Source organism: Gossypium hirsutum, chromosome A01 (assembly GCF_007990345.1).
Source record: "Gossypium hirsutum isolate 1008001.06 chromosome A01, Gossypium_hirsutum_v2.1, whole genome shotgun sequence".
Classification (NCBI taxonomy): Eukaryota; Viridiplantae; Streptophyta; class Magnoliopsida; order Malvales; family Malvaceae; genus Gossypium; species Gossypium hirsutum.
In genome coordinates, this window is record NC_053424.1 from 18,042,657 (window position 1) to 18,114,745 (window position 72,089).

At 34.1% G+C, this 72,089-nt stretch overlaps 1 protein-coding gene across 1 annotated transcript; it reads right to left on the bottom strand.

Annotated features, from left to right (window-relative positions):
* Positions 1–14,011: 14,011 nt before the first annotated feature.
* On the bottom strand, positions 14,012–40,459 carry LOC107917888 (succinate-semialdehyde dehydrogenase, mitochondrial). Its single transcript, XM_016847274.2, has 20 exons — positions 40,171–40,459; positions 39,977–40,078; positions 39,798–39,897; positions 39,466–39,514; positions 38,947–39,034; positions 38,744–38,854; positions 37,577–37,639; positions 37,381–37,491; positions 36,430–36,495; positions 36,254–36,331; positions 36,082–36,159; positions 35,157–35,223; positions 34,595–34,680; positions 34,252–34,284; positions 34,092–34,124; positions 27,919–28,019; positions 14,901–14,986; positions 14,559–14,665; positions 14,399–14,476; positions 14,012–14,273 (listed from the first exon to the last, which is right to left on the bottom strand). The coding sequence occupies exons 1-20, from the start codon at positions 40,252–40,254 to the stop codon at positions 14,235–14,237; spliced, it is 1,560 nt and encodes a 519-aa protein (XP_016702763.1). The 5' UTR covers positions 40,255–40,459; the 3' UTR covers positions 14,012–14,234.
* Positions 40,460–72,089: the final 31,630 nt, after the last annotated feature.

A 72,089-nucleotide genomic window follows, 5' to 3' on the forward strand; every position in this document is an offset into this window, starting at 1 on the left:
TCGGGGTCGCTGTTGCATCTTTTTCGAACTAGGTGTGTAACCAAAACACAGAAAAAAGAGATTCGACAAAGTCAAAACACCCCACTGTCGACGCCACATAGTGGTGTGATCGACAAAGGCCAACCCGTGCACAAGACACGATCATGTGAGGGCCAGAGTATGGCTGTGTGGGCTACACGAGCTAAACCAAACTAGGCATGTAGGCCACACGAGCGTGTGGACCCATATGGGTAGTCCACACGGGTATATGGGTTTTTGGGCCAAGCCGTGTGACACACATAGACAAGACCAACCTGGCCGTGTGGGCTACATGTGCGTGTGGGCCCACACGGGCATGTGGGCCCATTATACTAAAATCTTCCGTATGGTCGCACAAGTCATCCTAATCGACTGTGGCCTACCGTAGGGTTAGTAAATGCTATCTAACCCTAAAACCAAGTGATCTATAAGACTGAAATATGGTTATGAGCATGCTTATGTTTGTTTATTTGTTGTCTGTTTATAAAAGCATGTTAAACATGATTTTTCTGTTAATTTTGTATGTATGTTCTGTTACTGTTATAGGGGTGGGATGATATTTTCTAGAGGAAGTGTTCTGAAACGCAATTTACTCCTATTATCTGGTAGCATGGTTGCATTATATCTATTGTGTGCCGCATCAGTACAACATGGTGTGTAGGGTTGGGTGGGTGTTTTAAACCCCACGGGGATGACTGGAGATGATGTGTAGAGGATGGGGGTAGTATTCTGATTCTGATTTATGTATTTGTATCTGTAATGGGCTCAGACCTGAGTCTATATCTGAGTGATTTTGATTTTTTTATTGTGTGCATGCTTAATCCTGTGGGGTTACACACTGAGTTTACGAAAACTCACTATTTTCTATTTATTCTATACAAGTAGCCCACAGAATTAGGCAGATTATGCAGCGGGGGACTCAACGGTGACCACCTTTTCATAAAACTGTTTAAGTTTTCAATTTATGATTTTGTTTTATAGTTTGGGTTAATGTTTGTAATTTCTGGGACACTCTCTGGACTTTTTGATTTTTAACTATAGTTTTGGTTTGTTTGTTATCTGCATGCTTTGACGAAATATTTTTATTAGTTAACAATTTCAAAAACAATATGAGTTTTAGAATTAAATGGTTTTTCATAAGCTTCCGCTGTAAAACACATTTTTAAGGCAGATTAACTAAGTAAATAATGATTTGTCGATGGTTCTAAGCAAATATGAAACTGATAACTAAGAGGCTTATTCGTGATGGCTACGTTTTCAAAACCTATTCCTTGTAACGTCTAGGCCGAGTTTGGGGTGTTACATCATCTTTGGGTCTCGTGTTCGAATCCTTAAGAGTGTTTTAGAGGAATTAATTTTAATCTAGTGTATGTGCTTTAGTGGTAGATGTTCAACTTACTCTTGGTCCGATGTTCGAGTCCTATTACAAGTGGAGAGAAAATTCTATTTTTTTATTTAATGTAATATGTTATATTTTTATTTATTATTTTTTAAAAAAAATTAGTTTCCTTTGTTGTTTCAAAGTTTATACATATTTGAGAAAATAATATATTTTCCACACAAACCCTAATTTGAAATTTTGAGTTATAATTGGCAATTTGAAATTTTGAGTTATAATTGGCAAAATTGAAGGGAAGAATGCCAATTTGATTTATTCTTAACTGTTTTTAAACGCTTATTAAATGTTTTTTCAAAAGGCAACTACATTACATTTAACTCACTAAAATTACGAAGCATAATGGTTTAGCAAAGAATTTTCCATTTTTATAACAAAGTTTTATTTCAGCCACTTTGGGTGGCTAATGTAACCTCCAGGATTTGGTCTAAACTTCTAGATCGGGTTTTGGGCTATTACAGTAACGATGTTTTGGATCTTGTGTCGTTGCCTGAAGGCATAAAAACCATTTGATGTAAATGGGTCTTCAAAATAAAAAGAGACTTAATGGGAAACATAGAAAGATATAAAACTGGATTCATTGCGAAAGGATTCACTTAACTAGAAGAGATCGATTATACTGAGACTTTTAGTCCTGTATCTAAGAAAGATTCCTTGCGCGTTGTGTTAGCATTATTAGCTCATTTTGACCTTGAGTTGCAACAAATGGATGTGAAAATTGTCTTTCTCAATGGTCACCTAGAGAAAGAGGTATACATGAAACAACCTGAAGGGCTCTCTTCTACTGATGGTGAAAATTGGGTATGCAAGCTAAGGAAGTCCATATATGGATTGAAACAAGCCTCCCGATAGTGGTATTTAAAGTTCCATGAAGTTATCTTTTCATTTGGTTTTTTAAGAATATTATGGATCAATCCATATACCAGAAGGTCAGTGAGAGTAAAATTTGTTTCCTTATTCTATATGTAGATGACATTTTACTTGCAACAAATGACAGGGTATGCTGCATGAGATGAAACAATTTCTTTCTAAACTCTATCTCAAGAAACCTATATCAAGAAAGTTTTAGAAATATTTCGAATAAAAAATTGTTCACTGAGTGTTGCTCCTATTGTGAAGGGTGATAAGCTCAATTTGAACCAATTCCCGACGAACAAGTTTGAGAGGAGCAAATGAAAAACGTTCTATATGCTTCTGTTGTTGGAAGTCTGGTGTATGTTCTACTCTGTACAAGACCTAACATTGCATTTGCAGTTCATTTTTTAGGAAGATATAAGAGTAATCTAGATATTGACCACTATAAAGATATAAAGAAATTTTTGAGATATCTTAAAAGGACAAAGGGCTACATGCTTACATACAAACGATCAAACAATTTTGAGGTGATTGGCTACTCACTTTGCCAGCTTTGTTGATTCACGTAAATCAACAGCAGGTTACATTTTTATGTTTATCGCGGAGCTATATCTTGGAGGAGTGTCAAGATGACCTTAACTGCTACTTCCACTATGAAGGCTAAGTCCATTTCATGTTTTGAGGCTACCTCACATAGTGTATGATTAAAGAGTTTCATTTCTAGGCTTAAACTTGTAGATCAATTTCTAGGCCGTTGATGATATATTTTGACAATTCAGCTACTATATTTATGGCTAATAACAACAAAAGTGGAAGTCAAAGTAAACATATCGACATTAAGTATCTATCCATAAGAGAATGTGTTAAAAAAGAAAGAAAGTGGTCATTAAACACATTAACACTGAGCAGATATTAGCTGATCCTTTGACTAAAGGCATGCCACCACACAAATTAAAGGATCATCTTGTCACTATAGGGCTTGTTCCCACCTCGTAAATTTTCGTTGTAAGAACGATTATAAAGAAACTCTATTAATGTAACACCCTCTACCCGTATTCTGAGCCTAGAATAGGGTACGAGGCATTACCGAACTTAATATGATCAAAAAAATCAGCCATAATTTTTTTTTTAAATCAAAAACTTTCATACATATGTTTAACGTCCTTTATATGGGCCTACGGGGCCCAAAACATACATTCAGGGTCGTTCAGGACCAAACCGTAAACATATGAAACTTTTGCAACACTTAGAAAATTTTCACACTTTGGAGAGTCACACGCTCGTGCTTTCAACCCGTGTAACTCTCTGTTTATAACTTCATCACCCTTGTCAGTCGTACACTTCATATAAATAACAAGAAACGTGTATGGGCTTAATTCTAATTAAATTTCTCATATATATACACAATTTCAAGTTATGTAATCATACAACATATATCAGCCATATCTCTGTAATCTAAATATATTTTCATAACAACTTATCTTGATTTCATACTATTTCATATTTAAACTTAAATAACCAAAGTATTTGAAATATCATCTTTATGCAAATAGTACACATGAGGTATATAATTCTATAATTATGAATAAACACATTTATCAAACATTTTCCATATTCATATATCAATGTCTCATGTCTCCATATATCAATAACCGTCATTTTCATGAATTTCGAGTTCAATTTCATAATTATTTGTCTCGTGTTCAATTTATTCCATATCGAAATTTTATACATTAAAACATTTGAATTATCAATACATGTGGACAGTACATTCAAGATGAACAATCATATAATCACAAATGAATTCATTTATCAACCAAGTTCTATACTCGTATCTTATCAACTCGTACTTCCTTGTATCATATAATTCCATGTAACACTTACCAAACTTTGTCAAATTAGTGAACGTCTTACGGTATTGAGTACTTCGTTTTCTCAATGCCATAGTTCAACTATGGTCTTACACATCTTCACATAATGATGCCATAGCCCAACTATGGTCTTACACATATTCATATATCGATGCCATAGCCCAGCTATGGTCTTACACAAATCACATATCTCACTGATGCCATATCCCAGATATGGTCTTATACAGTAGCATATATCACACCGATGCCATATCCCAGATATGGTCTTATACGGAAATCACTTGTCACTTGTCACTTGTAGCCGAAGCTACCACTATTCACTGATCAGGTAGTCGGAGCTACCATTTTTCACTGATCAGGTAGCCGGAGCTACCACTTTTCATTGATCAGGTAGCTGAAGCTACCACTTTTCACTTGTCATTTGTCATTGATCAGATAAGTGTAGCCGAAGCTATCACTTATCACTTTCACTTTTCCTTGATCAGATAAGTGTAGCCGAAGCTATTACTTATCACTTTCATTTATCCTTGATCAGATAAGTGTAGCCAAAGCTATCACTTATCACTTGTTGCCATGGTCCAACCATGGTCTTTTCCTTCAATTCATCTTGTCACTGAACTGAAATGCTCAATTTGATCATTTATTCAATTTTCATGCTTTTAAATTATTCACGATTTTATCATCAATACATATGAAATAACACATCATGAAATTCATAAAATTAACAAATAATCACTAAAATTTAGCCATATAAACTCACAAGTTCAATTTTTGTATTATAACGATAATCATAATTTCATAATAAATATTCCAAATAAAACATTATATCATTTCTAATCCAACACTTATCGATTATAATCGGGCATGTGATCAATTTATACACGAGTCATTCATATATTTTTGTCTATTTTCCTCCTCCTCTCCATCCACATCCTTAGTATAAACAACACACTTGTAGGTAATATTATCCATAATTTTCATTATCTACTTATGTGAATATTCAAGCTGTCCATTTGTGTCATAGTAAAAAAATTATTTTTATCTTGAGATACAAAACTCAAAATTAAGATCCATAAATTTTTCCAGAAACTAGACTCATATGTCTTCTTACCATAAAATTTTCATAATTTTTGGTTGGGCCAATTAATACAGTTTATTCATTGAAGTCTCCCCTGCTCTGCTGTCTGACAGTTCTGACCCTTTTTCACTGAAAATTAATTATCTTCTCGTACAAGATTCGAATGATGTCCTCGTTTGTTTATCTTGAAAATAGAATCATTCAGGATTCTAAACATATAAATTTAAGCCTCTAATTATTTTTATCCAATTTTTTGATGATTTTTCAAATTCAGAACAGGGGAACCCGAAATCATTCTGACCTTGTCTCACAAAAGTTATTGTATCTCATGATTTACAATTCTATTGCTTAAATAATTTCTTTTATAAGAAGCTAGACTCAATAAGCTTTAATTTCATATTTTATTCATCCTCTAATTCAATTTCTACAATTTTTGGTGATTTTTCAAAGTTAAACTACTGCTGCTGCCCAAAACAGTTGTAGTGCAAAATGTTGATTTCCATTTTACCCCAAATTTCACAATTCATACAATTCAGTCCTTGCTCAATTAACCCCTCAATTAAGATAACTTTATCAATTAATACTTTTTCTAGACATTATAAGTAATTTCATAACTATTGAAATTCAGAATTTCCACATAAAACTCTAACTTCAAACTCTTTTACAATTAGGTCTCAAACATTCACTTTCTATTCAATTCTTTCAATAAAATCAGAATATAAACAATTTAAAGCTCTAATTCCATGCCAAATCATCATATACTCCAGAACTCATCCATAAAAACTTCAAAAATTAGACATGGAATCAAAAACTAATGAAATAGTAAGTTGGACCCAATTGTAAAAGTCCAAAAACATAAAAATTTCAAGGAGAAAGCAAGAATTAAACTTACATGAAGCTAGAGTATGAAAACCAACTTGAACCCTCCTCCATTGCTGTTTTTCAGCTGATAAATATGAAGAGAAATGAAGAGAACTCTAGATATTCCAATTTAGTCCCATTTTTATTTAGCCAATTTTGGCAATTTTCCAATTTTGCCCTTATTTCACCCATTTCCTGATTTTTCTCAGCTATTGCCGCCCAAAATTTCTCCTTTGGGCTTATTTACACTTTAGGTCCTTCCTCATTTGACAATTGAGCTATTTAATCCTTTTAGCAACTTTTACACCATTTTCAATTTAGTCCTTTTTATTTAATTAACCACCCAAACGTCAAAATTTTCTGACTAAATTTTATTACTACCTCACCAACACTCCATAAATATTTATAAAAATATTTTTGGCTCGATTTATGAAGTCGAGGTCTCGATACCTCATTCTCGACCCAATTTACCTAATTAATTCTTTTAAATCACCAAATTCACTAATTCAAAAATGCTTTTATATTCACATTTGACTCATAGGTATTAATTTATTAAATTTTCAACTCACCCGTCAGATTTAGTGATCTCAAATCTCTATTCCCGGTACCACTAAAAATTAGGCTGTTACAATTAATTTTGATGTTTTTCATATTTTTGTGCGCACATTAATTTGATTATTTCGAGAAATATCACTAAAGTTTGGACCTAGAATAAACATTGGATTTATTCGTTAAGAAATTTGGACTAAAGTTTTGAGACATGATATATTATTATATATGGAAGATACTACTCAAATTCTAAAAGAAAATATCGGCATGATTCGTGCATTATGTTTCGACTTTAAGTATTCATGGGCAATACGAACCAATTGGGATAATGTTGGAACTTTTTTTTGTTCATGGGAATGACCCTATGTTTTGCAGCCCACTTTTGTTGCCCACTACTTTCACACCTTTGTTTGTGTGATAGTGGGACATGTAGTTGATGTTTTTTTATCGAGGACTACCACTATAAATACCAACTAAGCTTAAGTTCATGAAGCACTGAAAATTCAAAACAAAATCCATCTAGTGAGTTTTTCGAGTGCTTAGAAGACTTTGGCGGTTTTCAGTTTTTTGTACGACTATATTTGACAACCTCATCAATTGTTTGACGTACCCGACTGTGGTGTCACAACATTTGAATTTTGGCATTTGGTTTAGGCAATGGCTAGAGGTATTTATGTTCAATCCTTTTCGCCACACTATATTGTAAATCGTTATTTTGCTTACATATAATTTGTTGATGGTAATTATGATTGCATAAATGAAGTTTTTAGAATTAGTATTTATAATTAATTGAAATTTTAAAAGAATATATTTAAAATAAAGCCTTAATAAATCAATCAAAATATTTTTTTTCATAAATTTAAAATTATAAATGAAAATAAAGAATGTGTATAAAAATATATTATCCTAAAATATTATCTTAATAAATTTTAAAATTAATTATTAACTTAAATTAATTACAATATAAATTTAATCAAAATGGATGAATTTGGACAATATATAGTAATTAGATGAAAGTATAATTACTAAGGTATTAATTACATCTTGTAATTATAAAGAATTTTAATTCCCTAAACATGTTTGGTTAATAAAGGGTCGTTTCATTATAATTTCCTAAGTCATATTTAGTAATATAAATTGTAAGACTTATTATATAGATTGACCCCTAAACTTGACAACTTTTCTTAAATTGGCTCCTAGACTTTTTTTTTTTGGATCACATTGGTCCTTAAGGTAGGCATGCATTACACAATTTGGTCCCTATGGTTAACAACATTAGTTTTTGAACATTTAGATGATGGCCAAATTAGGATGTGACGTGTGGACAAACAAAGAAACATGTGCCTTCCTCTTTAATAATTCTAAAAAGTATAAAAAAAAGTAATAAATAAATAAATAAGTATAAATTTTAAAAAGTAATTAAATATTTTTAGAAAAATAAAAGAAATATATATTATAAAAATAAAAAAATTTAATATTATTATGAATATCTTATTAAGTAGATGTCCATCATAATCAAGATAAAGTTTTAATGTACTTTAAATTCTAATAATTATTAGAATTAGATATCTACTTCTTTTATACTTCTTATGCCTATAAATAGAGACTATGATGAACCATTGTAAGCACTCCTTTTGATCAATAAAGTACATTCTCTATTGCTTTCATTTTTTTTTGTTCTTTATTCTTTCCATCTCTATTTATTTTATAACATGATATTAGTACGATATTGCTTAAAGTGATAGTTCCTTTTATCGATGATCAAATTTATCCTTCATGATTTCCAATATCTTTGAGGGCAAGATGCAAAGTTTTTACAGGAAGTTTATTTTATTTAATGTTTCATATCTGATTATTATTTTTCATTCTTCTTTCATTATACTTTATCATTATTTTGATTAATTCATTTTACTTTTTGTTTTTAAGGATGGTGAAAGATTTGATATTGTTATCTATATGAAATCGGGAAATAAGATCCACTCTCAAAGTTTACTTTTTGATATTTGCTTGGAGATGATCCATTTCTCTTCATTACAAAGCATGTTTATAATCACTACTTCTCATCCATGGTAATGTAAGTCACTAATCAACTTCTTTTGAAATTTGATTTGATTTCTATTAAAAAATTTAATTTATATAATTCACTGTCCATATCTATATGAATTTATAAAATCCTTCATGCACTTAGTTATTGGGATTTTTATGTAGGGATAAATAATTTTTTTTAATTTTTAATAGAATTGATTGCTTTAATTTTTATTTTGATTAAGATATATGATTATTGTGGAATGTGAGTAAAAATACTTACTTGTCATGAACTTTGGGATATTCACCCTGACTATGATAATTTCATATCATTGTAAAATTTGAGATGAAATTATGTCATAAGAGGTGGAGGTTAGAAAATATTTATGTTTAAACTTTTATAGCTGTAAAGTTATTTTAATTTGACATTATAATATTTTGTATTTTGTTGTGGTATGATATATAAAATATATACTATCTAACCAAAATGATTTATTAGTGACAAGAATTTATTATTTGTTATGTTTAATATATATTTTATTTATACCTATTCGTTTTATTTTTATATGAATAAATAAAATTTTATTTAAAATAAATTAAGCATTCATTAAAGTTCTACAATAAAATGATTATGTTCTCCTGAAGAGCTAACATTGCATCAAATTGTAAAAAGTTCTTTAAGAGCTTATATTTTAGCTCCTTATGATGCAAAATTTTGTAAAATGTTATATTATTTTTCAAATCAAGAAGATATATGTTGAATAAAATCTTCATGTGTTTTACATTAAAATCATATCTATAAGTAACATGAGATACTCATGTATTTGTATTATATATATTCCCTAAAAGAATTCATTACACTATATGATTGAAATATCTAATTTGCTCCTACAGTAGCAGTATTGTGAAAATGACTTTAACAATATTTTTGAACGATCTCATACATTTTAGTGGCTAAACAAAATAATAAGTTACTAATGAAAAACTATGGAATTATTCCTACTAGTTTTGCTTCATTCCCTAAAGTGAATGTAGTAGTACATAACAATTATGAAAAATGAAAATATAGAGATCATGATTGTTATTGTAATTGAGGATGTGATTGGATCATGACAACATGAATAGATAGATTTTGATTTGAAATCCACGCATGTTTTACGATGGTGATTATGAAATAAAAAATCAATGGAGGCGTTTAGAAGTCTATCCTACTAGATTTATTGCATTCCGTGAAGTGAATGCAGACATAAAGAAAATAAAAGATATAATCATGACCACTAAAAGTGGGAACATAGTAATAAATAAGAGAACAATGAGAGTTCTCAAGATAACTCTTCAAAGGGTGAAAATAACTTATGTAATCAATGCAACATGAAATATTATTGGCCACATATGTGGCATATGCCTAAATATTTTGTTTCTATTAATATTCTTTGAGGAATGATATGAGAATTTAGTAATAAATTCTATCATTATAAATAGAAAGTATTTATCTTATTTGGTACCGAAACAAACAAATATTATTCTAATATTTGATAGTACAAAATTAGTCGAAAGCTCTAGAAGAGCTAATATATTAATATCTTGTGATGGTTAATCCTTTAGTTTTAAAAGATATTTATAATGGATCTTATATTGAGATTCTGGATGAGGAAAATATTATATTTCATATGAATCACTATTGCTATAAATATCTATTTTGAAAGGATGAAAAAGAGAGGATTGAGTTATTAATTTATATTTATTTTATAATCTTTGTGATTCTTTTGTCATCATCTCCATTAAGGGGTTGGAAGCAAAATATTTTACCGTAAAAGATCTATTTATGAGTAATAAAATATGATAATTCTATTTAAAGCTCATTCTGGTTGGATGCACATGAAGTTGCAATTTTTTTAAAAAAAATTTGAAGATTTTGGCATATTCCCTGAAGCGAATATTGCATATAATTGTTTGAAAATTATATTTACTTTGTTGACCTAGTGACATTGTAATATTCACATTGATTTAGACATTTCCAGTAGTAAATTTCACAATAGCACTTATAAGTGGATACAAAGTAAAAAGGAATGATAGTAAAATTGTTAATTTGCTACAATTTAGTACAATTGAAACACATATTAAAGTAAACCAAAAGTTTACTGATACAAATGCATTTACTACTTGGCGTGACCAGTTAGACCATCCTGGATCATATATAATGCGAAAATTAATTAAGAATTCATATGGAAAATTATTAAAGAACCAGAAGATTTTTTAATTTAAAAGAATTCTCATATATTACTTGTTGTCAATGAAAATTGATTATTAGAAACTCACTAGCTAAAGTTGAGATTTAATGTCTTACATTTCTGAAACAAACATGGGTTCATTCATCCACCATGTGGATGGTTTTGATATTATATGATTTTGGTATATGTATCTACAAAATAATCATATATGTGTTATTAATTTGCAACCCGTCATTTGCAAGATTGCTTGTTTAAATAATTAATTTCATATCATGCAATTACGACAATTCATCTTACTAATACTGATGAGTTTATATCTCAATCTTTTATTGATTGAGTTTGAAAAACTTTCGCAAAAGTTTGCGCATAATGGTTTAGAGAAATTATTGATTGAACACATTTGATTAATGTCTAAACCATTACTTATGAGAACTAAACTTCCTATTTCAACATACGATTATGTTGATTTAAGTGCTGTACGCATCAAGCCAATAAGTTATAAATACTCCCCATTACAATTGGTTTTTGACCAAGAGCTAAATATTTCTCATCTTTGAATTTTTGTATGTGCGTATATGTTCCAATTACTCCACCACAACGCACAAAGATGGGTGAATCCTCAAAAAAAGTTGGGAGTATATATTAATTACAAGTTTCTTTATATTATTAGATGTTTTGAATGTATTTGAGATTCAATTATGATATGATTTGTGATTACAATTTTAATTTGATAGTTTTCCCATCATTAAGAGGAGAGATATAATAACATGTAATAAGTTAGGGGGGGAGTAATTTGAACTAGAAGTTCAATAAGGATAACTCATTACAAGTTAATTATTAGATGTATTTACAAACTTAATGAAAATAACCAAGTGTTATATATCATATAATATTTTAATTTGAATTAAAGTCCCAGTAGGACAACCAGTTAGAATAAATAATAGATTGATCAGTTCCAAAGATGAAAATTATTCTAGATGGTCATATAGTAGAGGCGGGTGCTCCACAAGAGACCCAAGACATAACTAATAAGTAAAACTTCAAAAGAGATTTAGGTACCCAAAACTGAATTTTAAAATAATGAAAATAAGAGATCTCGATAAGTTATGTCAATTCAAGGAAATGTGGAACTGAATAAAAAAAGTGGCCGACAATGATTTTGCATGCTATATTATTATTGAAATAATGAAATAAAAGGAAGAGCTTAAATAAATCTATTGAGAAATATAGATATGGTATAAATTGATCAAAATAGAAAGACGCAACTCAAGTACAATTAAATTCGTAGAGTTTTTGGACCAGTAGTCCAAATATCTAAAGGTATAAAGCTAGCGAGAATGCAATTGAAGTAGTTTTGCAAAAAAAACAGAATAAAAATACAAAGTTTTTCGCTAAGTCCTGGTATTGATTATGAAAAGATATAATATATCTTATTAAGTGAATATCTATCATGATCAAAATAAAATTTTAATGTACTTTAAATTCTAATAGTTATTAGAATTAGATCTCTACTTCTTTTATACTTTTTATGCCTATAAATAGAGACTCTGATGAAACATTATAATCACTACTTTTGATCAATAAAATACATTCTCTATTGCTTTCATATTTTCTTTATTCTTTATTCTCTCCATCTCTTTTTATTTTATAACAAATATATATAATTCAAAACATAAAAATTCAAAAATAGTTAAAATTGCAAAAAAAAAGTTCATTTTTTGGAAAAATCAATAAAAAATAAAAGAAAAAGTTACAATTTTAGAAAATTAAAAAATCTTAAAAAATTAGAAATTAAAAAATTGACCTATTAATGTCGGTCAATTTTTTGAATATTTTTATTTTTATTTTTATTTTTATTTTTCTAAAATTTTAACTATATTTTTATTTTTTAATTATATATTCAATTTTTTGAATTTTTATAATTTTCATATATTTCTTATATTTAAATTTTTTTATATTTTTTAATATATATTAATTTTTTAGAATAATTAAAGAGGAAAAGATATGTCGCTCCCCTATTTGTCTACGTGTCACCTTCATGTTGGGCCATGTCACCTTCATGTTGGGCCATGTCACCCAATTGTTAAAAAACCTAACAATGTTAACCATAAGGACCAATGTGATCCAAAAAAAATCTTATGGCCCAATTTGAAAAAAATTACCAAATTCAGGAACCAATCTATATATTAAACTAAAATAGTACCATAATTTTATTAATTCCTTAAGCATGTGTTAAAAAAAAAAGGTTTCTTGAGTTTTAAAATAACAAAATGTAAATACAACCACAAGTGAAATGATGAAAGACTTGTCATCAAATATTTTGTTGATATTAATCCTAAGTTCATGAAAATTTAAAGAATAAAGAGTACTACGAGAATTTAACCCAAGTGAAGTGAGAAAAGATTTGTTAAAATCTTTCTATGAAATATCCTGAGTTCATGAAAATTTAAAGAATAAAAAGTATTACGTGAATTTAACCAAAGTGAAGTGAGAAAAGATTCGTTAAAATCTTTCTATGACATGAACTAAATAATCCTTATTTTTTTTCTTAAAAATAAATAAAGAGCATATAATTTGCACCACATTTTCTTAAAAAAAAAAAACTTGTACTTAAATTCTGAAATGGGTTGATAATTTCCAATCCTGTTAAATACTAACCGAATTTCTCGCCCAAAACCCTGAAGATATATTAATTTCTTTTTTCACAAAATGATGGTTTGAAACGAAATGTCACCAATTTATTATTATCATCAACCTTAACATATCACAGAATTAGTGATACTACAAATGGTAGTCAATCTTTTGATTGTGCATTTTATAGTAAAATATTAAACAAATCATAGCATATTTGTCGCAACTTTTCATTCCATTATCAGTCTTGTAATTATCTTTATCATAATAAATTCAACATTTATTTCCAAAATAGGTTAAAAAAAAGTTAAGGAATTTGTTTTTAAAAAAAATTATTTAGTTATAATTTCTTCATTCTCATTTTTATTGTTATGTTAAAATTTTGGAATTTATATAATCAAGTCAATCCTAAATTTCATATACACCGTTTGAATACTCAACATTTTGAACAAGCTTGGGTTTCTTAAAATGGAATTTTGACACAGTTCCTCCAGGATTCAGCGCTTATCAGTTTCTTCAATCTATTTAGACACAAATTTATACAAAAACGCCTTCGACAGCTCGCATTTATTTAGAAATTTTGTACAAAAATGCCTCAGACCGCACACTCAAAACTCCATCAAACAAAGATAAACCAGAATTCCAGTGAGCAGAACAGAACATAGCATACATTTAACAGTTATAAAATAGTAGCTGTTGGCTGCCATTGTTTCCCTTTTTCAACTTCTGTTCATATCTCCCAAGCATACATATTTCACCTGTGCATTAACATCGAGCATTAGTTATATAGCAAGCTACCTACAAGCAACAATAATTTTTAGAATATATTTGTTTATGTATAGAGATATGCAGTAAGATGAGTTATATAAGGTATTGCACTCACGTCAAGATATTCATCTATCCCGTACTTGGAACCTTCTCGTCCAAGACCAGACTGTTTTACACCACCAAATGGTGCCACCTGAATTGAAACAAATAAACAATAATTTATATCTAGAACAGTTGTGTATATTAATCGGTTAATAGATGCAAATATGACCCACCTCAGTTGAAATGATTCCTTCATTAACACCAACAAGTCCGTATTCGAGAGCTTCTGAGACACGCCATGTTCGTTGAACATTGTTTGTAAATATGTAAGCAGCTAACCCTGAATACGCACAATAAAGTATGTATTCTAATAAGTTGAACTGTATAATATTATTCTACGAGATGGTACATAATAAATTTTGAAAGAGTTTTTTATTGAGATTTGATTGATTAGGTTTGGTTGGCAGATAGTTATGAAGACTCACTAATTGAATAAAAGAAATGATAATAACTAATTTAAAAAGAAAATTGACCAGTTTATTCATTAGGATAGAACTACAGCTTGAAAAATGAACCTGCTTTGGTGTTGTTTGCCATGTGGATAGCTTCTTCCTCAGTTTTGAATCGCAAAATAGGTGCCACTGGTCCAAATACTTCCTCGCTGAGGTAATACAAATTTAATCACATCTCAAAAAACTAGACATATATATACAGTGACACAGTATAGCAGCAAAGTTGAAGTGGCAAACATGACATAGCATACACATGATGAAATTTAATTTAATCTTAAAAAGCTGCATATTCAACCTTCAATGTACATGAAGCATAGTAACTCAGGCACCAAATTGAATTTAAACACTTCACCACTTCCACAATGCAGTAAATGTACTTGTTAGAATTGGCAAGGATAATGACAGCATTCATGCAAATACAAGCTATACTCGGGATCCTAATATACTCCATCAGGATTGTTGAGCATACCCCAATAATCAGCACTGTTGTGCAGAATCCAATCAATTATCCCCAGTAAAATACTGAGAATTGAAGATACTTTTAACCAACTATCAAAGGATATATTACTATGGTTATCCCAATGCTTCAACTTAACAAGTAATTAACCTGAGAACCAATGTGGGAAAAACAAGGAAAGAATCGAAATAAACAAAAAAAAAAACACTATTAATCTACAAATCCTCTTGCATTCCAACTACTAAAGAATTATTATGACAGGTGTTTTTGCTACAAAAGATGAGAGAATAATTTATACTTCATTGAAATTTAATGCATGCTTAAGCCTAATTCTAGGCCAAGTTTCCTAGCAAACTAACGCCTAAAAGGGCCCAAGGAAAGAGTGCTTGGTTTGGTCATCCCAATAAGAGAAAACAAGCATTAAGAAAAGAAGTCAACATCTGCAAAATAATCCTAGAAAATAAAAAGGTGTCCAAAGAGTTCTATTCAAAAGAATTCTACAGAATGTATTGCAATCCAAATCCTTAAAAATCGTGGTTACTAGCAGTTTTTGGAGCAAAAGGATAAAAACGATGTGGTTTATTGAAAATTAGCACACGGTTAAGCACTTGTAACCCAGTTTTTCCAGCAAACTAAAACCAGAAAAAGCCCAATGAAATTTGACCATGTTGGGCTATCAACTAATACAAAAGAAGCCCTAAACTACTTATTTCAAGCAAATCCTACAAGAAAAAAGGTGCAGATGGAGTTTAAATTATCTTCATCTAACCCTCTGAATAAATGAGGCAAAAAAATTGGAGATTTACAGTCCCTGTTAATTAGTCAGTTTATGACAGCTCCCAGTCCATTTATCTTGCCGCAGCTTTTCGTATCATTAGTTATTTCAAGGAACTCTCTCAAGGGCATTCTATTTGCTAGATTTCTGAGACGGAATGTTATGTAACAAAATGCTGCAGTCTCCAATGTTTTAATTTAGTTTTAAATTTCTGTTAATTTCAGTTAATGATTTTGTATTAATGAATCGCTGCATAGGCGGCCTGTCTAAAATGTACCGTTTTGGGGTGTTCTAACCATTTAGTGAAACGGTGCAGATTGAGGGCAGCATTTATTACAGCTGCCAGGTTGTTACTCGATCCGTTATGCAAAAATACAGTGGAAAATTCTTATCTATTCTCTCCATTTTCTCTCCTCTTCTCTTTCTCTTCTCTGTAAAACCTTCTTCTCAATCCATTCTCTATTAAGGTATCAGAGCCACACGATCTTCATGGCCAATGTCGGAGTTACCACACGTTTGTAGAAGGAAAGAGCCAACTGCAAGCAGAGTTTTCTCAATTGGATGCCAAGCTCGATGCTCGTTTCAAGGAGATGCAACCTGAGGTTAGAGGTGGGGTTTGATCTGAGCTCCAATCTTTACTGGAACAATCCCTTGGGCAAACACCACCAGATAAGGGCAAGGGAGTTTTGGGAGAGCCCCCACCAGGGTTCCGTCCCAAAGAGTCTACTTATGTCTCTGTTTCAAATTTGGGACACTTGGGTATGGCTTCTCGAGCCAGCACCATGGACATGTCGGGCAAAGTTGTCAAGCTAGATTGTCCTCAGTTTGATAAGGAAGATTTTAGAAGATGGTGGTCAAAACTGGAGCAGTTTTTTGAAGCTAAATCATTACCTGGCCATGCTAAAGTACGAGTGGTGATGTTACATCTGGAAGGGAAGGCACTCAACTAGCATCACTTTTTCACTCAAAGGCAGGAAGGGCTTCATCAATTGACATGGGACATATATGCTAGGGGTTTACAGGAGCATTTTGGATCCAACACATTTTTAGATCTGATGGCTAAACTGGTCTCACAAACAAAAAGGGACTGTTGAGCAGTACCATGATATATTTGTAAGTCTTCTCAATCAATTACACTTACCTGAAAAATATGCTTTGAATATCTTCATAAGTAATCTTAAAAGTGAGATTGGTCAGTATTTAAGGCTTGTCAAACCTCAAACGTTGGTGGAAGGGTGCCAGATAGCTAGACAGGTCGAGAGTACTATGTTTAGCACATACAAAAAGCATAATGTGGTCGGGGGTGGAGGTTCCACTAAACCTCTTTTCTTTGAGTGTTAAAAGTTCTACTTCTGTTCAATCCCCAATGGATGTTGGAAAAGCTCTCTACAAATTTCAGTCCTACAAAGTCACTGTCACAAGCTGAGTTGAAAGGAAAAAAAAAATGCCTATGTTTCTGGTGTGCCTCCAAATATACACCAAGTCATAAGTGCATTAGGTCCCATTTGTACCCTTGGTAGAGACTTCTTTGGAATCAGAATGTGATGCTAAGACTTAGCCAATAGAGGTTTTTCAAGACTGCCTTAAGCAATTAGAGACAGTGGATCAAGACACTGAACCAACTTCACCCATTCCATCCATACATGCTCTCAAAGGATCCCAAGGTATGTAAGTTAGTGTTATGGGAGTCTCAAGGGCATCAATTTGAAACTGATTTCATGGTTTTATCAGTCAAGGGGTGTGATCTGGTACTTGGAATTCAATGGTTACTTTCAGGTTGTATGGAATTTTGGTGCTCTCACTATGCAATTTGAGTATCAAGGGCACTTATGCAATCTGCAAAGGATACTACCAAGGGGTCTACAGCTACTGTCAGGTTCCCAGATGTCTAAATGTCACAATATGATAGAACAAGGACCAAGTCCCATGCTATTAACCTCATATAGCCAAATATTAGTTGCCATGTCCTCATCACATTGTCAAGAACTGGAACAACTGTTACTCGAGTTTGAGGATGTCTTCCAAATGCCAAATGAACTAACCCCTCACAGATTACATGGTCATAGGATTTCCATTGGTGGATGAAACTTAGGTTATAAAGGCAAGACCTTATGGGTACCCTCCACTTCAAAAAGCAAAAGTTGAAAGGCTCGTCAATGAGATTGTTGGAATTCCTAAGATTAAGGACAGAAAACTTACCTTATTACTAGGAGTTCCCTTGTAAATAGAAACTAATCTCAATCACTGATTCTTAGGAAGTTACTGTTTTTTAGGGATTGTTTTCCTTGTTTGTGTGAATTCCTCTCTTTATAGGTGTAAACTAATTAGCAGAATGAATATAATCTTTTTCTAAGTTTCTCCATGGTATCAGAGCTTTAGGTTTCATTCGATCCTGCTCATTCGTCTCTAATCTCCCTTTCTAAAAATCCCTCCAGTTTAGTCCTCCTCCCATGGGTGACTTCAATGAAACTCTGTCTGAAACTGAGACTTCACAAATAATTCAGAATGTCAATCAGGGAATCAGTCAAGGTGAACTTAATTCCTCCCTTATAATCACCAATCATTGGCTAGATTGGAAGAACTTCTTGCAATGGTTTCAATCGGTCCTTATGGTGATTCGTGGTCATGGCAAATTAGGATACATCAATGGAGAAATTCCACGACCAACCATAGCTGACCTGACTTATGCCACTTGGAAACTCAACAACTCGATTGTAATAGCTTGGCTAATTAATTCGATGGAAGGCCATATAAGCCGCACCTATCTCTTTTTCAAAACTGCAAAAGACGTGGGATGCAATCAAAGAAAACTACTCGGATCTTGGAAACGCCTCCCAAGTATTTGAGATCAAGCTTAAGTTAAAGGATATCCGACAAGGGACACTCGAAGTAACTCAGTACTACAACAATCTGAAAATTTTGTGGCAGGAACTGGATATGTACTATGAGGCAGATTGGGGTAAAGGCTTAGAACACACCAAGTTTATGACTCACCTCAACAATGAACGTCTTTATGAGTTTCTAGCAGGACTGAACCGTGAGTTAGATGAGGTCCATGGCTGAATTCTGGGCAGATCACCTCTACCAACCATCGGTGAAGCATTTGCAGAAGTTAGAAGAGAAGAAAAGCGCCATCTTGTCATGATGGGAGACTCAAAGGAACCTAAACATGTGACAACTCTTGGCAATCGGTCTACTGAGACCTCTGCCCTCATCTCCAGAGGTCCACAGCCACAAAAACCACGTGTTGGAAATGATTCTGGATCAACCAGGCCATAGTGTAACCACTGCAACCGTGTTGGTTATACAAAAGAAAAGTGCTTCAAACTCCATGGCTATCTTGAAAAAAAACAAAAGGATAATAAGACTGCCCTGTTATCCTCCACCGCTGCAGATGATGTTCTTGATGTTCGCCTAACCAAAACCCAACTTGAGACTCTCCATAAGATACTTGGTACTTCCACTGCTCATGGATCTCTAGCCACCCAAGGTACTGCCCTCAATATTGCCATTGAATCAAATAATCAATCCTCTTGGATACTCGATTCAGGTGCCTCCGATCACATGACAGGTAACTCCACTTTGTTTCACACCTACACCCCTGACAAGTCCCGAATCCGCATAGCTGATGGTTCTTACTCACCTGTGGCTGGAGTAGAAGTACAAATAACAGAGAATTTTTCTCTCGATAAAGTCCTACATGTCCCAAACTTGTCCTGCAATTTACTTTCAATCAATAAACTTACTAAGGATGAAAAACTTCTTACTGAATTTTCTGCAATTGGTTGTGTGATACAGGAACAGAAATCGGGGAGGATGATTGGCACTGCTAAAGTTGATGATGGACTATATGTTTGGAATAAAGACAGCACACAAGGAGGATTGGCTCTATCCACTTCAAAAGAGGACACGATTATGTTATGGCACCGTAGGTTAGGGCATCCAAACTTTTTGTATTTGAAGAAACATCGTCCGCTGTTATTTCGAAATAAAAGTATTAATTCCTTGAAGTGTGAAATTTGCCAATTATCCAAACATACCCGTGTGCCATACCCATTAAAACTATATATCCAGTCCCAACCATTTTCATTAATCCACAGTGACCTATGGGGAGCCAGCCGAGTGAAAAATATTACAGGGGCTAGGTGGTTTATAACATTCATTGATGATCACACTAGGGTATGTTGGGTCTATCTCCTCAAAGAAAAATCTGAAGCACCCAAAGTATTCCAAAATTTTCACTTAATGGTTCGAACCCAGTTCAACTCTACCATACATACTCTCCACACTGACAATGGGAGAGAATACTTTTAACTCTGTCCTAAGCCCATACCTTTCTGACCAAGGCATCATACACCAAAGCTCGTCCTGACACTCCTCAACAAAACGGGATCTCCGAGAGAAAAAATCGACATCTCCTTCTGTAGCTCGAGCCATAATGTTCACCATGAATGTTCCAAAATACTTGTGGGGAGAGGCTATCCTCACTGCCTGCTATCTCATAAACCGAATGCCATCAAAGGTCCTCAATTTCCAAACACCTCTAAATACCCTTCTAAAGTCCTTTCCTCTATTTCGTGTTCCTAATCTTCTAGCCAAAATATTCGGTTGCAAAGTTTTTGTCCATAACCATCAACCAAATCAATCCAAACTTGATCCTCGAGCCCACACCTGCATCTTCATTGGATATTCCCCTACACAAAAAGGCTATAAGTGTTACTCACCAACCTTGCGCCAAATGTTTGTCTCTCGAGATGTTCCCTTCTTTGAAAATGAACCATACTTTGCAGCATCTCATCTTCAGGGGGAGACTTTCAATGAAGATGAGACCCTTAATACTCTCCTCATTATACCTCATGATCCTACAACTACTATCACAAACAAGCCTAACAACCAAGGTGCTATGGTAATCCCAGATTTAGAGACTGTTTCCCCTGTGCAACAAGAAATTAGCCCGATCATTCCCACTAACAATACCACCACCGAAGTACAACAGCCCCCTAATCAAGGAAAACAGCAAAAACATGTTCCCGAAATATAGGTTTACTCTCGACGGAATCGTTCTCCTAAAAGTAATACAGCAATGCCAATTGCATCCCCAACCGAGGACTGTTCTGAAACAGAAGTCTCACCTCCGTCACCATCCATCCATGGGCACAAGGAGCTGCACTCAACACCCTATTTCTCGATTTGAATCCTATGGAAATTTATCTAAGTCTTACAAAGCTTTTGTGACTAATGTTGATTCTGTAAAAACTCCACAAAATATAGAAGAGGCTCTTGAATCAGCTGAGTGGAGACAACTGTGATGGAAGAAATGAAAGCCCTCAAAAACAATGAAACATGGGAAGTCTCGGATCTACCTAAGGGAAAAAAAACAGTAGGATGCAAATGGATCTTCACTATGAAATTTAAACCCGATGGCCATATTGACCGATACAAGGCTTGACTTGTGGCTAAGGGCTTTACTCAAACTTATGGTCTTGACTACGACGAGACATTTGCACCGATTGCCACGCTAAACACCATTCGACTCCTATCTCTTGCTGCCAACTTTGATTGGTACTTGACTCAATTGGATGTAAAAAATGCTTTCCTCAACGGAGAATTAAGTGAGGAAGTGTACATGGATTTTCCACCCGAGTTTGAAGAAAGCAAGGGCCAAGTGTGTAAGTTGAAGAAGTCCTTATATGGGCTGAAACAATCTCCACGGGCGTGGTTCAGCCGATTTGCAAAAGCTATGACCAGCAGAAATTACATTCAAGAGCAGGCAGACCACACCATGTTCTACAAGCACTCAGAAAAGGGAAAATGCTGCATCCTCATCGTTTATGTGGACGATATAATATTAACAGGAGATGACTCAAGCGAAATTGTGAGGTTGAAAGAATTCCTTGATACAGAGTTCGAGCTTAAAGACTTGGGGAATCTTAAATACTTTCTTGGTATGGAGGTAGCAAGGTCCCAAACAGGTATTTCCATCTCCCAAAGGAAATATGTTCTTGATTTACTGTCAGAAGTTGGTTTGATGGGCTGCAAACCAGCCGAAACTCCTATGAAATTTAACCTTAAATTGGGAACTGATGAGGATGGAGAAGAAATCGACAGGGGAAGATATCAACGACTAGTAGGAAGACTCATCTACCTATCTCACACCCGTCCAGACATAGCCTTCAGTGTAAGTGTTATTAGTCAGTACATGCATGCCCCGAGGGAGAAGCACCTGGAAGCTGCATATAAAATATTAAGGTATCTGAAAGGGACTCCTGGTAAAGGCCTGCATTTCAAGAAAACTGCCAACCAGAATGTGGAAGTCTACACTGATGCAGACTGGGCAGGTTCTGTTAACGATAGACGCTCTACAAGTGGCTATTGTAGTTATGTTTGGGGTAACCTCGTGACGTGGAGAAGCAAAAAACAGTTTGTTGTAGCACGCAGCAGTGTAGAGGCAGAGTATCAAGCACTATCTCATGGTATATGCGAAGGAGTTTGGATACAAAGACTTATGGGGGAACTAAAAGTGCCTTACACCAGGCCTATGAAGATGTACTGTGACAATCAGGCAACTGTCAGCATAGCACATAATCCTGTGCATCATGATCACACCAAACATGTGGAAATAAATCGCCACTTTATAAAAGAAAAAATACACTCAGGAGAAGTGTGCATCACCTACCTACCTACTAGACAACAAGTTGCAGACGTATTAACTAAAAGTTTGAACAGAAACATGTTTGAAGAACTTATTGGCAAGCTGGGTTTGATAAACATCTACACTCCAGCTTGAGGGAGAGTGTAGGAATTCCTAAGATTAAGGACAGAAAACTTACCTTATTACTAGGAGTTCCCTTATAAATAGAAACTAATCTCAGTCACTGATTGTTAGGAAGTTACTGTTTTTTAGGGATTATTTTCCTTATTTGTGTGAATTCCTCTCTTTATAGGTGTAAACTAATTAGCAGAATGAATATAATCTTTTTCTAAGTTTCTTCAAAGATGCTAGAAGCTGGGGTGATCAGGGATAGCAATAGCCCTTTTTCTTCACGCATTGTGATGGTGAAAAGGAAGGATGGAAGCTGGAGGTTGTGCATAGACTACAGACAGCTCAACTAGCTCACCATCAAGGACCAATCCCTTATTCCCATCATTGAGGAGCTTTTAGTTGAACTTGGAGCAGCCACACATTTTTCTAGATTGGACTTTAGGTCTAGTTACCAATGCTCCCTCTAGTTTTCAGTCTTTGATGAACACATTCAAGAAACTTCTCAGAAAATCAGTATTAGTGTTCTTCGATGATATCCTTGTATGCTCCAGAGGTTAGGATGAGCACCTGAAGAATGTGAGAAAAGTTTTATAGGTATTAAGGAGTAACCAGCTATTTGCTAAGTTGAGCAAATGTAGTTTTGGCACAACTCGAATAGAATACTTCATATCATTTAGCAAGGCACATTATCCATTGATGAATCCAAGGTTGAGGGAGTTCTGAAATGGCCTATACCACAAATTGTCAAGGACTTGAGAGGGTTCCTTGATTTATTAGGGTATTACAGAAGATTTATCAAGCATTATGGGGTTATGGCTAGACCTTTAACTGCACTGTTGAAAAAGGATGTCAAGTGGCAGTGGAATGAAAAGGTTCAAATAGCTTTTGACCAACTAAAGCAAGCAATTTGCTAAGCACCAGTGTTAGTACTTCTAAACTTTCAAGAGGAGTTTTGTGTGGATATTGATGCATGTGACTATGGGATTGGGACAGGGTTACATCAAAAAGGCAGACCAATAGGCACCAAGCTCTATCCATTTATGAAAAAGAAATGCTAATTGTATTACTAGCAGTTAAAAAGTGGCATTCTTACCTTGTTGGGAGACACTTTCTGATAAGAACAGATCATCAAAACCTTAGATTTTTATCTGATAGACAGGCTATCACACCTTACCAGTATAAGTGGGTAGCAAAAATGTTGGGTTATGACTATTCTATCTCTTATAGGAAGGGAACCTTGAATACCGTGGAAGATGCCTTATCTAGGAGACCACATGAGGATGAAAGACAGTTGCTTCAATGCGTAGCTAGTACCCTTTGGTCTGAATTGTCGACTGAAATTGTTGATTTAAGGTTGTTAGACACTAAAATACAATAGTTGGTCTAGGAGGTACAAGCCAAACAAACACTCAAAATACACTTAGGATGGTGTAGTGTTAAGGAGAAAGGGCAAGGTTGTGGTAGGGAATAATCCTAACCTCAAAAGGAATCTCTTTAACTATTTCCATGCTGGTCTAGTAGGTGATCACTCTGGGGTCCATGTTACAAAGGCATAGGTTGACAAAGGCATAGGTTGTCTAGCCTGCTATATTGGAAGGGGTTATTTAAAGATGTAAAGCATTGGGTTAGAGAATGTTCTATATGCCAAAGGTCTAGGGCAGACCTATCAGCATATCCTGGCCTTCTCCAACCCCTCCCTATTCTTGAATGAGCTTGGCTGCTGTTAGTACGGATTTTATTGAAGGCTTACCAACTTCTAAAGGAAAAAGCACCATATTGGTTGTGGTTGATAGATTAACCAAGTATGGTGACTTCTTAACTCTCTTTCAGCCCTTCAATACAGTACATGTAGCCCAGGAGTTCTTGACTCAAGTCTACAAATTGCATGGAGTTCCTGAGCCCATTGTGTTTGATCGAGACAAGATATTTATTAGCACCTTTTGGTAGAAGCTATTCAAACAGATAGGAACCAAGTTGCAATCGTCCACTGCATACCATCCACAGATAGATGGTCAAACAGAAGCTTTGAATAGGTGTTTGGAAGGTTATATGAGGTGCATGATAGGTGAGAAGCCGAGTGAGTAGGTTAGTTGGCTCCCTCTAACAAAATGGTGGTACAACACCACAGACTAATTTGCTATACAGACCACTCCTTATGAAGCACTCTATGGCCAAGGACCTCTACTGCATCAACCCTATTTGGCTGGTACTTAACAAATGGAAATTCTGGACAGAAGCTTGCAGCAAAGGGAGGAAGCTCGACAGTTGCTCAGGTTCCACTTAAAGAGGCTCAAGAAAGTATGAAACAGTTTGCTAACTAAAGGCGATGTGACAGAGAGTTTAATATAGGGGACCTTGTCTATTTGAGGTTGCAACCCTATCAACTACATTCTCTAAGGAGGGTGGTGATCCAGAAATTGTCACCCAAATACTATGGACCCTACCCTGTAAAAGCTAGAGTTGGACAAGTAGTCTACAAATTGACCTTGCCAGCAAGATCAAGGCTCCATTCTACCTTTCATGTATCGTAGCTACAGAAATACATTGGTAATGTTCCTAGCTCACCTATGCTACCTTTAGTGGGACCTGATGGAGAACTTCCAAAAGTACCAATGAAGATTTTGGACAGACGTTTGGTCAAAAGAGGGAATCAAGCTACAACATAAATCCTCATAGAATGGGCCAATATTTTTTATAAGGACTCTAAATGGGAGAACTTCAATGATTTTTGCCGAGAGTATCCAATATTTGATCCTTGAGGACAAGGATAGTGTTCGAGGAGGAGTAGTTGTTATGGAACATGTTGTAGTCTACAACATTTTAATTTAGTTTCAAATTTCTATTAATTTCAGTCAATGATTTTATATTAATAAAACGCTACATAGAAGGCCCGTCTAAAACGTATCATTTTGGGATGCTTTTAACCATTTAGTGAATGGTGCGGATTGAGGGCAACATTTATGACAGCAGGCAAGTTGTTACTCGATCTGTTATTACTTCCTATTTAGCACCTATTAGGCTGAAAGGACGATTATGCAAAAAAAAAACAGTTGAAAATTCTTATCTATTCTCTCCATTTTCTCTTCTCTTCTCTGTAAAACCTTCTTCTCGATCCATTCTTTATCAAGGAATTCATGAACAATAGGTGACAAGTATCAATTTAGTAAATATATGATAAAGAAGAGGAAACCTCGATTACCCAATTACTTAACAAAATAATCATGTTGAAATACATTGCTACTAGTTAGAAATCTTTCTTTAAAAAAAATGAAAGCAAAAGAACTTGTTAGCTTTCTCACAACTAAATAGAAGTTTATGTTTTGATAAGCCTTAATATAACATTTAGTACTTGAACTTACAGTTTTTCCTAAATTAGTATCTAAGCTTTTATTTACCTAATTTGGTACCTAGATTTGATACATTTTCACTAATTTGGTTCCTAAACTTTTTTTGGTCTAATTTGGTACATAAATTTTTCAAACATTATACAAATTACGTCAATATATTAACAATGTAATTTATTTTATGAGGTGACAAAAATAATCACTATATAACCAATATGTGATAGATGACATGAAATTTCTTTTTTGTATTCCAAATATTCAATTAATTTTAGTTATTTTTTTAAAATTTAACATAATCAATTTTTTTTATTTTTGGTTTTTAAAACTTTTTTTTCAATATCCATTCATTAAGCATAGCTTGAAGCACAATATTTGAACATAGATTTCCTTTTATATTGATGATATTTTTGTGGAATTGAGGGCTTGGTGAAGACTAGGCCATAGTTCTAAGCATGCGGTCCCTCTTAAACTACCAATAATAGTCAAAGTAATCTCAACCCCAATGAAGAGTGAACTTTGAGCATATTATTTAGTGAAACTGAAGAAACTCCAAAAAAGCGCAATCATTCCTACATTAAATTTCTATGTCATCTGCCACATATCGATCATACATTAGCTATTTTTGTCCCCTCATAGAAAAGCTTAGGTACCAAATTAGGAAATAGCATAAGTTCAAGTACCAAATTAGGAAAAAGTGCCAAGTTCAAGTATCAAATTGGACAAAAAAAAAACCTTGGGTACCAAATTAGGGAAAATGTCAAATTTAGCTACCAAATGTTATATTAGATCTTTTAACTAACACATTAAATAAGGGAGTTAGCGAAGCCAAAGTCTCAATAATCACCATAGAGTAAATTGTGAACCCCACAAGACTAGAACTTTGTCTAAATTTTGACAAGCATAAAGCTTTTGGCAATGTAGAAGCAAGGCATAAAGACAAATCCATTACCTCTAAAACTCCACAACCCCCCCCCCCAACCCTCTAAAAAGAAAAGCAATCTTGAAAGGAAAGAGAATAAAGGCTGTTAGGAAACATTCCTTGAATTTTCTTTAAAAGGAACTCCTTAACTTTTTTCACTTCAACCAAACTTGAGAAAATGGTTTCTAGAATTTCGCTTTCCTTTCCTTCCAATTTCCTTTAGAGCAAAAAAAAAAAAGGAAAAAAGAAAATACTAAGGCTGCCAAAGAAGGCAATGAGGCATATTACTAGAGGAAGATGAACCACAAGAAGCCAAGGCATTATAAATAAATAAGAAACGATGAAGAAGAAAGAAGCCTATACTACAATTCAAAGTAAAATCTCCTTGAACAGTGCTCATTGATAAACAAATTAAAAGCATCATCCATGGGTTTTTGATTTCTTAACCAAAAGTGCAAGGCTGAAGGTAAAAGGTATGTAGGTACATAAGTGTATATGTATGCTTGTAACTTAGTACATTTTTTCTTGTTCTAATTTGGATTGAAGGCATATAAAATGGCTATACTTAACATTAATTTCCACTTATAGGAAGCAATAAACTCATTTAAATTCTTCTTAAGATTTTTCCATCTTAGAAAACAAAAACATGGAAATTATAATTTTCCCCAAACATTTGTTTAAATTATTTAATAGTATGGCTTAGGCAAAGCATTTATGCTAAGGTCAGACCATATATAATACTATCCAGCATAATGCATGAAAGTAGCTACAATCATGTCATATTTAGTAACAAATAAGAAATAACATGTCTTTGAGGACGTACCTAGCCAATAGCATCTCACTCTTGACATCAGTAACAATTGTGGGCTCATAGAAAGTCATTCCAAGGCTATGTCTTTTACCACCAAGAAGGACTTTTGCTCCCTTTCAAAAAATAATTATCAAAGATGAGATAAATTAAGTATTAACAGAAAAATATTCTCTTGGCAGTCACAGCGCCTCACAGGCAGTGATAAAACATAGCAACATTTACCAAAAGAGGGAAGGAGTGGTAGGGGCAGAACTGAGGAGACACTAGAGTTCATGCTTATTTAATCAAATATTAAAACTAAATATGCAGCATCAGGTAGTTAAATGTTTGCAAATACAGATGCGTCACCATTCCTAGCTACAATGAGATGATTTTGGCGTGATCTGAAAGAATTGCAACTCCTAATAATACAAAAGTCATATCTCAACCCCTTGTCACATGCATATTATTCAACATCTGATCAGTAAATCCAGAGTAGGATACTATGACAACTAGTAGCAGACTGCTGTAACATACATTCCAAAGCAGTAAGCAACAAAAATATAAGAATGAGCATGAGACACATAAGAATGTTTTTCCTGAAGTTTCATTGCATTCATATTAAGGCAACAAAAACCTTTAACATTAAGCTGATCTAAATTCCACGGTGTATTATCTAACATATTTTGATTCTTAATCTAGGGTTTTTAGGAGCATGGGATTTTAATCATATGGGTTTTGGGCCGAAAAACCGAAGGGAAGGAAATAAAACTTGAAAAATAGTGAAATTTAGAAACCTTTAGAGACCTGAACCAATTTCAACCAAAAAATAGGAAAATTTTGGTAACTTCTGCTATTTTCCTCCTCAAATTTATTTACTTAACTGAATACTTTGAGTTATCCATCATTATAGTGAATAAATGATCAAGCACAGTTATTTGAACCATACAAGACAATGACTTATTCCATGTTTTGGATATTAGATCTGATGGTTCAACCACTGATTCATTCAAGTCAATGTTGGATTCATAAAAATATTTTAAAATGTTGTGATAGTAATCTTAAGGATTAATGTATCGTGATTCTAGGGATTGATTAGCACAAAATTAAGATAAATAGGCTATGTAATCTTTACCTTTTCTTCATTATATATTTGACTATTAGTATAAATAGGTTTTGGATTAGGTTGTACAATTAAGTTGAATAATTTTAAGAGTATAAATTTCCCTTTTCCTATCTATTTTCCTTCTTTTTTCTCCATCTTTTTCACAGCTGTTACAGCCAAACAGTAGCTCAAAGTAGCAGCCCCTCTTCTTTCTTCTCATTCTCTTCTTCTTCTCTCAATTTCACATGGCATCAAAGCCTACCAATTCTCACCACCCCTTTTGCCCAGCCTCAATCGACCCTGCGGCTGAAAGCCCATCGCCGAAAACCGGACATGTGGCAAGCTTTTGCCTTTCTCCCACGTGCCGGTGCGTGAGCGCGTGTGAGACCCTTTCTAGCCACCGTTCATTGCCATGGATCTTCGTCAACATGCACTCCTCTCTGGACCACAATGGATCCATCAAGTTAAACCTTTGTTCTCTTCAATTTCTAGTTCTCTAGCAATTACTATTGTCAAACTTCAAGGTGGCAATAATTATATTTCATGGGCGGCTTCAGTTGAACTTTGGTTTACAGGACAAGGTTTCAAGGATCACTTAGAAGATGTTGATCAAATTGATGAAAAGAATAAAGATACCTGGGCCAAAATCGCATTCGCTTGAGCCAAAGCTACTCACTTTGTTTCAGTCTTGCAAAACTTATTACAAAGTGTGGGCTAAGGCTAAGAATCTGCACACTAGTGGCATTCGACAAATTTATAAAGTTGTCTAAAATCTCATTAATCTACAACAAAATTAGTAGGATATGGCAAACTACTAGGGTCAGGTCGAAACCTCATAGGATGAGTTTAATGTTCTCACGACGCTTTCTGAAAGTGTTATTGATCAGGAGCAGCAATGGAACAAATTTTTTATGGTACTTGCTTTGATAAAACTGCAAAAAGATGCAGCCTCAGTTCAAGACCAAATCCTTGCCAGCCCAACCATTCCTACCCTTGACAATGTGACGGCTCTATTGCTCTGAATCTCCTCAAACCAAACCCAAGTTGAGGCAGAATCCTCTGTGCTAGCAATACAAAACCCGGCCAATGAGGAGATAACTGAAGAGGAAGAGGATCTCGACCTAATTGTATGTATTGTGAAAAAAGTGGCCACATACGTGATACATATTGAGCTCTACATAGCCGACCTTCTCATAATATTCAGCCCATTGTTCATTTAGCCTACGTTCAACGAGATGGACTTCTTTTGCTTAGAATTGCTCAAGGGGCCAAATTATGATGAATATTGTATTGTAAAAAATGTGGCCACATACATGATACATGTTGGGCTCTACATGGCCAACCTTCTCATAATATTCAGCCCATTGTTCATTTAGCCTAGGTTTAAGGAGATGGACTTCTTCCACTTACAATTGCTCAAGAGGCCAAATTATGATGAATATTTACAATATCAAGTTTCCAAGCAACAATCTTCAACCATTCTTAATACTACACCTTCAAAACCCCCCTTTAGGTCTACTCCAGACAATCCACTATACATCCTCCTAATAATCCTCCTGCAAGTACTGAATAAGTGTGTAATCCAAGTGATTCATCTCCTCAACTACCATATTCTCCATCTTCGGTCATGCCTCAAGTAGAACTTCAAAAAGGTATATGTTCTTTTCGTAATCCTTATCCTATTTACAATTTTTTGAGTTGTCATCAATTATCACCCTCATATTATGCTTTCACCTCATCTTTATCCAATGTATCCATTGCTAAGACTGCTAGTGCAACAAAGGCGAATATTGGATGGCAACAAGCTATGGCGAAAGAGATTAACACCCTTCATGCTAATCATACTTGGGATCTTGCTCCCTTACCACCAGACAAAACTATTATTACTTGTCAATGGGTGTACACAGTTAAAATTTATTCTAATGGAAAGATAAAATGGCTAAAAACCCGTTTGGTTGCACGAAGGTATACACTAATTCCTAGTCTCAATTATAGAAAGATTGTCTCTCTGATTGCTAAAATTGCTTCGGTTCGATTACTGAATTCTCTCGCTACAATGAATTATTAGAATTTTTATCAATTTGATATTGAGAATGCATTTCTTCATGGCCATTTAAATGAAGTCTATATGGAGCAACCATCAGGTTTTGTTGCTCATTGTTGCTCAGGGGAAGTCTAGGTTAGTGTGTCAACTATGAAAATCTCTTTATGGCTTGAAACAACCTCCCAAGGCTTGGTTCGAGCACTTCAGTGTTGTTATTCAAGAGTTTCGAATGAAAGTGAAGTAGACCATTCAGTCTTCTATCGTCACAATAGTCACGACAAGTGCATCTATCTAGTTGTATATGTGGATTACATTGCTATTACAGGAGAGATAATCATAAAAGCATTTCACACCTCAAGCAACACCTTCTCAATCATTTCCAGACAAAAGACTGGGGAAAGTTGAAATACTTTCTTGGCATTGAAGTGGCTCAATCAAAAATAGCCATCACTATCTCTTAGAGAAAAAATGCTTTGGATATTCTAGAGGGAACAGCAATGTTAGATTGTAAACCTATGGAAACGCCTATAGATCCTAATATTAAGCTTGCTCCAAATTAAAGGAAGCCTCTAAAAGATTCTAGCCAATATCGAAGGTTGGTTAGGAAACTTAATTACCTAGCCATCACTCAACCAAACATCTCCTTTGCAATGAGTGTGGTTAGTCAATTCCTTCAGAATCCGTGTGATAGTCACTGAGATGCGGCAATATCATAAGAGTAAGAAACAAGGTCAAATTGTATCCAGATGTTGATTGGGCAGAATCTACTTCAGATAGACGGTCCACTTCAGGATATTGTGTTCTCTTTGGAGGTAATCTAATATCATGGAAGGGTAAGAAAGAAGATGTTGTGGCACAACCAAGTGTAGAGGTAGAATATCGAGCAATGGCCTTAGTTACTAGAAAGCTAATTTGGTTAAAACAATTGCTTTAAGAAATGAAACGGGAAACTATAATCTCAATGAAGTTAATATGTGAAAATCAAGCAACACTTCAATACAACTCGAATCCAATGTTTCGCGAGAGACCAAAACACATAGAGATTGATTGTCATTTTGTGAGACAAAAGATCGAGTCTAGATGCATTGCTACCAGTTTTATTAAATCAAATGATCAGCTAACAAGTGTTTTAACTAAGGCTCTCAGGAACCCTTGGATCGAGTACATATGTAACAAGCTATGAGATTCAGACTGGTATGCTCCAGCTTGAGGGGGAATGTTGAGATAGTAATTTTAAGGATTTAATGTATCATGATTCCACAGATCGATTATCACAAAATTGGGATGTAAAGAGGTTGTATAATCTTTGCCTTTTCTTCTTTTTATATTTGACTATTTGTATAAATAGGTTATGTAGTAGGTTGTATAATTAAGTTGAATAATTTTCAGAATACCAATTTCCCTTTTCCTCTCTTTTTCCCCTCTCTTCCTCCATCTTTTTATTGGCTGTTATGGCCAAACAGTAGCTCACAGCAACAGCCCCTCTTTCTTCTCATTCTCTTCTTCTCTCAATTTCATATAAAATATTAAAAAAAAAAAAAGATTATCTAAATAATTTTAGAAGTTGTATAAACTAAAAATTGTTCATTACCATTTTACAAGATTAGAAAAGAAAACAAATCCCTTTACAAAGAAATTTGACTTTTCATTTTTTTTATAATGTATGTTTGCTTTCACTTTTAAATGTTGAAATAGCTTTACAAGAATATTTTTTGCTTTTGAAAATATGAAAGAATCAAGTGTTAGCATCCTTGGATCAATTGCATAAATGTTCCAATTCAAGAACCACCCAAGTCAAAGGTCATCAGACTGCTCCAGTTCTAATAAATACAGTTTAGAGACCCATCACATCTGTGTATATAATCTTTTAAGCATTATATTCTTCTCTTATTTTTGTTTTTTCTTCTTTATTTACTCTTCTTTTTAATTAAAGACTTTCTTTGGAAACTTTAAAACAATTTGTACAAAAATAATCAAATATAAAAAATTATCATCTTATGCTTTTAAAAGTTAAAACTGAAAATATATTTAACTGTGTAAAAAAGGATAACTAATAAAATAAATTATACCAAACTTAACCCTGTGAAAGCCATAGGCAATCAATTGCTATAGTTTTAATTGGTATTTTTCTAGATGTTTCATGTCTAATCTTAATTCCTAACATGTTGCAGCAATAAGTTAAGAGATTAAACTATGTAAGTACTGATTAAGAATACACATATATAAAAAAACTAATTAAGAAGAAAACAAGTGTAATGAAAATGAGCACGAAAAACTATAACTATGAATTAAAAGGGAACTAATAAGCATAAAGAAAATTGATGGCTAAATGCTACAAACTAGTCTTACGCCAATCAGACAAGACTTTACTGAGCACAAAAATGCATCTAGATTTTTTTTTTTTTTTTAAACTGTGATTTTGAAAATATTTAAATTTTAATTAAATTTACCATAAAGAATGCCATTAATGAACAAATTAATCAACTCATACATCATCTAGCACCTAATGCCCTTAATGAACAAATTAATCAACTCATACATCATCTAGCACCTACCCAGTACCCATGTACCATTTTCCAGCTTTAACATTCGTCTGATTAAAGTGGTTAAAATACACATTCTTAGTTAATGCAAATATAGAATATTATATATATATAACCTAACAATTCTATCAAAGAATTAGAACATGCAATACAGTCTGTAGCTTCTCTAAGGTGGTTTTTGGGAACTTGGTTTTGAAAAATAGTATAACTTGTTTGACAAACACACAAGTGCAAAATTCATGATTATTATTAAAGTTCATGGATGTGTAGGATGCCTATTGAGTAGCGAATTTGGAATCCCTATACAAATTTAAGAATTTGAAATTCATGTTTTTAGACCTTTCAAATTTATAATCATGCTGAACCTCAACTAATTTACATATGATATAAGCATATATTTTTCACAATTTATAGAGCAAATGAAATCCAAATCCATATCTTCAAATTCATGTTCCCAAACATAACATAAAATAACTGGCAGTCAGAGTTAGACAGGACAGGTAAAAATTCAAACCTTTGACATCGCATCTTGAATGAATGTCTCAACCTGTGAAAAAGAAAAGAAAAATCCAAAGCTAAAAGATCCAAAGCTAAAAGATCATAAGAAATCCACTAAAAATAAAAGAATCATAGATAAGTTAATTGATAAAAACTGGAAAAGGAAGCAAAGTAACCTTTTGCACTGCAGCTTCATTAATTAGTGGACCCTACATAGGTAAGTATAGTAAAACAAAATTATTATCTTTAAGCTAAATTCACTTGTTAGACTTAATTAAAAGAAAAAGCTCCGAGCAACTTAGCATTATTACCAACATAACTGCATATCTTTACAAATCTTATGATTTGTTTACAATACCTCGAGAAAAAAGTTCAATACAATTTTCCATAAAATATTATCCTTATAAACTAAAGACTGAGAAACATAAAATGCATAGGCTCACCACGTATAAATGTAAAGACCAATTTGGCAACAACAATTAATATATGAACCACAAATGCATGGCTTAGGCTAACTACCTGGACCACCCCTTCAGTGAAGCCATCTCCAACTTGCAGATTCTGGACAGCTTTTGAAAAAGCCTCTGCAAACTTCTCATAAATACCTGAAACAAAAGGTAAATAAAAATTAAAGCAACTATATCTTCTTGTTTTAGAAATATCCTTGTATAATTAAGGAAAATACTGGCCTGTGGGTTTACAACTCAACTGCTCACATATCAGAAGTACAAAAGGAAACAATGTTATTTGTTTGTTTTCAAAAGGAAATAATAAGTATAATAATAAGTATTCCACTATATATATTTTAATTGAAATGTTAACAGAAGCTATATTTATTAGTCATTTTTTTAAAATATAAATTCTTGATACTAAATGTACTTTTATCATTTTTATTCTGTAGAAAAAAAATTACTAAATTTTCATTTGGCTAATAAATAGAAATTAGAAAAAAAATCCTCAGACATGACAACAGCAAATATTTTCTAGATCCAAAGGCACCCAAAGTCTCTCAATATGGGGAAACATAAAAAAAAAAGGAAATTGCTTACAGATTTCCATCAGAATACATTTACATCCATACCTTCTTGCACAATTACTCTGTTCGCACAGACACAAGTCTGTCCACTGTTACGAAATTTTGCTGCAAGCTGCAAATTGCATGGTATTGTAAATGAGGCAACAAAGATAAGAGTGCATACTCAAGTTAAGAATCAAATGAAAGGTACTACTGGACAGGATAGTAGAATGCATATTTACAGTTAATTTTCATGCATCATGAAAACTGAACAAGTCTTGTTAGCTTTTAACCAGCCTGAGTGTCAGTGTTTCTTTCAGTTGCAATCTTCTCAGATTATGACTTTGGGAAATAAAGGATCCTGGTCAGGTCAGCTTTAGATTCCAGGTTGATTTCGGGTTTCTGTTTCAGATTGTTTCAGCTCATGTCATTTCAGCTTCGAATCATTTAAGCTTTGAACCCTTATCGGGCTTGGGCACTTTTAGCTCTTATAATTTTTCATATTAATTCATAGATCTTTTGGTCAATCCAACTTGAACCAGGCTGAATTCAAGTGGTTTTTGGATTCAGGTGCGGTTTTTTCCACCACTACATGGACCAATACTGCAATGACAGATTCAAGAACAACCCTGAGAATTAGGAAACTAAAAATATGATCCTATAGCTAACCAAATTCCTCTTGCTCAGGCTGGAAGAGGAGGAAGAAGAAAAGGTGTAAGCTATGAAACACAAGACAATCGATATGGAGAGGAAGTTGGAAAAGTAAAAAGGAAACAAATAGATGTCAAGGAACTTTTTTAAGTACAATGAGAAACACAAATCATATGCTTGAAACTTGACATAAAGCGATGGTACAAAATCATGTTACTACTATCGCTATCCAGAATGGCAGCAGCCACACAACCAATTACAAGTGGAACTCAGGAATATCTAGGATGAGAATGCTATTGATGTCAATATATATCAAAGCTATTCTATTGAGTAAACTTACTGTTCCTTTAACTGCCACATCCAGGTCTGCATCATCAAATACAATGCAGGGGGCATTACCACCGAGTTCAAGTGATACCTAGAAAAGTTCAGAATATAGACAGTCAACTGCAGGATAATTTTCAAAACTACACTGATTTGGTGTACATATCCATTTCATAGGATAACCATACCCTTTTGACAGTCTCAGCGGCACCAGCCATTAACTTCTTCCCGACTGCAGTTGAGCCTGTAAATGTGATTTTTCTTACCTGGATAAGTAATAAGAAGCAGGAATATTTAACGTTCTTTAATTTATACATCCATTAATTTCTAGAAAGGAATCAGTTTCAAGTTAAGGGTAGAAGACCTGTGTACTTGCAAGTAAAGCATCACCAATTTTAGTAGCATTCCCCATAACCACATTTATAACACCCTACAAGATTGAAAGGTAAAATCTAATATGAAACAAATGAAGCAACATGAACGAATAACCAAGGATATTGCCCTGGAACACCAAAAGTTACAATGGAATATAAAGCATGATTAACAAGAGTATGTATTCAAAGACTAGTATATGTTGTTTCATGCTACAGGAATTTTGACCATAATTAGCAACATAATTGTTACTCACTGTTAGAAATTAAATGGGCAGAGGAAAAGAAGAAAGATCAGTGAAATTTTCTCACTTTTTCATATCATTAGAGAAGAATTTACAACCTATTTAAACACATACAATAAGAAAAAAAAAAGGAAACTAAATATTTAATTAGCTAAAAATCTGCTTGTCTAATCTCTAAAAATCTGCTTAATTTGTTAATTATTCAACACTCCCCCTCAAGCTGGTGCATCTCATGTTGGTGCATAGATATTACACATGCCCAACTTGCACACCAAATTATGATACATTCTGTTAGTCCTTTGGTGAATAGTCAGCTGTCTGTCTGTCCGATATCACATAGATTAGTCTCAAAGCTCCAGTAGTTATTATCATATGAGATATGAAAAGTCAGAACCTAGCTTTAGAAATGTTATTATTATATGATGAAACATTGGACATATACACATTCACACACATTATATATGTGCATGTGTATTCATGCAAGTATATTGTATGTGACTATCTATGCAAATAAATCTCTAGTTTGCAAATGGACCTAAGATATTTCAGTCATTACTTAATGATCACAATTGGTTTCTTGAACAAGCATTAAATTACCATTTCTAAACAAGCTTTCAATTATGATTACATGCTACCCAACAACATATAACTTGATGAATGACAAAGCCTTGTAAAAGTACAAAATGCATATAGAACTACCGGTGGAATTCCTGCTTGAAGGGCAAGTTCAGCTGTTGCTAAAGCTGTGAGTGGAGTAAGTTCGGAAGGTTTTACAACCACTGTACAGCCACATGCAAGGGCAGGGCTGACCTGATCCAGCCATGAGAAGGAACCTTTTAGCTCTTTAGCCGCCTGAGAAAATAATATGACCGAAATTTCTATATATAACACACACCTTTCTGGTGATCATTGCCAAGGGAAAGTTCCAAGGTGTAATTGCACCAACAACACCAACAGGCTGCCAAAAAGAAATGAAGAGAGTCAATACTGCATGAAAGTAAAAATACAAGAAATCTCGAACTACCTTTCAGCACTTGGCACGAAAAATATACAACAGCTTTGAATAAACCCTAGTCACCAAAAATAACTCTATATAACTGGTTTCTAGTGCATTGGCGCAATAAGATAGCTTAATAACATCAACAGTTGGGAGGACAGTCACTAAAAAGGCAGGAAAGTCATCCTCATCTGTTAATTCCCCCTGTATGTACCTATCGAGTTTATTTTGCTGAGAATAACTCCTTAAACCCTCAAACTTTTAGATACCAGAGGGTCTTGTATAAATAAGATGATTACGTCATGCGTATGATCAGAAAGTTGATTAATGAGATACTCTAGTTTATTCATAATGCTTGCCTCTACAGGGTGTTAGCTAGCATTTTGAACAAAAGCCTATTTCATACATGACTATCATGAGGGTAAGGTGCTCTTCCCTTGTTGTTTGGGCAGAATCAATACACCACCCCATGGTTTGGAAGTGGCATTTGGGTTCTGATGAACGCACATGAGCTAAAAGTATTAAGCCATCCTTCTAATTGTTGAGAGTGATTGAAAAAACAGGATCAGCAGTCTCGGACGGCAGATACTTCACTGATTTATGAATTTTAAATGCATGAGGTGATTCCCCCAAAAGGATCATCAAAAATTCCCATATGACACAAAAATGCAATCCAAACTTAAGAAGTCAAACTATTAAATGTTTATACAGGAAGTTTTGGATAGAGGAAGTAATTCAACTTCTCTCATCTTTAGTTCATGTTTTTCTTATCATTTTCCTTATATGAAAGTTTTTTTCTAGTACAAAAGGGCATCACTTATATTTTCCCTGTACAGATACAACATTGTACAAAGTACAGCAGCACTCTTAACAGTCATGTGAAAATAATTTCCCCTTCAATTATCGTCAACATACCAGATTCTTTGTTAGAAGACAATATCAAATAATAAGGGGAAATTCATTAAAAATTGTATGAGTAATCAAAATTTACATATTGGAAGAAATCAAGTGCAAGTGCCAGAGTAGCAGTTATACAGGACATAAACAAGACATATTTATCCTCACCTGCTTTAGAACAAACAGACGACGATCACCTAGAGTAGCTGGAATTATATCTCCGTAGATGCGCTTGGCTTCCTCTGCAAAGAACTCAATAAAACTGGCCCCATAGTTAACCTATAATGTGAGTCTTAGCATCAGAATTGACAGACGATAATGACCAACAGTCAAAGCCAGTAGCTCAATTTAATAACACTAAATTTGATTACCTCACCCAGGGCTTCTTTTAAAGGCTTTCCTTGCTCTAATGTTATTAGTTGCCCAAGCTCTTCCTTGTGGGCCATTATAAGATCATACCTGTTAAATACATGAGAAAGAAAAGCTGTTTAGTTGGTATCTGAAAACCAGCAATCTATATTTAATTAAGCAAGCCATAAGCAGAAAATGACTAGCTAAGTCTAACCAAATCACTAAATTCCGGGTACTAGCCATTCAAATAAGATAAGCATTCAAAGTTCCAAGCAACAAAATATCCTGCTAGTCTAGAACATTTTATCTAAAAGCAGGAGATTGTACTCCAAAACTTCGCTAAGAAAACATCTTTCATAGTTAAAAACACATACTTCAAATTCTAAGTGCACAAATTCTAAGTGCCCTCACCTATAATAGTTTATCAAAATACCTCAAGTTAAATGGAGCAGAAAGACATGGTTCTTTTCAAATAGGTCATCGTTTCAGATTTCAATACACATACACCATATAAAGAGACCATAGAACAGGGATAATACCATTTTCTAAGGTATTTGCTCCTCTCAGCAGCAGTGAGTTTACTCCAAGCTATGAAAATAATAAGGATCGTCAGTTAAACTTGATTTCAATCCCAATTAAACTTTGAACTCAGCATATGAAAGCTACCAACCAACAACAACCTCAATCCAATAGCTACATAATAACATCTATGCATAACATAATTAGGCCCAGCCGATAACATACATTTTGCTATTTAAGCTAAAATTTAACATGCTTCGTGCTATTTAATCAAACATTTCAAAAATCAGAAAAGTCAAATGTGTAAGCAAAAAACATGAAATGAGAGGGATTAGAAATGTTTATGACGTACAATTAAAAGCATCAGACGCAGAAGAAATGGCATCATTGGTCTCCAGAGTGCCCATAAAGGGAACCTCTGCTATAATTTCCCCAGTGGATGGATTGTTAACCTGGCGTGACATCCAAAACAAAGTGAAGTAAGACAAGGAAACACCAAAAGAAAAGAGAATATTGTGAAAATAAAGAAACCTGAATAGTTTTGGCATCATAAGCGTCAATCCATTTCCCTCCTATTAGACCCAGGGTTCGAAATATGGGGGATTTTTTAAGCGAAGAAGCAGCAGTACTCATCTGACGAAAACAAAAGGATCAAACAATGAAGAAGAAGAAGAAGAAGAAGAAGAGGATATGAATTTTACAGAGCCAAGTGAAGAAAAGAAGACCTGACGAGAGGCAGAGGGGCGGTGCGTGCGAGACAAGTGTGAGGTGAGAATCTTGGAAACTGCCAAAACTTGTAGCACCCTCATATCGTCTGCTGTCTTCCAGTTTCAGAGCGTTTCTTGCTTTGGGTAGTAGTATAATGATCTGTCTCTGTCTCTTTGCCACACTCTTGAGTTAAAAAGCCAGATGTTTGGTTCTTTCCCCCTCGCTTCCAATATCTTCACTCATCAAAAATAGATTCAATTCATTCCTGCTTTGCTTCTGTTCTGTTATTTTATTACGTTTCAACTTTGACTACCTCTTTTATTGGGAAATTACGAAAAAACATGCCATCTTCCAAATTTATTTATCACTAATCACTTATCTATTTAGTTAATTACAACTATCCATGATTAAACCTGTACTAGTCACTAATATTTTCTTGTTACACATTCGAATAATATTAAAAGGATACTCATAAATTTTCATTATCGAATTATTTTTACTTAACTCTATTAAAGAATCTGAAATATAATTTCTGGATAAAAATTTAAAAGAAAATTGGATAATGTCACAAATTAATTTAGGCCTAAGTTTATCAAATATTTCAATGGGGATTTCCTCCATGGTGGCTGGTACCCTATCGATATTAATATCTGTTTTGTTAAAATTTTGGGGTTTATTTTTCATGTTTTAATATGTATTCATTCATACAGTTTGATACAACATTCTAAATTAGATTTTATTTATCTTAACATTTTATTCATTTATAAGTATATTAAAAATATAATATAATCATTAAATAAATTATTTAACATAATTTTGTATATAAACATTTTTCACGAATGTATTTTATGTATATTTGCATATATATCTACTAGAAGTATTATCATACATGCATATGAAAATTATGTATTTAGAATACATAATTGTATTCAAATATAACATATAATAAATAATGAAATGTATGGTATGGAACTTATTGATACTAGTTTATCAATAAGAGGGAGATGGAGAGGAGATGTATTGTTGGTGGTGACAAGGAGGTCGGTTCACTTGGGTGAGGCAGAGCATCGAAGTAAGCAGAGGGTGAAGGTGGAGAAGAGGTTGTAGTGTGCTTAAGGTAGAAAGCTAAAGTGAGTTGAGAGTTGGGTGAAGAGAGATCCTTTGCTCATCGTGCCTTGAGGTATATATAGGGAAAGGATCCCATTGCCTAGTAGTGCCATGTCACCGACAACACAAGTGGTGGCCTGCTCGTGTTGTCTACCAAGTGATAGGTCTATTATGTGATGATTGTTGTCAAGCATGGTACTATTTGTCTTTCTCATTGGTGAGGTAGTATGAGGTTGTTAGGCATTAATGGTCCTCCCTCGATGAATGACAATAACCCGCTAGAAGCAAGTGGCCTAATGAAGGATCTGCTAATGACGGGTGGCCAAGGATGAATGGCCTTCTTATAGAAGGTTTGTGGCATGCGAGTGACTAGTCATCTAGTGATTAGCCAGAAGGCGTAAAGTAAAGGGCCACCAAAGGTGCCTTTCAAGTTGCTTCTAGTGCTGCCACGTGTCCAAACCGGGGTAAAGGGTATAACAAATGCCCTTTAAATTGAGAGGTAAGCTATAAAGTGGCCTGCCTTGAGACCATCTGTAGGTAGTCTTAATAGGTGGTAGTTGTCATAGGTGAAGTAGTGAGTGGTCTATAAATCTGGTTCAAGGTTGAATTCCTTAAATTGAGTCATTTAAATTTTCAAATCGAGGACTTAGTGAGTTAAATACGAGATTAAGACATGGAATTAATTAGAAATTAAATCAATTAGATTATAAAATAAACAATACAGGGGCCAAATAGCAAAATGACTATCTAGGATCTAATTAAGAATAGAACTAATCCTTAAATGGTAATTGAGCCAAGGACTTATTAGCTAAACTACCATCATTATATGTTAGCTTAGTGGATGAGTATGGTTTTAACTAAAGGTTTCCACCAAATCATGATGAAAGTGATCACAACCATTGATTTATTTTTATTTCAATCGCTAATCAAGATTAAATTAATAAATATAGATAGTGGGAAGAATTAAAACATTGCTTCATCTTTATTTGTTCCATCTTCTTTCATCATCCAAAACAAAAGAAAAACCTAGTCTTTTATCCTTCCATTGTCGCAAGCTTCCAAGCTAAATTTTGGTGAGATTTTTCTCTTCTTTCTTTTAACATGAGTTGCATTATTAGCTAGTGGTCTTAGATATAAAGGACCGAAGTGTTAGATTTTCAAATTATCAAGTGTATATGTAGTTGTCATTATAGGGGTTTGATGAAAATTAAAGCTTGAAAATAATGGATTCATAAATTGTAACGACCCGATAGTTAGGGGTGTTAGAAAACATATTTTCGGGACTCTATTTTTGTAAACTGGACCTGTAAATATTTTTATTAAATATTTACGAGGCTAGCTTAGTAGCTAAATTAATTTTTGGAATAGTAAATTTTGTGAAATTAGGAGTTATTAAGGTATAGGGACTAAATTGCGTAAGGGTTAAAAGTTGAATTATAAATTGAAATAAATTAAGGGGCTAAAGTAACAATTAAACCATTTAATAAATGGTTGTGTATGGGTGGTCAAATATGGTTAAGTGTAAATGCATGGTTAAATGTAAATGCATGTATATATATTATATATGTTATATTATAAAGTTAGTAATAATAATAAATAAATAAAATGAAAACAAATTAAAATGAACGTATAATAAAAGAAAGAAAAAGAAATGAAAATGGAGGCATGCAATTTTAACAAAGAAAAGAAAGAAGAAAAGAAGAGGATAGTCACGCACGGTTAGGGATTTTAGGGTTCAAACTCAAATTGGTTAGTGTAATTTAGTTTTTTTCTTGTAATTTTTACATTTTTAGAATCTCGGTACTTAGGGCTACCTAACCCATATCATAGTTTTTAGTATTGCTCAAGATGTTAGATGTTGACATTGTTGAATAGTTTAAGCATTAGGGATTGAATAAATAGATTTTTAAGTTAGAAATAGAAAAGGACTAAATTATGGAATTAATTGTTGATTTTGAATAATATGGACTAAATTGTGAAAAATTTAAAATTAAGGGGTCAAATTGAAAAAGAGGAAGCTAAATGTGGTCTAGAGTGAAGTTAGTATAAAAATATGAAGTTATGTGTGAAGGTTAAAATTAGTCTCAGTTTAGGGACTAAATTGAAGAATAAGCAAAATATAGTGTGAAAATTTAAAATTAATGTGAAATTGAAATGTGTAATATTAATGTGATTTAATTGTTTTATTCCATAGCTAACATCGTACTGGAGTCCTAGAGTAAAAAGGGGAAGGATAAAATCGACGTCGAATAGCTCGGAAATCACAGTTTGTGTTTCTATAATCCGAATTAAATAGTAGATTATTGCATATATAATTGTTTGCATATGGTAAGCATTTAAGGTGAGTACTTTAGTACTTTGGGATTAAATTAAATTCATAATTGAAATGAAATGGATTGATTTTGTATATTATGAAATATATTGATTATGAATATATATGTATTAAGAAATATGTGATTATTATCAAATTGAATATATGCTTATATGTGATGATATACATTCATGAAATTGAGACATTGGTTGTATTGAAAAGTGAAATGAATCCCTATTAACTGTATCAGGTTGAGTCGGATATAGATGACATGCCATAGGATTGGAAGAGTTCAGGGATTACTTCAACCTCGAGTCAATGAGGCACTGGGTGCCAATTTGCTTCGGTATAACTGATGAGACACTAGGTGTCAATTTATATAGCGTTGGGTTCAGTTATTACTTCGGATTTATTTAATGAGGCACTGAGTGCCAAACTAGTGTGTTGGTTGGATCCGTGTATCCGTTCAAGTCCGTGTCGTATTAATAGCGGAAAGTAAAATAATAATTTATGTGATTAATATTGAAATGACAAAGATGAGAAATGAATATGAGATGAGAAAATATTGAAATGACAAATATGAAATATGAAATATGAAATGATAAATTGATATGTGAAACTTGAATAAATTCAAGTATTGATGATAAACATAATATATACATATTTTTACCCTATGTTTAACATATTTATGGATGATTTTTCCTTAGTTTCATTGAATTCGATGCTCCTAATCCTTTAAATTTATGTTTTATACTTAGGTAAGCATAAAAAAGCAAAAAGAGCAAGAAACGGGCCAAAAACAGACAAATTAGGCCTAATTCAGTGTTTCACACGGCCTAAGCACTTCTACACGGGTAAACCACACGCCCGTGTGAGGCACATGGGCAGGCCATACGCCCGTGTGTCATGGTCGTGTCGACATTAAACCAACTCAGAATTGCATACAGCCTGAGCACTTTCACACGGACGTGGCACACGGCCGTGTCCCTGTCGAGCCCAAGTCTAATTCTACTCGGAAAAGACTAATTTTGAGGGTTTTGAAGCATTCCAAAGTCTATATAAACACCCTAGAAGAGGATTAAAGGGGACACGCAAAGTGGAAAGCAGAAAATATTCAAGGATAGCCATCGGAATCAGCTCGGAAGTAGGATCTACTTCAAGATTGAAGATCTCCATTCAATTTCCCTAGAAGTTCTTTGGGTTTCTTTATGTTTTGTTGTTTTCCCAATTTTGAGATGTTTTCCATTATTATGATCTAAACTCTCTAAATACCTAAAAGAGATGAAACCTAAGACGGATCTTATTACTATTTGAATTATATGATAAATACTTGTTCTTATTCTTAATTGTGAGTTTTAATTCTTGTTTTGATATTTTAGGATATTAATTTAGGTTTTGATGTGCTTATTCAGTGGAGCAAAAGTCCCTATTTAAGAGTAGATCATTCATAATTAAGTGGAGTTGCATGCAATCTTAGAGATAGGACGACATAAATCTGCCGGATTAGAGTCAAATATAATAAGGGAATCCATAGATCGAGTTAATGCGACAATAAGGGTTTTAATTAGAAAGAGATTCCGATTAATCAACCTAGAGTCAGTTGTTTTTAGTCTCAAGAGAGATAATAACATAAACTAGGGATTTCTACGGATTAAGTCAAGTGAATAAATCGTCTAATTCAAAAGTAATAAGTGAAGTCTAGATGGATTCTTCCTTGGGTATTGTCTTCTCTATTGGTCTTCTAAAAAGTATTTTCCAATTTTAATCTCTGTCGTAATCTTAGTTAATTAAATAATTAGTTTTAGTTTAAAAACATCCTTTAATTCTTAGGTTAAATAATAAAAAGATAGTAATTACTAGTACTTTTCGTCCTCGTGGATACGATATTCCCAGTCTTACCATAATTATACTACTGTTCGATAGGTGCACTTGCCTTAGTCGAATTTTTAGTTAGTTTCACGACCATCAATTGATCAAAGATATGAATCATGCCATTACATGAGATGATGTATTCAAATGTTAAATGAAATGCCATTGATAAATACTTATATATTTGAACATGTGAAAATCTTAGTAAATGTGAATAAGGAATGAGCAAAAATTATACTATTGAACTGAAACACATGAACATAAATTACTTGTTGGATTTTGCATTTTAAATACTTATATCAAGTTTTTGTTATTCGAATTATAGAAATACCACTGAGTTTTACTCAGCGTGCGGTTTTGTTTTCCGTTAGCAGGCTAGGTACTGTTCGATTTATTGCTGACTCAGTATCAAATCTCAAATCCTGAGTTCAAGTGTGGTGATATTTCATTTTGTAATGGCATGTACCTAAGGAGTTTTTTGTTGATATTGTTTATAAGATGTTGTTAACTTAGTTGCTAGTGAAGTGATGGTTAAATGTGTATATGGTTGTGGTTGAGGCTATGTTGTATGTTGACTAGTTTATATTTTGGTATGTGATAGTTTAAAGTTTGGTAGCTTAGCATAATGCTTGGTATGTGCTTAGCTTCATATTTGGTAACTTTAGAAGTTGAAAGTTAGATCAAATATGGTAAATGTGATATGAATGAAAGTCTTGAATGTTTGATATGTTGTTGATGTATTTGAACATATAAAATGTGGTACCGATAAAGGTACATTGGTTAGGTATATTAGGTGATAAATTTTGTGTATTTTGGGCATGTTTTATCGTGCTTTGAGTAGGTTAAACAATTGGTAATTGAGTTGCTTAGTGCCCAAGTAAATAGGAAATAGTAAACTTGAGTTTTAAGGTACTTTTGGGTACTTGGCCACACAGGTAACACACGTGGGCATGTGTCGCACATGGGGAACACACATGGGCAACACATATGGGTGTGTGACCCAAGTCAGATAGTTAGTGTGAGGCACACGGCCTGGCCACACGGGTGTGTGACCCTTGTAATCAATTTTTTTGTAATTATTTCCTAAACTTCCAAAATTATTTCAAATTAACCCCTGTCTATTTTTAAACTACTTTTAAGGTCCCGTAGACTCGTAATAGGGGCTGTAAGAGTAAATTTTACTCTAAATTGGGGTAGATTAGCAAGCCTAAATTAAGTGCATTCCACTAATATCATTGAAGATAAATAAAAAAGATAATCGTAGACGGAGTATGGACCAATACTCTGATGTTAATAATTGGAATAGTCTTGTATGTATCTGAATTCTAACATTCAAGAAGGGATAAAAAGTGATAAGAGTGTAGACAGTGGAAAACTAAGTTTAGCAATGTATAAATAGTGATAAGAGTGTAGACAATGGAAGTCCAGGTTTAGCATAGCATAGCATGAATCATTATTCAATTGTATAATATTCTAGTATGATATGATCTGATTGTTTGTCACCTGCCCCTGTAAATTATATTGTTAATGGCTAGTATATATATGTGTAATTATGACTGATTAATTGTATGACGTGTTAGTAATGCCCATTGTAACACCCCGAACCCGAGACCGACACCGGAGTCGGACACGAGATGTTAACAAACTTTGAAAAATTTTTCCAGACACTGCCCAGTCTGAGTACTAGTCGCTTCAAAAATCATATCTTGAGTTTCACAACTCAAAAATCAGTTTTGTGATTTTTCCCTGAAACTAGACTCATGTCCCCACCTATGGATTTTTTTCTAGAATTTTTGGTTGGGCCAACTAGTACAGTTTATTAGTCAAAGTCTCCCATGTTACAGGGGTCGACTACACTGACCTTTTCCCATTACGACTGGGATATCTCTCTGCACAGAGCTTCAATACTGATGCCGTTTGTTTCTATGGAAACTAGACTCAGAGAGGAATCCATACATATATGGTATGACCCCTAATTATCTCTGGTCAATTTATAGTGAATTTCCAAAGGCGGAACAGTGAATCCAGAAACTGTTCTGGCCCTGTTCCACAAGAACCCGAATATCTCTTTTTGTACTGTTCCTATGATTGTTTCGTTACTTCCATATGAAAGTAGATTCATCAAGGTTCGATTACATAATTTATTCACTATTTAATTCCACTCCTACGAATTCTTGTGATTTTTCCAATCCACACCACTGCTGCTATTAGCTTCTGTTTTCAAAGTGAACCTTACCTAATTCGGGGTTTCATGGACCAACTAGGGCCTTGTCATACATAAGCCCACATATGATCATACTTAGCCATTCTAGTGGCTGATCATTTGCTCAACACTTCCATTCCAACATAGTTACATCATGAAACCATCTATACATTCATAAATACGAATGGTCTAATGCCATACTCCACTTCTACAAGCCATCTTCGCATGGCTGTACACTTATACATTTCATAAAGTACTCGAAAGACAACAATGGGTAGTCCTATACATGCCATAACAAAATTCAACCAAAATAGTACCCAAAAGAGCCTTTGATAGTGTGGGCGACTTCGACTTCAAGATCCCGAGTCCGATAGCTGGAGAACCAAAAATCTATAAAACAGAGGAGCAATGTAACGAGTAAGCAATTTATGCTTAGTAAGTTTGAGCAAGGAATTCCAGCATGCACAAAGAATAGCACACATTTAGCTAAACGGAATATTTCATAATACGCAATTTACCGATATCAAACTTGCTTCACAACATTAACAACCCTTATGTACATACACAATAAACTAACTTGGCCGAAGGCCGGTAGCTCGTTTATCAACTGAGCGAACATTTATTTGTAAGGGCTCGATTAAATTCAACACATACGTAACATATCCCCATATTGGGATGTTTTTCGAGTATTCGCTGGAATTTTACAGCAAGCTCATTCATTACCAAATCACGTCCCTTCGGGATTTAACCGGATATAGCTCCTCGTTCAAATGCCTTCGGGACATAGCCCGGTTTTAGTAACTCACACAATGCCTTCGGGACATAACCCGGATTTAACAACTCGCACGAATGCCTTCGGGACTTAACCCGGATTTAATAACTCGCACGAATGCCTTCGGGACTTAACCCGGATTTAATAACTCGCACGAATGCCTTCGGGACTTAACCCGGATTTAGTATCTCGCACAAAGGCCTTCGGATCTTAATCCGGATATATTCACTTAGCACAAAGCCTTCGGGACTTAGCCCAGACAGCATTCAATTAATCATGCACATCTAACAATAATTCATAGCACATTCATATTTCATTTTCGTTTACGAAACTCAAACACAAGGCACATATTGTCCTTGCACATTCGGCTCAATAGCCACACATAGAGCATGATTTAATCACATCGAAATTTAAGCTCTCTTACTCAAGAACTTACCTCGGGTGTTGTCGAACGATTCCGCTAGCTATTCAACCACTTTTTCCTTCCCTTTATCGGTTTTATTTCCCCTTTGCTCTTGAGCTTAATCAAACAAATAAATTGATTTCATCATTTTAGGCATCAAAAGATGAACACAAGGCACTTAGCCCATATTTATACATTAGACATTAAAGTCTCATACATGCAAAAATCATGCATCAACACCACATATTAGCTAATTTCTTGCCCTTGACCGAATATGCATGTCCATTTTTGGGGTCGATTTCAACACTTAATACACACATGTACACACTAGTAAAGCATCCTCCCCCTTTTCATCAATTTAACACATGCATTGCTCATTAACATGCAAAGTTACATTCGGCCTTAGCACACATCTTGCTAGCCGATTCTTCTCCATTTAGCAACCAATGCACATATGTGCTCACACAACAAAAAATGCTAAAAAGGAGGTTCAAGAATCATCAAGCCATCATCACATGCATCATTAACAAGCTTCATATTTTGCATGCAATGGCATTAACACAACCTCCACCTAGGCCGAATCTTAACTCATCCTCATGCCTCATCACCACAACATCAAACATCAACCAAGAATGATTCATCCATGGTCAAGTGCCATTTCCATCACATAGCAAGATTTAGACCATGGGTTAGGTAGAACTCAAGCTAACAACTAAAACATGCATGCCTCTCATGGAACATCATCAAACATACCTTAGCCTAGCTACATGCATGGCCGAATCTCTTCACCTTTCTTCTTCTTTCCTCCTTAAAATTTTTGGCCAAGGATGAACCAAAGGATGAGAAAATTTTTCTTTGTTTTTCTTTCTAGTTTTTGGCAAGCATGAAGATGAGAAAAGGATGAACAAAATTCCCCCTTTCTCTTGTTTAGCTCACGGCAATGGGGGGACAAACACCACACACACATTTTTTTTTTCTTTTGTTTTCCATTTCTTTATTACCCATACTCCTTATTTTATTCTTCCACTAACAAAACATGTTTCATGACATGTTTTGCCCATCCTTCCTTGTCATGGCCGGCCACTACTCATTAGGGGGGGAATTTGACATGCAAGTCCCCCCTTTGTCCACATGCACTAATAGGTCCTCACACATTGACCTATCACATTTTAGAATTTTCTCACATAAGTCCTATTGACTAAATTCACATGAAATCAACCAAATTGAAGCTTGAAATTTTCACACATTCATAATTACATATTCTAGACAATAAGTATCACATTCAAACATTTCGGTGACTCGGTTTAGCGGTCCCGAAACCACTTCCCGACTAGGGTCAACTTTGGGCTGTCACAACTCTCCCCCACTTAAGAAATTTTCGTCCCCGAAAATCTTACCGGTAAATAGGTTTGGGTATCGTTCTTTCATCGAGCTCTCGGTCTCCCAAGTAGCTTCCTCGATCCCGTGTTTGAGCCATAACACCTTTACTAGCAGAACTCTTTTGTTTCGCAGCTCCTTCACTTCACGAGCTAGGATACGCATCGGTTCTTCTTCATAGCTCATGTCGACTTGAATTTCAACCTCTGATGGGCTAATTATATGCGATGGATCAGATCGATAGCGTCGAAGCATCGAAACATGAAAGATGTCATGAATCTTTTCAAGCTCCGGGGGCAAAATCAATCTATACGCAACCGGACCAACTCGTTCGGAGATTTCGTACGGCCCAATGAATCTTGGGCTCAACTTGCCCTTACGGCCGAACCTGAGTATCTTTTTCCAAGGTGAAACCTTAAGGAACACTTTGTCTCCCACCTGATACTCGATGTCTTTTCGTTTCAAATCTGCGTACGACTTCTGACGATCCGTGGCTACCTTCAGACTTTCACGGATTACCTTTACTTTCTGTTCAGCATCTCTAATCAAATCAACTCCGAAAATTTTGCTTTCACCGAGCTCGGTCCAAAACAATGGTGTACGGCATTTACGACCGTACAAAGCCTCATAAGGTGCCATCTTAATACTTGATTGAAAACTATTGTTGTAAGCGAATTCAATCAAAGGTAAATACCGTTCCCATGAACTACTGAACTCGAGGATGCAACATCTCAACATATCCTCAAGTATCTGAATTATCCGCTCGGATTGACCATCGGTTTGGGGGTGAAAAGCAGTGCTAAAATGCAGCTTAGTACCCAGAGCTTCTTGCAATTTCTTCCAAAATCGTGAGGTGAATCTCGGATCTCTATCCGACACGATAGAAACAGGTACCCCGTGTAATCTCACAATTTGATAAACGTACAATTCAGCTAGTTTCTCCAATGAAAAATCCGTACGTACGGGGATGAAATGAGCCGACTTAGTCAGTCTATCAACAATAACCCATATCGCATCCTTCTTACTTGCTGACAAGGGCAGTCCGGACACAAAGTCCATTGTGACTCGATCCCATTTCCACTCGGGTATCATGATCGGCTGGAGTAATCCTGAAGGCACTTGATGTTCCGCTTTCACTTGTTGACATATTAAACATCTCGAAACAAAGTTGGAGATGTCCCATTTCATACCATGCCATCAAAATTGACGTTTCAAATCATTGTACATTTTCGTACTCCCCGGGTGAATTGACATTCGGCTACAATGGGCTTCGTTCAGAATCATCGAAATGAGTTCCGAATTCCTTGGAACACACAAACAATTTCTGATCCTCAAACAATCATCATCATCAATTTGAAACTCCGATTCCTCGTTCGGAAAACACTTAGCCCGTTTTGCAACCAATTCATCATCGACTTTCTGAGCTTCACGAATTTGGTGAGTCAATAATGGTTTAGCTTTTAATTCAGCTACTAACACACTGTCTGGTAGAACAGACAAATGCACGTTCATCGCTCGTAAAGCAAACAATGACTTCCGGCTTAAGGCGTCCGCAACCACGTTAGCCTTTCCCGGGTGGTAATCAATGACAAGCTCGTAATCTTTCAACAACTCAAGCCAACGTCTTTGTCGCAGATTCAAGTCTCGTTGAGTCATCAAATATTTGAGACTTTTGTGATCCGAAAATACATGACACTTCTCACCAAACAGATAATGTCGCCATATTTTTAAAGCAAACACGATGGCAGCTAGTTCGAGATCATGGGTCGGATAATTCCTCTCGTGTGGCTTCAATTGTCTCGACGCATAGGCCACGACTCGACCTTCTTGCATCAATACGCAACCCAACCCAAGTAGGGATGCGTCACTATAAATGACAAACTCTTTACCTGATTCGGGTTGCACCAAAATTGGAGCTTCAGTCAAATGAGTTTTCAGTTGGTTGAAACTTTTCTGACATTTCTCCGTCCACTCGAACTTAACATCCTTTTGAAGTAGCTTCGTCATTGGTGTGGCTATCATCGAGAAACCTTTCACAAATCGTCAGTAATAACCGGCAAGCCCCAAAAAGCTCCGAACTTCAGTAATATTTCTCGGAGGTTTCCAGTCAAGTATGGCTGAAATTTTGTTCGGGTCAACTCGAATACCCGACGCGGATACCACATGACCCAAGAAGCTAACCTCTCTTAACCAGAACTCACACTTACTGAACTTAGCATATAACTGCTTATCCCGCAAAATTTGCAGCACTAGCCTCAGATGCTCAGCATGTTCGGTCTCATCTCTTGAATAGACCAAAATGTCATCAATGAACACAACTACGAACTGATCCAAATACGGTCTGAAGATCCGATTCATCAAATCCATAAATACCGCAGGGGCATTAGTGAGCCCAAACGGCATCACTAAGAATTCATAGTGACCATATCTCGTTCTGAAGGCAGTTTTGGGAATATCTGGATCTCGAATTCGCAACTGATAATAGCCCGATCTCAAATCTATTTTTGAGAACACGGAGGCTCCCTTCAGTTGGTCAAACAAATCATCGATGCACGGCAACGGATATTTGTTCTTTATCGTCACTTTATTCAGCTGACGATAGTCAATGCACAACCTCATGGTTCCGTCCTTCTTTTTCACGAACAATACTGGTGCACCCCAAGGTAAGAAACTTGGTCGAGCGAAACCTCTATCCGTCAGTTCTTGCAACTGAGCTTTCAACTCCTTTAACTCAGTTGGTGCCATACGATACGGAGCTATCGAAATCGGCGTAGTCCCAGGTACAAGCTCAATACCAAACTCTACCTCTCGAACAGGTGGTAAACCCGGTAATTCTTCCGGAAAAACATCCGGGTATTCACAAACCACCGGCACAGATTCGGGTTTCTTTTCTAATTCTTTGTCATCCAGTACATACGCAAGGTATGCTTCGCACCCTTTTCTTACATATTTCTGGGCCAACATTGTTGATATTACAGCTGGCATCCCCTCCAAGTCCGTAGACTCAACTCGGATTACTTCGTTATTTGCGCACCTCGAATTTCTAGGGGACATTACTTACACACTTTGTCGACAAGCACGTAACGACCCAAGGGATTTGACACCCGAATTACAAACTCAGTAGACTCAATAGGTAAAGTCTTACTGGATGCTAAGGTTTCACATATGTAAGAATGAGTAGAACCGGGGTCAATCAAAGCAATTACATTAGTATCAAAGAGAGTGAATGTACCGGTAATAACATCCGGCGAAGAAGCATCCTCGCGGGCACGTATAGCATAAGCTCTAGCAGGCGCACGAGCTTCGGATCTGGTTATATCATCTCTAGATCCTCTCTGACCACCACTAGCATTGCCCGTAATTCCAAATGGTCTACCTCGAGCAGTGGTAGCACCCGGTTTCCCACTCTGATTTTCATTCTGTTCAAACAACCTCGGGCAATCTTTAATGAAGTGGTCAACTGATCCGCACTTGTAACAGGAGCGGTCAGGGAATCTACAACTCCCCGAATGCCATTTACCGCAATATCGACACTTCGTTCTATCTCGACGTTCATTCCCAACACTGGCGACCGAAGTGCCTCGTGTACCCACAGGGGGTCGATCACGATCTCGTCTAAAAAGGCCCGAAGTGCCTCTAAACTGGCCCGCATCATCTCGAAATCTCTTCGATGTCTGTTGAAGAGACCTTCCCGAGGATCTTTTATGAAACTCTCCAGTTCCCTCATCAACTCTTTGCTTTTCTTTTCTAAGCTCTTCGGCTTTACAAGCTCGTTCAACAAGTACCACGAACTCTCGTATTTCAAGAACGCCAACGAACATTTTTATATCTTCATTCAGCCCATCCTCGAAGCATTTACACATAACAGCTTCGGACGAAACACATTCCCGAGCGTATTTGCTAAGTCTAACAAATTTTCGCTCGTAATCAGTAACCGACTTGGAGCCTTGCTTAAGCTCAAGAAATTCCTTCCGTTTTTGATCAACAAATCTCTGACTGATATACTTTTTCCGAAACTCAGTTTGGAAAAGCTCCCAAGTTACTTGCTCTCCGGGCACAATAGAAGTCAGAGTACTCCACCAATAGTAGGCAGAATCACGTAGCAAGGAGATAGCACACTTTAGGCATTCATCGGGTGTACAAGATAGCTCATCGAGTACCCGGATAGTGTTGTCCAGCCAAAATTCAGCTTGCTCGGCATCATCGTTATCCATAGCCTTAAATTCAGTAGCCCCATGTTTTCGGATTCTGTCAACTGGGGCTTATGTGACCTTATTTGGTCCGTTACCGGCGGTATTGTAGGTGCGGGGGTAGTATTTGTTCGGGAATGGAGGTTGTGGAACAGCCATATTAGTTCGAATGTATTGGTTAAACCAATCATTCATCACGCTATAGAATGCTTGTCTAGCTTCATCATTCTGATTACTAGCATTAGGTTGAGAGTTTGCCGGCATTGTCCCTTGTGCGGGAGCAGGCGCTACACTCTCAAGATCATCAGCTACCTCTCGGTCACGATCGGGATCCATTACTATAAATAAACACATTTACAATTGTCGGAAATCACCACACTATCAAGTAATCACATAAAATGGCATGTATAGCTAGACCCAAAACATTACGGTAGTCCTAGAATCGACTAAACCGTAGCTCTGATACCAATAAAATGTAACACCCCGAACCCGAGACCGACACCGGAGTCGGACACGAGATGTTAACAAACTTTGAAAAATTTTTCCAGACACTGCCCAGTCTGAGTACTAGTCGCTTCAAAAATCATATCTTGAGTTTCACAACTCAAAAATCAGTTTTGTGATTTTTCCCTGAAACTAGACTCATGTCCCCACCTATGGATTTTTTTCTAGAATTTTTGGTTGGGCCAACTAGTACAGTTTATTAGTCAAAGTCTCCCATGTTACAGGGGTCGACTACACTGACCTTTTCCCATTACGACTGGGATATCTCTCTGCACAGAGCTTCAATACTGATGCCGTTTGTTTCTATGGAAACTAGACTCAGAGAGGAATCCATACATATATGGTATGACCCCTAATTATCTCTGGTCAATTTATAGTGAATTTCCAAAGGCGGAACAGTGAATCCAGAAACTGTTCTGGCCCTGTTCCACAAGAACCCGAATATCTCTTTCTGTACTGTTCCTATGATTGTTTCGTTACTTCCATATGAAAGTAGATTCATCAAGGTTCGATTACATAATTTATTCACTATTTAATTCCACTCCTACGAATTCTTGTGATTTTTCCAATCCACACCACTGCTGCTATTAGCTTCTGTTTTCAAAGTGAACCTTACCTAATTCGGGGTTTCATGGACCAACTAGGGCCTTGTCATACATAAGCCCACATATGATCATACTTAGCCATTCTAGTGGCTGATCATTTGCTCAACACTTCCATTCCAACATAGTTACATCATGAAACCATCTATACATTCATAAATACGAATGGTCTAATGCCATACTCCACTTCTACAAGCCATCTTCGCATGGCTGTACACTTATACATTTCATAAAGTACTCGAAAGACAACAATGGGTAGTCCTATACATGCCATAACAAAATTCAACCAAAATAGTACCCAAAAGAGCCTTTGATAGTGTGGGCGACTTCGACTTCAAGATCCCGAGTCCGATAGCTGGAGAACCAAAAATCTATAAAACAGAGGAGCAATGTAACGAGTAAGCAATTTATGCTTAGTAAGTTTGAGCAAGGAATTCCAGCATGCACAAAGAATAGCACACATTTAGCTAAACGGAATATTTCATAATACGCAATTTACCGATATCAAACTTGCTTCACAACATTAACAACCCTTATGTACATACACAATAAACTAACTTGGCCGAAGGCCGGTAGCTCGTTTATCAACTGAGCGAACATTTATTTGTAAGGGCTCGATTAAATTCAACACATACGTAACATATCCCCATATTGGGATGTTTTTCGAGTATTCGCTGGAATTTTACAGCAAGCTCATTCATTACCAAATCACGTCCCTTCGGGATTTAACCGGATATAGCTCCTCGTTCAAATGCCTTCGGGACATAGCCCGGTTTTAGTAACTCACACAATGCCTTCGGGACATAACCCGGATTTAACAACTCGCACGAATGCCTTCGGGACTTAACCCGGATTTAATAACTCGCACGAATGCCTTCGGGACTTAACCCGGATTTAATAACTCGCACGAATGCCTTCGGGACTTAACCCGGATTTAGTATCTCGCACAAAGGCCTTCGAATCTTAATCCGGATATATTCACTTAGCACAAAGCCTTCGGGACTTAGCCCGGACAGCATTCAATTAATCATGCACATCTAACAATAATTCATAGCACATTCATATTTCATTTTCGTTTACGAAACTCAAACACAAGGCACATATTGTCCTTGCACATTCGGCTCAATAGCCACACATAGAGCATGATTTAATCACATCGAAATTTAAGCTCTCTTACTCAAGAACTTACCTCGGGTGTTGTCGAACGATTCCGCTAGCTATTCAACCACTTTTTCCTTCCCTTTATCGGTTTTATTTCCCCTTTGCTCTTGAGCTTAATCAAACAAATAAATTGATTTCATCATTTTAGGCATCAAAAGATGAACACAAGGCACTTAGCCCATATTTATACATTAGACATTAAAGTCTCATACATGCAAAAATCATGCATCAACACCACATATTAGCTAATTTCTTACCCTTGACCGAATATGCATGTCCATTTTTGGGGTCGATTTCAACACTTAATACACACATGTACACACTAGTAAAGCATCCTCCCCCTTTTCATCAATTTAACACATGCATTGCTCATTAACATGCAAAGTTACATTCGGCCTTAGCACACATCTTGCTAGCCGATTCTTCTCCATTTAGCAACCAATGCACATATGTGCTCACACAACAAAAAATGCTAAAAAGGAGGTTCAAGAATCATCAAGCCATCATCACATGCATCATTAACAAGCTTCATATTTTGCATGCAATGGCATTAACACAACCTCCACCTAGGCCGAATCTTAACTCATCCTCATGCCTCATCACCACAACATCAAACATCAACCAAGAATGATTCATCCATGGTCAAGTGCCATTTCCATCACATAGCAAGATTTAGACCATGGGTTAGGTAGAACTCAAGCTAACAACTAAAACATGCATGCCTCTCATGGAACATCATCAAACATACCTTAGCCTAGCTACATGCATGGCCGAATCTCTTCACCTTTCTTCTTCTTTCCTCCTTAAAATTTTTGGCCAAGGATGAACCAAAGGATGAGAAAATTTTTCTTTGTTTTTCTTTCTAGTTTTTGGCAAGCATGAAGATGAGAAAAGGATGAACAAAATTCCCCCTTTCTCTTGTTTAGCTCACGGCAATGGGGGGGACAAACACCACACACACATTTTTTTTTTCTTTTGTTTTCCATTTCTTTATTACCCATACTCCTTATTTTATTCTTCCACTAACAAAACATGTTTCATGACATGTTTTGCCCATCCTTCCTTGTCATGGCCGGCCACTACTCATTAGGGGGGGAATTTGACATGCAAGTCCCCCCTTTGTCCACATGCACTAATAGGTCCTCACACATTGACCTATCACATTTTAGAATTTTCTCACATAAGTCCTATTGACTAAATTCACATGAAATCAACCAAATTGAAGCTTGAAATTTTCACACATTCATAATTACATATTCTAGACAATAAGTATCACATTCAAACATTTCGGTGACTCGGTTTAGCGGTCCCGAAACCACTTCCCGACTAGGGTCAACTTTGGGCTGTCACACCCATAACCCTAATCCGACGACGAAAAGGGGTTAGGGGTGTTACATGAATGATATGTTTTGTATATGATAAGACCATATTAGGAAGTAGTATAAATAATTGTATTAAGTTAGAAATTAAGCTACGCCCTTAAATTAATTTATGACATTAGAGACCAAATTGAATAGATTGAAAGTTGTTAGAAAATGTTATTGTAGAATAGAAGTATGAGGTTCCTAATGATTAAATTCAAATTTGAATTTCAATTCGATGTTAGATATAGAAAGATATGGGCATTTCGGATAATAAGGGTTTATAGGGACTAAATTGAATAAATGCATAACATTTGTGATTTTGGTGTTAATTTATTAAACGTACCTAAATAAGAAGTCGAGCTGTCGCAGGATAAAGGCAAGGTGAAAGCAGTCGAGGATTAGCTATTTTTATTTGTACTAATATGATTTTTTTTCTTTCTTAAATTCATTTGAGTAACTAGTCTTGTTGAATTGCTAGTAATACATTATTACAAACTATTTTAGAATGTATCGTATTAAATGTTGGCTTAATTGGTAAGTTAGACAGGTACATTTATATAAATGAAATTCATTACGATGCTCAAATGATTAGCTACTTTGTTTTCAAATTGAAAAGTATGTGGTAATACATGTATTAGTAATGTAAATATATGAGTTTGCCCTATTAAACGATGCTAGACATAGTTAGGGCATAGTTGGCATGCCATAAGATTTGTGTATGATATTGGTGGGTGCATTCTAGCACTAAGGGGCAACTCGTTCTAGCTCTATGGTGCAATTCATTCTGGCGCTACAATGCAATTCATTCTGGTGCTACAGTGCAATTCAATCTGGCACTTTGATGCGTTACATTTTGTGGACTATTAGGGGGATCAATGCCTTTAGATGTGATCAACACTTTAGTGCTTATTGTGGAGTGTTAGGAGTTAAATTTGTTTATCCATACCCGTGTCTACATCCGGTTAATAGGGGCAAAAATAAAAGTGTTTAATATGCCATTTTGATTTTAGAAAAGATGTTATATTCTGATTCATTATAAAAATGTCATTTACAACTTGATAATTGAACAGTATACTTAATTTTTTTTATGAAAGGTTATTTTGAGTATAATATATAACGATAATTCTATTGAAATGATATTTTGAGATTATTAACATTATGACGTAATGTACTGATTATATGTTACTATCTTAATATTTGTATAGTTGAATTTAAATTACATTAGTATTATAACACTCTTACCTGACCCAATCTCCGAATCCAGGTATGGGATGCCATAAATGGACCTGATTATACTAATTACAAATTTTAAACTTATAATTTGTAAGACTGACGTATTAAGCAATCATAAATACCTCTTACACTAGAAATCTTAAATCAAGCAAAAACTTACTATCTCTAAATTCAAAATCTAAGGAACCTATTTAATTACAATATATTTGACCCTCAAGCGAAGCCTCTAAAGGTATCTTCGTCTATGTGCATGACACTAAACTAATGGTACTCCTTGATCTGACTCGGTCTAGTTGGGTCCCTCCACAAGATCCTGGCTCATCCAATGAGTCCTACATACATAAACCAAGTTCTGCAAGTTCAAAAGAACTTAGTAAATTTCCTTGCTACTATGTATATATACAAATATGATGAACCCCTCCCTTCCTTTAAAGGTATTAACTTAATATAAAGTAAATTAAGTAAGCCAACTTCCTACTTATATGTCTGTGCTTTATCTAGAGTGTCAGACTTCGATTCGACTTTCACATTACTTTATTGACGGATTAATTGCCAAGTAATCATACAGGGTCTAGCTTATGACTAGCCGACTGATTTTAGGCAGTCTCTAGATGTTTGTCTTATAACACCCTCAACCCAACCCGATTCGTCGGGTCCAAATCCCAGATGTTACAACACAAAATACTTAAAAAAATATCAAAATAATTGACATAAACTCTTTAATGAAAAACATTTTACTTATTATTTTAACTGAAAGACTAAATATCTAATAACAAAGGAAAATATTTAAAATAAAATATCACAACAAGCTTGTGAAAACTCATTACAGTATAAAAGTTTGTTAAGACAGACTTTTAGGGTGTAACCCTAAACTATACCATTATCCCACTGTATGCATAATAACCCACTTAACTGCTACCTTGGCGTGTCCTGGCCTATCCCTCCTGACGCATTCAAACAACTGTCACACCTGAAAACAAGAACAAATCTTGTAAATTCAAGAGAACTTAGTGAGCTTTATCACAAGAAAATACATTGGTAGATACTTTATCTTATTTGAAGAACATCTGTGCACCAACTACCCTTCTGAACCAATTACTTCCATTTCAGGTGGATATTATTACAGTTTTGGTGTACACTTACACGCCAACCTTCAAACTCTTAACTTACCAATGTACCATTCAAAAGAATATACCTTCAGAGCCCACTTTATACAGACAAACTCTTCACACATACATTTATTCCAGAATAGTTGTTCACAAATGCTAATTACTGACGGATACATACACATTTGGCAGATACTTACTCAAAATTGCATACCATCAATTTACTAATCAAATCATACTCTGGTTCGATATAATACAAACTCAAAATAATAATGTACTATACAAATCATCCAGATGAATTCCATACAACCTTATTATAGAACCCCAAATACTTAGAAAATACAATGACTCAGTTTCCATAATATTCCAGAAGAAGACATGATACTGTTCATGTAACACCCCTTACCCAATACCGTTGCCGGAGTCGAGCATGAGGTGTTACTTGACTTAACTTAAAAGTTCGGGCATAAAAATTTACTTTCAAATTTAATTTCATCATTCATAAGAAAGCTGTCCACCTGTACAGCGGTCACTAAAATAATTATAATTCAAGCTACGAAACTCGAAATTTAGATCCGTAAATTTTCCCTGAAACTAAACTCATATATCTATTCACCATAAAATTTTCAGAATTTTTTCTTTAGTCAATTAGTACAGTTTATTAGTTTAAGTCTCCCCTGTTTCACTAATCGACTATCCTGACCACTCATCACTAAAATTTAATTATCTCTTATTACAGACTTCATATGGTGATTAAACTTATTTCTACTGAAAATAGACTCATTAAGGAATCTATACATATAAATTATAACTCATAATTCCTTCTGTACAATTTTTAATGAATTTCTAAATTCAGAACAGGGGACTTCAGAAACATTTTTTGCCCTGTTTCACTAAAATTCAAATATCTAAAAGTATATAATTCTTTTGCTTACTCCACTTCTTTCATATGAAAGTAGACTCTTTAAGCTCTAATTTCATATCTCACTCAACTTCTAATTCTATTTCCACTATTTTTGGTGATTTTTAAAATTTACATCAATGCTGCTGTCCAAGAACTGCTCCATTGCAATTTTTTTTAAAAAATTCAATATAACCCCTTTATAATTGTCTAACCTTCCTTGCAATTTTCAAATCACAACCAATTCCAGTATTTCATCTACTTCATTTAAATACTAATGAAGTTCAACCAATCAACCATTTCAAACTAAAAACATGTATATATTTCGATATCTAACGTAACCATAACATTCAAATTTACTTTTTACTTCAATTCCCTATACATGCCATATAAATCCAAAAAGTTGCTTAACATAATCTACCGGAGTATATCTGGATAGTGTGATTCTTGATGTAGATCCGATCCTCCGAATGTATAAATACGTTAATCTACAAAAATAATAAACACACACATGTAAGCTTATAGAAAAGCTTAGTAAGTTCATAGGAATAAAACATAAATCTTACCAAACACTTGTACACTTATACAATATACACCATTACTAAATTTACCTGTCAACCACAATCTTTGGTGAGTTCCTTGGTATAAACTCACTACTACTTATTCTTTTACCATAATTCCTTTGGGCCCATTTATCACTTACTATCCTTGATCAAAATTAAGGAACGGTTACGGAAAATTGAGTACTTCACTTTCACTTTGACATATGACCTCTTATCACTTGTCCTTGATTAGATAAGTGTAGCTAGGCTACCACTTATCACTTTGCCACTTGATCAGATAAGTGTAGCTAAAGCTACCACTTATCACTTTATCACTTGATCAGATAAGTGTAGCCACTTATCACTTTGTCTCTTGATCAGATAAGTGTAACCACTTATCACTTTGTTTCTTGATCAGATAAGTGTAACCACTTATCACTTTGTTTCTTGATCAGATAAGTGTAGCCACTTATCACTTTGTCACTTGATCAGATAAGTGTAGCTAAAACTACCACTTATCACTTTGTCACTTGATCAGAAGTACTCAAATCCGGCGTTCCACTTAATTTGATCATTTATTCGATTTTCACATTTTTATTTTATTCTCACTTCAACAATAAATGCATTTCATCATACATTGTATAATTCATGAAATTAACATTTAATCATTAAATTTCAGCCATATGAACTTACCTGGGTCGATTTGCAGAATTTGCAAAAGTTCAGGGACTAATCAACTACTTTTCTTTTCCTCGACTTGCTTCGGGTTCTCGATCTAAAATACAAATTTATTCATTCATCAGCATATAATTCTATTCTAATCCATTTCACAATTTATGCCCTTAAGTTTTCGAAATTACACTTTTACCCCAAACTTTACAGTTTTTACAATTTGGTCCCTACTCAATTAACCCCTCAATTGATCTAATTTTTCTCAATTAACACCTTTTCCAACTATTTTAAACTACTACATAGCCTTTCATACTCAAAACCGCAACACCAAACCTTAATTCTCAACTTTTTCACAATTAAGTCCCTAAAATCAATTTCTATCAAAATTACTTAATAAAATCATCATATAACAAAATTAAAGCTTTAATTCCATGTTCATTCATCATATACTTCCAGCATGTATTCATAGAAACTTTCAAAATCAGCCATGAAATCAAAAACTAATGAAATAATTAGTTGGGCCTAATTGTAAAAGTATCAAAATCACAAAAATTAGAAGAAAAAAATCAAGAATTAAACTTACATAATTCAAATATATGAAAAACCAGCTTGTTTCAGACCCCTATGGCGTTTTTGCTGATAAATTGTGAAGAGATCTCTAGATTTTTCACTTTTGTCTTTGTTTTAAATGTTTAATTTGTTAAGTTTCCAATTTTGCCCCTATTTCTACTTACATTCTGCTGATTTTTCTTACCCAACCGTCCAGCCCATAAAATTTGGGCCTAATTGCCTTTTAAATCCCTCCTCATTAGTCACTTAAGCTATTTAATCACAATTTAATAAATTTTACACTATTTTCAATTTAGTCCTTTTTAGTTAATTAACTATCCAAACGTTAAAATTTTCTAACGAAACTTTAATACCAACTCAATGACACTCTATAAATATTTCTAAAAATATTTATGGCTCAGTTTAAAATCTTCGAGGTCTCGATACCTCGTTTTTTTATTTTAATTATTTTAATATTTATTCCTAGTACACTATTCACTATTTCAAAAATTTTTCTAACTTCACATTTAACTTATACTTACTAAATTTATAATATTTTCTACTCGTTTGTCAGATTTAGTGATCTCGAATCACCATTCCGACACCACTGAATATTCAGGCTATTACAGTTCAAATATGGTGTATACCAGATACTTAGATTTTAGCACTATACAATATAGACAAATTCAAATAAACATTTTCTTATGTCTCACAATTGTGAATATGCCCATATTAAACACTAACAAATTATCATGACAAATACCCTTCTTAGCATACAAATACACATTTCTTTTCAAGAACTTCCTTAAAAACTTATCCAATTACTTTATAGATATAATTCCATCAAAATAACATCAGACATATCATAAGTTTATCTTAGCAATACTTAGAACAATCATGATTTACTAAACTTAACATAAGGGCAGATAAATACATTTTACCAGTCAAATTTATCAGAGTATGCTGCAAGGGCCAAATAGAATATGCCACAAGGGCATTATACAAAATCAAGTGTTTACTATCCCGACAAACTTTCACGGAAGGTACCATGGGTTTCTCTCTCATGGACTTATACATAAGTTCATGTATCATGATTTGCCTATTCGATTTACACATCATCAAAGGCTACACCATGAACATTTATACAAATATATCTTGCCATGGGTCTTAACCACATGGTCTTACACACATTCAAGTATCATGATCTACTAATCCAATCTTCATCTTACTCAAGGGTACACCATAAGTGTTTCCAAATCATATCAAGATGTCATGGGTCTCAACCTCATGGTCTTACACTTGTTTTTATACCGTGATCTACCAATCTGGTTAGCAATATAACTGCCCTACTAGAGGTTTCACAAAGACATTTCTCACCATTTACTTACCCAGATTTATTTGCATTCTAGGTTGACTCATACTTTTCATATCTCAAACTTTACCTGCATACTTATCAATCAAAATTCCTCTCAACAGAACTTATTACATATCATCATAGTACTTATCTCCTCTTTACTATACTCATACACTTATTGATTATTATAGATATCATCATCTTCTATGCATATATTTTCTTTTACTTGAAAAGTTTACATAAGAGAGTGAGTCTAGGTAGAGACTCATCTTAAACTCACCTACTGTAGTTCTAAGCTCTAGACTCGAACATCCTTCTCGAACTAGTAACAACTGCTTACAAAACATAGGATCATCATTAAAACTCATTTACATAAAATTTACTATCATCTCAAACTCTGATAATTGATTTGCCACGAATGACATTATTATTTACATCCATTTTTACACATAACTATAACTTGTTTAATAGTAAATCAAAGCATCCTAGTATATGATTAGGCTTTCATGCTTGAAGTAGTAATTTATGCTTTTTAGTAGTTTTTATTACATCTTAGATATCTAAACAAGGTTACATGGTTTTGTAGGACAAATCAGGAGTTAAAGATGCATATTCAAGCCAAAATTGCTACCTATGTATCGAAGACAGGAGCAAAAAAAAGTCCCGGAGTGACATCGCTTGTGATGTCGCGACACCGCCCTAGTATGTCGCGACACCGAATCCAATGCTGTAACACCGTATGCCTATGTTGCAACACGGCTTTTGTGTGGTCCAAAAGTCCCTACATGTGAAAGTTACGCTTTTTAGGCCAATTAGGGGTCTTTTTCCTAATTGAACTCTAAGTACTCCAAAACAATCTCCACTTGTGAAAGTCACACTTTAGACTTTAGTACATCCAGAGGCAGTCAATAACCCACATGCAAAGCCTTATACTTACAACTTACTATTCATATACCACATACAGACTCACTCTTTCAAAACATCTAACATACAGAGTTGTAATACTTACCTAGAGATGGAATGATCACTAATTAAACCAAGAATCCTTAAATTCTAGCTTAATGAGGAAAATATACCATTGGACTAAAGGAAAGAATCAGTAAGTAGCATTGAAGGAAAAAGAAGAACCTTCTTCAAAACCCTACACACACACACACACACACATGTCTCATTCTACTTAGTGGAACTTAACAAGTGTTACAACTTCAGAATTTGTCCTTCTTAATTACCTACATTTTTTGAGAGAAACATAAATGAGAATCCTGCATTATAAATATCAGACTAGTCTATCTAGTTGACTCCTAACCATGTTACTTTACAACCTAACTAGTACAGTACTTCAAGCAAACAAGGCATACTATACCATTGGTGTTAACTCATACCATATTTACCTTTTCACTTAACCAAATATTTCTCTTTAACTAGCAGAATAATCTGAAACAAAATCTTTACTTGTACGACGATTACTATATGCCCACACCTATGGACCAAAAGAAATATATGGGCGGATTACACCTTGCCAAACAGATTATTTCATAATATGTCAAAATCTTAGATCCGCCAAACTTGGGGTGTGACATGTCTTACTTGGGGATTCATATTTTTTTCTGCACATTTCTATCCATCTAACTTTATCTTGACTAGAAGTCCCTCGATGATTCTAGCGTATATGCTGGTATCTTTGTAATAACCCGAATTTTACGGTTATCGGAAAAATGTATTTTCAAGTCTCCGTTACTAAAAAATGGGTCCGTAAATATTTATCAAAAATATTTAAAAAGTTAATTGAGTAGTTAATTAGAGTTTAATTAAGTGAATTTAGCTTAATTAAGGATAATTGGATAAAAGGATTAAATTGAATAAAGTGTGAAAGTTTAATTATAGATTAAAAGAAAATAAAAACGACCAAAATAGAAATTATGCCATTTAGCATAAGTGAGATGGCATATAAAGTAAAAAAAATCTAAGATTTTCACTTAGATTTTAATTATAATATATATATTTATTAGTAATAAATGAAATTAAAGTAATTTATTATAATTATATTATAAGATATTTATATGATAAATAAATTAGTATAAAGACAAATGTATAGTAAATAAAATATACAAGTGTATGGATAAAAATACATACATTTGTAATACATGTATTAGATATTAAATAAATATTTATTATTTTATAAAAGATATTTATTAATTAAATAATTATTTTATAAGATTTTATATGATAAATATATTAAATAATGACAAATGTATGGTTATAAATGAATACAAATGTACTAATAATATACACATGAATAAATAAATAATACTTATTATTTAAGTATAAATACATATGTGTATATATATAAAAAAAAGGAATAAAAGAAAGAAAAAAAAGAATAGAAAGGAAGAAACAAAGCAAACGAAACAGAGAGCAGGGGAAGGAAAGAAAGAAAAAGAGAAAAGAAAGAAGAAAAGGGAAAATTAATGTGTGAAGCTTGGAAGTTTAATAGGTAAGTCAATTTAGCCCTTTTTTACTTAATTTTGATGTTTTAGAAGCTTTGGAACAAGATTTTGATAAAATTAAGTTGATATTTTGAAAGTTATTAGATTTCTAGATAATGTTCATGTTGAGTAAAATGATGAAATAAGGGTTTAATTGATAGAAATTCAAGTTAGAAATGAAATAATGATTGAATTGTAAAGTAATTCATAAGTTTTATGCTGAAGGGCTAATTTTTAAAGTTATTATGGATGAGTGCTGGAAGCATATGATGAATAAACATAGAATTGAAGCTTTAATTTTGATATAAGATAATTTTATTAAGTAAAATTGACGGAAATTGATTTTAGGACCTAATTGTGAAAATCTTTGGAATTAAAGTCTAGTGCTGAAATTATGATTTCCAAAAGTTGTAAAGTAGTTTAAGGTGATAGAATAAAGTATTAATTGAGAAAAATCAGGTCAATTGAGAGGCTAATTGAGTAGGGACGAAATTGTTATTTATTAAAGTTCGGGGGAAGAATGGTAATAAACAACTTGCACTAAAACAATATTGGACAACATCGGTAGACTAACTTTGAAAAATCATCATAAATTGTAGAAATCGAACTAGAAGAAAAAAAATATGAAATTAAAGCTTATTGAATCTAGTTTCTCATAGAAGAAACGATGTGAACAATGGATTTGTAAATAATGAGATATAATGAATTTTGTGAAACAAGGTCAAAATGAATTTAGGTTCCCATGTTCTGACTTTGGAAAATCATTAAAAATTGGATAAAAATAATTAGGGGCTTAAATTTATATGTTTAGAATCCTGAATGAGTCTAGTTTCAAGAAAAATAAACGGGAATATCATTTGAATTCTGTACGAGGAGATAATTAATTTTAGTGAAGAAGGGTCAGAACTTTCAGATAGCAGAATAGAGGTAACTTTAAAGAATAAAATGTACTTATTGGCTAAACCAAAAATTCTTAAAATTTTATGGTAAGAAGATATATGAGTCTTGTTTCAGGGAAAATTAGCGGATCTTAATTTGGAGTTCTATAGCTCCAGATATAAATAATTTAGTGACTATGACACAGATGAATAGCTTGAATATTCATAAAAATAAATAATAAAAATTATAGATAATGTTACTTACAAGTGTGTTATATACTTTAAGGATGTGGAATGGAGAGGAGGAGGAAGAGGAGGAGGAGGAGGAGGAGGAATATATATATGAATATCCAGCTAATATGGCTAATTTGCATGTTTTAGGTTTAAGGACTAAATTGAATAAAAGTAAAACTTTAGGGGGAAATTTTGTAAAAATGTCAAAATGACCAAATTTAAGGAAATGAATTGTTTTATTATCTAAATTAATGAATTGAATGAAATTGTCAATTTAAGATCGAATGAAAATCGGGAAAATGGTAAATTACCAAAATGCCCCTGAATATTGATATTTCTGCAATTTCGCTAGGTAAGTTCATGTAACTTGATTTATATTCTTAAATGTTTGAAATGCATGTTTTTTATATGAATATGATTTGAATGTTCATTATATGGAAATTTATGAAACATTGATATATTTTATAAAAAGGGAAGAAATCCCGGTTGAATGAAAGGAAAATTCGATGGATATCTGAAAAGGAATTGACGGTAAAAAGGTCTAGCCCAGACGGGTGATCCTATCATGATATAGCCCTCCCGAAGAATATGTGGAAAATGGATTTAGCCCGGATAGGTAATCCGAATTAGGGTCTGAGTTTAGCCTGGACTGGTAATTCAGATCCAAGCTCATTAGAGTAATTGTGTTGCAGGGGATTTAGCCTGGATTGGTAATCCCGACAATACTCTATGAGTTTATATTACAGGGGATTTAGCCTGGACTGGTACTCCCACTGTAAGGATAAGGTTCGCGGGAGTGTGCTCTCTGAAATGAAATGTATAAGACCATAGTTGAAAGATACCATGGCAACCTGATATGAAATGTGTAAGACCATGGTTGAAAGATACCATGGCAACCTGATATGAAATGTGTAAGACCATGGTTGAAAGATACTATGGCAACCTGATATGAAATGTGTAAGACCATGGTTGAAAGATACCATGGCAACATGATATAAAATGTGTAAGACCATGGTTGAAAGATACCACGGCAACGTGACATGAAATGAATAAGACCATGGTTGAAAGATACCATGGCAACATGACGGGAAAATGAATAAGACCATGGTTGAAAGATACCATGGCAACATGACAAAAACGGGTAAAACCATAGTTGAAAGATACTATGGCATCATGTCGAAGATAAATAAGATCGTGGAAGAGAGACACCAAGATCTCTGTTGAACAACTAATATTCAGGTAATATGTACCAGATGACAAATGATTATATGAATTGGTTATACAAAATGGTTGTGTGAAATGTTTACAAGAATTGGTCATATGGAAATATATGTACAAAATAGTTGTATGAAATAATTAAGAAGATAGATAAATGAAATAAGTATAGGTACATGGAATTTAAATTATGTTAAGTTTAATACGAACTATTATCGAATAAATATACATAAAATATAAGGAAATGATGATGCATGAAATATTGATATAACGAAATGAATGATATATACTTATGAAGAAACAGTAAGAGAATAATATATTTTATGACATGTACATTTATAATTATCTTTGATATGTTGATACAAGGAAATTTTGTAAGTTGAGACTATTATTAAACTCAAGTGTGATATGTTGAGAAAATAGGTATATCAATGTTGAATTTATATGAAATATGTACAAGTATACTAACAATGTTGTTGTTTGACGCTTAGACAAGTGCCAAGCTATTGATTGAATGGTAACATGTTTAATTATAAGGAGCATTGAAATGGTAAGTACTTAGATGAAAATATAATCTAAGATTTTGCGAAATTTTTTTTATGATCCCGATTTTATTCTGGTTGGTTTCTAATGTATGTTTTGGGCTTCGAGGGCCCAATAGAGAGACGTTATGATTATTTTCAAAATATGAATAATAAATGACTCAGAATTATCTGAAAATGTTTAGTAAACTCCGATAATGCCTCGTACCCTATTTCGACAATGGATACGGGTAGGGGGTGTTACAATCTTACTCATAAGACCACCCAAAGAGACCCTCTCCACTCAGGCAGTCTTACCCTATCCTATCCTTTCTACCTCTACCCTACACTTGGTAGAAATGCTATGTGGATTATTTCCTTGGAATCTGCCTCATTTGCGATACCTTACTTCTAGGGTGTAACAAGGTCGTCTATATTGGACTTACAAATTTCGGTAGACTATTATCTGAATAACTATTCTAGTTCCGGATCTCCCTTATATGATGGTTTCCTTGGAACTTTTCCTTGGTGGATATTTTCTCTATAGATTTTCCTTAGAGAGGAATAGACTTGAAAGGCATATTTTTCACCTAGATTATCCTTCTTAGTACCTTTTCCTGTCAATAAGTCCTAATTGTCCCCTCTTTACCTAATGGACTATCCAGGTACTTGTGGTCGAACCCCTAGCCTCCCAAGTTTTTTTTAAACACCTTCTGGTGTTTATTAATGGCAGATCCTTATCTGTAGTCCTCAGATAACTCTTCTTTTGTTTTCCTAAACACCAGGCGCTATTAGCACTGTAATGACTCGAATTTTACCGTTACCGAAAAAATATATTTTCGGGTCTCCGTTTCTAAAAAATGGATTCGTAAATATTTATTAAAACTATTTACGAAGCAAAATGAGTAGTTAATTAGAGTTTAATTAAGTGAATTTAATTTAATTAATAGTAATTAAGAAAAAAGACTAAATTGAATAAGGGGTAAAAGTTAAATTATAGATTAAAAGAAAATAAAAAGGACTAAAAAGGAAATTATACAAAAAGTATAAATTGAGGCGGTGTACCGTGAAGAAAATCTAAGATTTTTTTTTATGTTTAATATATTATTATATTATTATATTATTATATAATAAAGATATTTTATGTTTTAATTATATTATATTATATTATATTATATTATATAAACTAAAGAAACAAAAGAAAGGAAATAGAAACAGAATGAAAGGAAATAGAAACAGAATGAAACGAAACAGAGAGCAGGGGAGAAAAAGAAAGAAAGAAAGGGAGAAAAGATAAAATTGAAGGTTTGAAGCTTTAAGCTTTAATAGGTAAGTCAATCAAGCCATTTTTACTTAATTTTTATGTTTTAGAAGTTTTAGAACAAAGTTTTGATGAAATTAAGTTGATATTTTGAAAGTTATTAGATTTCTAGATATTTTCCATGTTAAATAAAATGATGAATTAAGGGCTAAATTGATAGCAATTCAAGTTAGAAATGATATAAGGATTGAATTGTAAAGTGATTCATAAGTTTTATGCTTTAAGGACTAAATTGAAAGAATTTTGAAATTATGGTTTTATGATAAAAATAGATAATTATGTCTAAGTTTGGTTAAAAAATTGAGTTGAAATAAAGTATGAATTAAGATAGAAAAGTAAGTGAATTTAGTTAGGATTAAATTGAAATTAAAGTAAATCAATATTTTGTACTAAGACTATTTTGGACAGCAGCAGTAGTCTATGTTTGAAAAATCACCAAAAATTGTAGAAATTGAATTAGAGGATGAATAAAATATGTAATTAAAGCTTATTGAGTCTAGCTTCTTATAGAAGAAATGGTATAAGCAATTGAGTTGTAAATTATGAGATATAATGAATTTTGTGAGATAAGGTCAGAATGAATTCGAGTTTCCCTGTTCTGACTTTGGAAAATCACCAAAAATTTAAGAAAAATAATTAGAGGCTTAATGTTATGTGTTTATAATCCATAATGAGTCTATTTTCAGGAGAAATCAATGGGAATATTATCCGAGTTCTGTACTGTGAGATAATTAATTTTTAGTGAAGAAGGGACGAAACTGTCAGACAACAGAATAGGGGTGAATTTAAAGAATAAACTGTATTTAATGGCTAAACCAAAAATTCTGAAAATTTTAGTGTAATAAGATTTGTGAGTTTAGTTTCAAGAAAAATTAGTGGATCTTAATTTAGAATTCTGTAACTGAAGATATAAATTTGTAATGTATTAATGATTATGAATTGTATTAATTTCGTAGTCAATGTGGTACCTGAAATCTCGGCTAAGAAAGGACAAGACAAAGTCAACTGGAGTTACCTCGAAAATTATGGTTTGTATTTCTATAATCCGAACTTAGTTATTA

Bases quoted from the DNA above. Each gene is read 5' to 3' on its own strand.
- LOC107917888 (XM_016847274.2), bottom strand. From the start codon at position 40,254: ATGAGGGTGCTACAAGTTTTGGCAGTTTCCAAGATTCTCACCTCACAC. The intron at 36,496-37,380 runs GTAGTTCTATAT...TCAATCTTGTAG, and splicing joins TTCAAGCAGGAATTCCACCG to GGTGTTATAAATGTGGTTAT. The intron at 14,987-27,918 runs GTACGTCCTCAA...GTATTACCTCAG, and splicing joins AGTGAGATGCTATTGGCTAG to CGAGGAAGTATTTGGACCAG.